Below are 64333 nucleotides of genomic sequence, written 5' to 3' on the forward strand. Positions count from 1 at the left end.
AAAGAAAAGTAAATTTCAATGCAGTGAAAAGGGAACAGTATTAAGTTATTAGTGAAGATAAAAAGTTCAGAAAAACAGTATTCACAGTTAAAAGATAAAAACACTATAATGTTATATTTAAGGTCTGGGGTGATTCAGTTTGCTCACTTCCAGTTTGATGTTCAACATCTGGAAGCGAGATGAAATTTGGTGCTGGCTGAAAGAAGTCGGAACCTAATACACACACACTGTTGATAGCTTTATCAAGCTATTTTGAATAGCTTAATAAAGCTATATAGCTTTTAAAAGCTATATAGCTTAATCAAGAGATTGTGCTGGATTTGGTTCTACTGGCCTAAACCTGCGCCTACACCAATCCGATTCAAATACAAGATCTTTACAATAACATAAAGCACACTTATCATTATTGTAAAGATCTTTAATTTAAGCAGAATGCAACAACCCTTCCCCCATACACCCCCACCCCCGGACCAGGGATTGTCCAGGTGAGGTTTTGCTTTTTGTTTTCTGTGCCCCGTTTCAAAAACAATATAATCATATAACATACATATGTTAACGAGGACAAAGGATCCGCCATATTTACTTTCGTATCTGTCACATAGTAAACTGCACGGGGAAAAAAGCTGAATTTCGTTGCAACAAATTTAGCAAGAAGGTCATTAAAATATTTTTTCTCTTATTTAAACCTACCACAATCCATATCGTGTGAAATTAAAATTCTAAATAATTCACTGGTATTTTTAATCATGCGTTGATTTTGCCGATTTCGGTTTTGTTTACTGAAAAAGGAAACCTCCATTTCTACTTTCGGTTTCGAGTCACCTGACATATAACGTGATTTCTCGCTCATTTGTACGTGGATTTTTATGTGTAATACGTCATCAGAAATGTGGAAAATGGCAGATGGTAGTGGTAAGTGAAGATTTCGCCAAATTTTGAAAGGTTTTATTTCACATGTAGGTGAATATAGGTGACATTTGAACCTTTTTAGGAGAAATGATTTGAGTTTGGGAAGATTTGGGAATGTTCAGTTTGATATAGGATTAATAAACAAACAATTTTAAAAGCCTTCCATTCTTAATTTTTTAAGCGCTTTTTTGCGCCAAGAGAAAATGTATTTGGCCCCATTTTTTAACACAGGAGTTATCGCCCTTAGCTAACTTCCGGTTTATTTGTAGCATTAAATTACCTTATTATTTTCAACTGATTGAACAATATATAGTTATGAAGAGTGCATTTTGTATGTCACTCATTTCTATATCATATAGTATCATATAATTATGCCAAAATTATCTTATTATAGAGGAATTATTGAATTATTTATGCAATATTTAAATTATATACTGTAATATAGAAGTACAACATTGAACAAGGAGAGCTACTACCTGCAATCTTTATGGTACCAATTTTATTTAAAATTGTTAAAAAGATTTTATAATATTATATAAGAATTATCCATGTTTAATTTAAACAAATTTAATATTTAAAATAAAAATATTTTTTGCTAGAAAGCCCTGTTTTCAAGAAGACTCGGTTGAAAAGGGAGAATACAACTACAAGTTGTAACAAGGACAAGGTAAGGATTTTCACTACTCAGTACTGCAGGCCACTGTTTATCTTGTACCTGATGTTGGTGACCATAAAGTGTAGTTTGTGGCTTCTTGCTTGCTTTATAACCTGCATTTTGACTTTCTGTAGTCTCTTCCTCACTAATTCACTCACATTAATTCTAACTTGTTAAAGTAAACATAATTTATACTTAGAGACTATATATTATGCATGTTTTGTAGATGTTTACTTAGTATTTGTTGAACTGGTAATTATCATCCAAAGTATTTATCTTTAGCATTTTTGATACACTAAAATAAAATTCTAAAACAGGGAAGGTTATTAATCCACAAAAGTCATTTGAGCAAGAAATATTATTTTTTTAGGAATATCTATCAGATACAGAATCAGGCTCATGTACGAAGAAAAATAAGTGCACCCAAACACTTAATCTGAATGACTCTAGTGATTATTTGAAAGAAATAGAAATCATCTGTGACATTGAATCGTTTTACTATTGTGCAACATTAGCAGATGAGGATCTGCCTGAAGGGTTTCAAATCGATCGATCAACAAACACAAAACTTTCAAGTGTTTCATTTAAACCAAAGATAGGTGTTAATACCGATCAAGATATTCCAATGTACATTCTTACTGATAACATTTTCACAGGATCAAATTGTAAAGTAATAAACAAGAAGGACCTTTCCTGCCAAACTGTGATATCATTTTACTCAGAATCCTGCAATGAAATTAAGTAACTACTCAGTATGTCAGAAATCACAAAAGGAGATATTATTGGAAAGGTTACTGAACATGGTGTACCAGAATGTTGTGCATGGATATCTACATTTTTACCGGGAACTGATATTGCTCCTAGAACTATTGAATCATCCATTCAGAAAGTTCTTAACGATTTAAAAAAAATAAAGAAAAATAAATCAAAGACAGGATTTAGTGAAAAATTAAATTCTTTTAATTGTGAAAAATATACTTTTCCCAAACCACTTAAATTTCCAGTAAAAAGGAAGTCGCATGTACTGGACTGTGACAGTGTAGATATAACAACTGTAAAAAGTGTAGCAATATCATTAGCTTGTGACTTAAATGACTCTTTAAATAACAATAAAGCTCTTGCTGTGGAAAATGAAGAATTAAAAAAAAATTCTCAGCAGACAAGTAAATTAAGACACAAGGTTAAGAATTACAGAAATGAGGTGCCCAATTTAAAGAAACAAATTTCTTATTTGAAAACTCAAGTGTTGATACAAAGAAATACAATTAAAAGAATACGAGCCCAAAGTTCATATAACAATGTGCAAAGGCAGAGGGCAGAAGATTTGTTGAAACAACAGCAGAGGAAATCAAATCAACTTCAGGATGAATTTAATGAAAAAATAAGTTCACTCGAAGATTTAAAAAAAGAAATCAATGACTTGAAAGAAGAAAATGATTACCTAAAAATTCTTTTAGACAATCATGAAGTTATCTTATTTGACGAAGATTCGAAAATATATCTACCTTCAACCAACCAATGTATTTATGAGTTACTTAACCACAATGTTACAACAAGTAATGTGTCACCTGTGATAGCAGCAGTATTGAAATTGGCAAATCTTAAAGCAAACAGACTTCCAAGCAAGTCAACTGTGAACAATATGAACATACAAAGACTGATATTAGCACAGAAACAACTATCAGAAAACTTACTAGAAAAATCAGATGTTTGCTTGTTGAGTGATGAGACTTCAAAATATGGTAGAAAAATTGAAGGATTTCACCTGAGTGATAAAGATGGAAAGATGTGGGTACTTGGGCTAAGAGAAATGGCCACCAAATCTGGATCAGACACACTATTCACCTTGAATAATATCTTAGATGATATCAATGAGGCAAGTAATTGCAGTGAAAATGAAGTTAGCAAACACATTTTGTTAAGTATTGTGTCAACCATGTCCGATCGTGCTGCAACCCAAAAAAAATTCAATGAACTACTGGAAGAGTATCGAAAAATGGTATTAATGGAAAATTTAGGAGATGCATGGTTGCAGATGACACAGGATGAACAATTATCTATAAGTAGACTTTCCAATTTTTTTTGTGGCTTACATGCCCTTGTTCATATTGCTGAGGCAGCTTCGAGGTCCCTCCTAGAAACAGAAAACATTCTTTTCGAGTCAGGAGCACCATCTTTCGATACAGGGTTTAGAACAAAACAAGAGGCAGGAGCCGTCCGATTGATTAGGACAACGAGCAAGGGATTTTCATGTGGTGGGGATGAGAAAAGCGGCGCTTATGGACAATTTAATTTATTTGTGAAAGACTTTTTGAAAGAGAATAATTTGAAAAGTGTACCAATTCCAAGATTTCATGGAAACAGATTTAATATTTTGTTTTCAACAGCATCAAATGTTTTTTTCATGCACGAGAAGGTGAGGGAGTACTTGAGAGGAGACAATTCGAATAGACTATTACGTTCTATTAAATTTGACATTGAAGTACCAGAGTATCTAGCAGGTTGTAAAGCCCTTGGACTTATCTCTTATTTCATAACAACTCCATTGTGGTGCCTTGTGGAAGATAGAAATGTACATATCATGGATTCAGCACAATATTACAGAGAAATAGTGAATTTTATAGATGATTGTATTGAAAACACAGAAACATTCATTGATGGAGGACTTATGCTATCCTTTAGCCACTTTACAGAGGATGCAGTTTACCGAGCACTTGTGAAACCATGGGTTCATGATAATTTCGTTGTTTTGATACTTAAGTCAATTTTGACTGCTATCAATGTGACTGTGAAAAAACTTTTTGGAGATTTCCTTGAAGGCATGTTTGATAATCCATCAGATATGGCACGTGAGAGAACAAGTTCAGTACCTAAACACAATAAATTTTCAGAATCTATATTTGGACATGTGGACAGAATCCTTAGAGAGAAACCAAGCATCACAACAATAGCCAAGGAGGCCATTGTTATGTTCTGTCACAATAAAACTTTACAGTGGTTAGAAACTCATAGAGACAAGGAAAAGCTGATTGCTTCAGCAAGACTTAATGTGAAAACTGTGAGAGAAAATTTTAAAAGAAGACAGGCAGAAATTGAAGCCAAAAGGAAAGAGATTGTGCTTGAGAAGCTTAGAGCAGCTGAAATAACGGAGCAAAATAGAGTACAAAAACTTCAAAATTGCACCAATAAAATGTTGGAGTGGGGTTTATGGCAGTCAGAAGAACAAGTAAATTATCATCTGTCTCTTTGTAAAACTAAAAGGGAAAAACAAGATGGTCTAAAGGCCCAACTATTGTTCCGAAAAGAGGTCCTGCAACAAAAGATAAAAGATGATCAATATAAGAACATTTACTCATTCTCAAAGAATGTGGGAGGGAAGAGAGTGCTATTAACAGTGGATGAACTTGTGCAGAATCTGAAAGTTTTGATTAGGCATGCCTTTTCCATACCTTCTGCTGAAGAAGAGGATAATCCAATTTTCGTTGGTCGAAAAATTAGGATGAAGTTTCTCAGTGAGGGTCAAGGGGGTGAACACTGGGAGACTGGATTTGTTATATCAAAGGTATTTATTTCACTCAAAAAATCAAAATTTATGTGTAATTCAAATATGTTTATGATGTCAAATTCAAATTGATTGCCTCAAGTGTTTATACATGCAGTTTTAAATTCATATTTTAAGTTGAGGAGGTAAGCCTTTCCCTTTTCTCTGACTTTTATTTGTAGAAGTGTAATTTAGTACTTTCTAATATATGCATGCAACTTGTAAAATAATATTCTTAGTGTAGATGCACTAAAACTCTTTGTAATACACTGTATATCTGTATGCTTTGCTTGCTTGATGTGTGTGCCTTAGTCCTGGAATGCAATAAAAACAACTTGTACTAATTAAAATGTGGGAGATAATTATCAATTATTTTTATTTCAAAATGACAATTACATGAAATAAATTAAATTATACAACCGCTCATTGCATTCTCATTCAGTTTGACTAAATACATGTATAATTTGAGCAAGATTTATTACAAAACTTTTTTCTTTTTTTCAGGTTCCAGGTTATCCAGAGTGGTCAAACGTTAAGTTTGACCTCGATCCTGCAATTTACACTTATAAACTTTCAGAAGATTATAGTGCTGGTGATTTAGAAATATTGATGTAATTTTCATCAATATTTCTAAATCACCGGTAATGTACTGTATTGTATTAAATGTACTGAAATAAATAATTTTGAGAAAGTTTGTGACTATCTTTTGTCCAGGGATTGAGTTTTAGGCCATGTATATCAGTCGACGCTTCCTTTTTTATCAGGTGACAGAATGAAAATCGTGCTAGTCATGAATTCAAATGTCCATAACTTCCTTATTTTTTAACCTAGACAAAAGAAACATACATCATTGAATTTGTCTTTAAAAACCCTTTCTTTTGATATGCAACAATGTAGGATTTTTAAAAAAAATGTAAAATCCTTTGTCCTCGTTACATATGTGTCGTAAATATCCCTAAAATCTCCTAGGATTTATAACTATCGGCACGGGATAGGAAAATTGTGAAATACTCCGTGGACTTCATGACTTGTCGCCTCTCACTCTCCGAGAACATAAATGAAATTTATGGAGAATATTTTGCTTGCTTCGATAAACTTAAAATATTTACAGTAAAAAGGTCATTTATACGTACACAAAAAATAACTTACCCTTGTGTCCTCTTAAATTCTGCACCAACCGTTACAAGTTTGATGAACAGTGTTTGAATAGTCTTCACAACGCGCATGACGCGGGAAGTGTGTACCCACGCACGCATTCAAAGATCACGTGATAAACAATAAACAATTTAAAAGTTCTTACCTAAAATGTCTCAGATAATCCAATGTTTTAAGACTACTCTTTTAATTTCTTTTTATACAACATTCAGACTTAAAATAAAATGTTTAAAATTTTACTTTTGATTTTTTGTATTAAGGCACGGATCCAAGATTTCCAGTGGCAGTGCGTGTAAGAAGAGGATTGATAAGAAAACAAAAAATGATTTTCAATTTTAGTGAATGTTGCGTGTTTTAAGACGGTTAATGCTACAAGGGAGCTAAAAAAAAACATGTTATTAATGCATGTGGTATCAGAGACTGTCTCCTTTTCCCCAAATATTTTGCTGAAAATTTTCTTTGAAAGATCCCCCTTCTTCACTTACATTTTGTTACACTATAATGTAGTAAAGTCTGGGTAATGTTTAATTGTGCGAATAAAATTTGGTCTGAAAGTACATGTACGGTAGTTGGTCATTAACACACACACACACACACACTCCCAACATACACACACACGCACACTCACTCAAATGATCGTAAAAAATGTTATTTACAATGAAAAAAAATCAACAGATTTTCAATACGTGTTCTCAATAACTCAAACCTATCAGTACAGAGTAGATGGTTGATACTAATTACATTAAAAGATAAGTATCATTAAGAGTAAGACGCTTGTCATCCACGTCAAAAGTGAGTAGTATCTCAAACGACCTTCCTTCACGTGATGGATTTATCACGCATCATGGAATATGCCAGCAGAGCAATTGCTATTCATAACGCCATGTTCACTAAAGAACGTTGTTCATTTCTTGAATAATTGATTTTAATGGTGTAATTTACAGTATTTTCGTAACTTTTATTGGTAAACAAAATATATAAATTTCCAATCGTACTTAAACTGGCGCAAGTTTTAGCGTGTATGCTTTTAAACTAGTGATTGTTACACTCTAAAACTGTATTTATTTTTTTTACTTTTATAGTATACACATGTCAACTTTCTATACGTGACCCGGCCATTTCTAAAACTTTAGAAACGTTAAGAAGCATAAAATACAAATTGTTGCATGCTTTTCTCTTTGGTCTGATGGTACTAAAACAAAGGAATTAAGACAGAGAAGGGAAAACTTCTACACTATAATCAAACACTGTAATTAAAGGAAATCCTTCAAAGTACCTAGGCTACAGTATGTGGAAAGCTCAATTTTAGATATAGGATATTTGTCCGTACAGGTCCCTTCATATAACATCCTTCGCCGCAGTCATGCATTTTAACGCATATACCATTTCCTATTTCTAACGCAAAATCACGCATATATACCGTTTCCCCGCAATCACGCACTTTAAAAAGTGAAAAAACATTTATCTTCAATTTATTGCCAATTTCCTTTTATTTTATACTTGCTAAAATCTCATAAATTAAGAAGTTATTTTTTTTTTTATTAAAATATTAGATCATAATATGCTAGACTTTAGGGAAACTTGTACCGCGCTATAAAGTGCTTGCGGGGAAAAGTTATAATATTTATGGGCGGCGGAAAGGGTAAAAAAGACCAGAAGTCTCTGTCGAGACTGTAGCTCTACTGGTCTGTACTTATAACAAAGGATGAGAAAAGAAGCCATTAGACCAAAACTGTAAAAGGAGTAGCGTTTTAAAGGAATTTCACAGAAAATTCTATTTTTAGTAACCATGGCAACACCGTTCATCAAAATCAAAAACTGATGCACTATTTTATGCATCTTAGTGTAGTCTACTTGTGTGCCAAGTAATACTGAAATCAGACCAAAACTGTAGAAGGAGTAGCGTTATAAAGGAATTTCAGAAAATTCTATTTTTAGTAACCACGGCAACACCGTTCATCAAAATCAAAAACCGATGCACTATTTTATGTATCTTAGTGTAGTCTACATGTGTGCTAAGTTATATTGAAATCAAATCAAAACTGTAGGAGGAGTAGCATTTTAAAAGAATTTCACAGAAAAATTCTATTTTTAGTAACCATGGCAACACCGTTCATCGAAATCAAAAACCGATGCACTATTTTATGTATCTTAGTGTAGTCTAATTGTGTGCCAAGTTATATTAAAATCAGACCAAAACTGTAGGAGGAGTAGCGTTTTGAAAAATTGTTTACAGACAGACGGACAGACTGACAGACAGACGGAACAGACAGACAGACGGACGGACGACGGACACCTTACTATCGTATAAGCTCTTCTGGTCTCTGACCAGTAGAGCTTACAAAAAGACGTTAATGCAAAACTAACAAATTATTTTATAAACATAATGAAATACAAAACAGACAACTTTGAAAACAAAATCAACAGACTCATTTGCAAAATCAACAGACTCCGATGCAAAACCAACGATTATTCACTGAATTAACGCTAGATGGCGTGCAAAAAACATACATTACCTGATTTAACGCTAGATGGTGCGCAAGTTTTTCTACGTCATCATTATTTGTGTACTTTCATATTTTGCAAACCTCGGTAACCCAAAACACGTGCATATTGATGGTGATAATATTGTAATCATAATTTGTAGTGCCAAACGATGCATTAGAGTTATGGACATCGTTTTTGCATATAAGCAGTTACTATAAATTTCTTGCAATCATGGTATGGCTGACGGAGGTTACACTGGGTCTATAGTGATTGAATTGCATAAGTGAATAAAAAGGCAAAAACATGTTGCTGTCAATTTGTTTTTAACTTTTCAACCAAAAAAAGTTTTTTTCGGTTGTCAGTGAGTAACTAAAAGGTTTCCAACCAACTATGCATGACGGTGGCGTTGGCACGTAACAACGTCACATCATGATAAGGCTTCATCATGCCTCCTCCATGTCCTCTAGCTGTTATCGTCAAGGCATTATCACTGAAACCGATATTTATACAGCAGACAATAATACAGGGGATTTTACCCTAATACTGACAGAAACTTTCTGCTCTAATTTGGTCCGCGAGCTTGGCAACTTTACGTCGATTTTACTCTCACACGCGCACGTACGCGTCGTATGCGTAATGTTTTAAGCATTTTCACACTTGCATTTACATTTTACACTTGTCAAATTACCCATGGATAGTTACAACTAACAAATTGTGAAAGAAGAATTGACAGATTATGAAATTAAGATTTACAATTTACAAATTTAGGTTTACATGTGTACATTTTAAGAATTACAGAGTTGGAATTTTGAACCCTTTGGCTTTCCATAGAAATCGAGAGTTAAGCGTTCATAGTTTTTCAAGAGATTTTTGCCGGGTTTTAAAAATTTCCTCATGATCCAACACCAAAAGAAATTGAAAACATATCAGGAGGGGTGTGTGTCCCTTTCGGCCTTGGAACGTATGTCCAGAGAAGAATTCTAACTCCTTATTATCATCAAAAGTTTAATAAAATATTTTTTTAAATTTCAATAATAATGTCGAAACTAGCAACCCGTCTGATTTCTCAACTAAGTTTTATCTATCCCATGAACAGAGAACAGACAAAGTGGAATAGCTGTCCAGCGCTTAACATCCGGAAATTGTCCTGCACATTGGGGATCATATTTTAGTGTTATTTGTGCGGGGTTTTTTTTTCGCCTTACATACATGTATTTAGTTACTGGCCTGCAATTTTGTTGGACTGAAAAATGAATTTATGTCTATCCCACATATTTTGTAACCAGCACACCCCTTTACAGTCTGTATATTGGTGAAATAAGTAGGGGTGCCCTGTATACGAAACAAGTACATGGACCATTTATCATATATCTGCAAGCCAAGGAGGAATATTTTGTCTACAATCCAAACACACGTACGGTAAAATTCATTTTGTTAACATTAAATCGCACATTTTTAAAAAAGGAAAGAGCTCTGACAATTTTTTTAAAAGCCTGACTGGAAGTATACAATTATGACGAAATCTAACAATTTCAAAGACTTAAAAGGACGAACAAAAATTGCAAATAGTTTATTAGGAACTATAAAAGAATGAATATATAAAAAAATACATAACACACATTCTATTTGAACTTTATAGGGTAACAAAGTGATGAACATTCACAAAATTTAAAACTTTCAAACATGAGACAAAACAAATTAAAAAAAAAGAAAATGTTGCATGTGATATTAAGTATGATAATATATAATTTGACTATATAGGTGCTAATTATAAAAGTGTACAGAAACAAACCTTCGTGTTTTCTTGTTTCTTAAAGTAAAATAAACATTTGATTAAAGATTAACACAAATTAAAGAATAAAATAAAATAAAACAACAACAGAACTGTCTTTGGCACCATATTGCAATACAATGACGTGTAGTTTCACCGAAATCTCTACAGGACAGAACGACAAATGATGCAAAGTGACATAACAAGACGTGATACACTTATGACTAGATTTTCTAACAATTATGAAGTCCGCCGTCAAGAGACTATAGATTGTCCATAAACAGTTCCTGTGACATTGGCTGACAAGGTATACGATTTACTTAAATATATTCGTAGGTCATGATCTGTAATATTTGATAGCTCTTAAAAATAACCTTGCTTAAATTTTAAATACATTTAGTAATGTTCTAGAAAAAAAAACAACTTGTGATTTATACATGTACAATAAGTAAAATTGAAAATAATTTCAAGTTCAATTAAACTCAGTATCTAAAAACAATTATCACATATTTCTGTCATGCAAGCATTAAAAATGATATAAAGAACATACAAACAAACTATGAAACACAAACTGATTAAGAAATTTAAGTTTTGCCTTTTCACAGCATTGAAGAAAGCATTTGATCCCAAATCAAGAATTATGTTATAAATCACTATATATAGAACCAATCTAATATAGCCAAATAAGCACTCTCCTGTTAATGTGTTTTCACCTTCCTTCTTTGTGTAATCCATAAGAATGCAGACACTACAAAGGTACTCACACAGATTCCTATTAAAAATGTTGCTGTTGGAAAATCATCCTGAAATGTGAAGAAAAGAAAATTCTGTACTTATGTAATATGTAAAGAAATGGGTATTATTGTAAAACAGAGAGCAATACATGTATTTACTAGTAAAGCAAAAAAAAATATATTAAAAAAAAACATTCCTCACATTGGAAGATAAAGGGAAATAAGAATTCCCATATCCCATCCCCAAATTGTAACTCATATTTTCAAATTTTTTGATGATGCTTACCAAAGTGTTCAAGAGCTGGGGTAACTTCCCCTTTAATATTGCAACTTGTTATTTATAGACTTACCTTTCTTAAACACTTGTAACCATGGAAACCTGGTCTGCAGAGACACTCTGTAATCTGTGGGCCCACATCAGAACAATAGCTATTGGAATTGGGACAACTTACTGTAATTAATGAAAAAAACTTCATGTAACTTCCAAATATACTTGATTTTGTTTTTCAAGTACAGTATGTAAAATATTAGCTGATTGTTTGCAAGCAAAATGAATTTGAAAGATGTGTGCTTGCACAGCAAACATCACTGCACATAAAATACAATCCAGGTGTACTAATCTGTGAATCAAGATAGTATATATGCATTACTGAACAATTTCTAGTTTAAATTTTTATGAGAAAAAGATTTCATGAGATTATTTCAAATCAAAACTGGGACATTCAGTGTGGCAATTTTACATGAACTGGCTCATCCATAAAATTAGGATATGAACACTGCTTTGTAAGAATGTTTACTACCATTTCTATGAAAAATTATCCTACCATTGAAAACTTTACATGTGCTGCGTTCCTCTAAACAAACCACCATATCTGGTTGAGTTTCCTCTGCACTCCATAACGATGGCCCACCAGGACAAGACAAATTGGGAGGTAATGTCCTAAAAATAGTAAATATCTTTCAACAAACAGACTTCATTTCATCCTTTTGATAACATTTATATCAGTCTTCAAGAAGATATGAGGAAGGAAATGGATTCTTAAAGTTGCTAAATTTAACAATTCATAGTAGAGTACATGTAATTATTTTTTTTAACCATCAACATTAAAATTGGTTAGAGGTTCGGCATGTTTCTTTAGCAAAATAAATTATATTGTATATAGAAATTTGTTTTGTGAGTAGAGAATACTAGAGATGCTAGAAAATTTGCTTTATAAAAAGCTCACTCAGCTTATGATCTAAGAGACTAACAACATGCACAAAACTGATCAAAAAAGCAAAGTTTTATGAGAAAAAAAATTATGCATGTACTTACAAATTCTTTAAGGCATTAACACCGGTAAAGTCATCTACATCGATTTGGCTGATGTTGTTCTTATGCAAGTATCTAAAATAAAATTTGTTTATTATCATCAGTGCAAGAAACAAATATTATAATTCATTATAAAACATATGCATCTAAAAATGGAATAAAATCAGTTAAACCATTTTTTTTTTCATCAATCTCTTAGAAAAGCAAGTTATGCAAACATTTCACATAATTATACATCTCTGAATTATTGTCTACAAACTAATACTTCTATAAGTATGATACAGTACATTAAAGGCCAAACTTTTAAGGTGCTAATGATAAGTCTCGGATACCAACTAACAATAGTTTAACTGAATTATTATTTTGCAGAAATTTCTCGATCGATCCTACCATGTAAAGTGCTTAGTGTGTATATAAAATCCAACGGCCCTTTGACATTAATTACGTAATCGGGCGTTCCGGTTTACATGTACTTATGTGAAAGCTAGGAACACACACACACACAAAATAAAATTTAGAAATCTGTTAGTGCACAATAAATTTTAGCGTTTAAGGGGCTCTTGCGCCAAAGGTGCTAAAATTAGTAGTGCGCCAAATATTCTCGTTTTACGGTACATGTATATGATGTTTGATGCTCAAACAATACTTACAATACATACAGATGCCTCATTGAATGAAAATGTCCAGATATATTTGTTAAGCCACAGTCTATTAAATCAATTCTGTGAAGGAAAATAGAATGGATTATTTACATGTACATGTGATTTGAATAAATCTCTAATATTAGTGTTTAACGATATATAAATTTTTAACCATTTAAAAGCATCCTAAATTTTCAGCAATTTTATAGAGATGAGGATGGAGAAAGAATATTAAATAGAGAACACCAGCTTCGAGGATGGAGAACTTCAATTTCACTCCACTTAAATTAATGAAAAGGACAACAAATGACTGTGTTCTAGAAAATGGACTAACTTCCATTTTCCTCTGAACTAAAGTTTAAATATTACATGTCTTGACAATATAATGAGTTTATTTAGAAATTTCAAGTGATAATGATTGAAGCAGAGATATACTAGTCAATTGGAAACATATGAGCTGGCTTGACTTACAGTCAGTATCCTTATGCACTCAGCATACGTTTCATCAGGTACAGCAACATTTTTTTTTAATGGGTATATTGAACAAGTAACCATCAGTCAGAATAATTTTTTCTAACCGAGGAGAGGGGATTCTTAATTTAATATCATAGGAAATATGCAATCGCAATTTTGAAAAAAAAACGTTTTACCCACCCAGTCACAGAAGCTGGGGACAATGAATCACTTTCTTTTACACAACATCGACCTCTGGCTGTTGAGTTTAAACTTTGACATTCTAGAGTTGATGGACTTTTGCATGATAAATCACATACATGTACAGCTGAGATCTAAAGAAATTGAAAATAATGTTTTGCATAACAGTCTTGCACTATGGTACATTAAATCACATCTCAGATCATAGGAGGATATTGGGTGAAAAATTAGCTATAGGATAAAATTGTATAAACTGATAAAAATACATCAAATCATATCACTGGGTATTCTTAAATTTAATATCTCCTTCTGTTTAAATTTATTTTGAGATTTCTGGCATTTACACAATAGAATGTAGGCCTTCTACGAGCAACTTCTCAGATTAATAAACTGATCAACTGATACAGTGTAATTAGATGCTGATTCAGTTAATTTTAAAAATCACTGAAATAAGATTGAATAATTACTTGTTGAAAAAAAATAAAATCTTCAACATACCACTGAAATATCGCCATCAGTAACAGTAAAATAAAACAATAACAGAACACACGAATACTTTCCCCACATATTGAAAGTAAATCATACAGATTTTTTGCTTCGTAGCTCGAATTTACTCAATTAGCGGGCACCGGAACACATTAACCCATACATTAAATAATTCGTAAGGCTCGAATCACGTACCTCTCAGTTTGCGAACTCCTGTGCATATTGCTAAGTTGCTTTTCAAAATAACTTTAAAAATATCATGCCAACTGAATAAGTATGAATTATATTACTCATTATATCATCCATGATGAAATATACAACTTTATTATTACCCCCCCCCCTTTTTTTTTTGCATTACCCAAATGTCATACCTTTTGATTCTTTTACTTTTCGTTTGTTAGTAACTGTTTTGGCTGTGCACTTTATAAAATCTTCCTTACAGCTTCTGATTTAATATGGGGGAAACATTCAATTATTTTAGTGCAGATTCAAGTAGGTGTGAATTTGTGTCAATTCTTTTGCCAATTTCTAAGCACACATACATGTACATGATGTAGTTCTGCTTGTACATGTAAACTTGTTTCATGATTTTTTTTTTTCACAGATGAATGTAGTTATCATCCAAAGATAACAGAGAGAAAAGATGAAAGGAAAATCATCTTTTTTATTGTGGCAGTTTAAACATAATGAAAAAGTTATAACAATTAAAATAAAATATTAATGCTATATAGGCTGAGAAGATCTCTGCGTATTTTTCTTTACTACTTGAGAAATCAGATTTGCAAATGATAGGTAAACTAGTTCAAATATGATTTAACACTACCTCGGAAATTATTTTTTATAAAAAAAAGGTACAGTATAAGAGGTAACTTATACATTATGTAAAGACATCATCATAGGAACATTTTATTAATAAAAACATACTCTAACAAAACAACTACAGGGATAAGATTAACTTTGTTGATTGTTCTTCAACAAGAGATAAAAAAAAAATACTAATGAAATACTTGTAACTCAGATTTACATGAATAATAAAAAGTCCAAATACAACATCTTCCATACAATTCTATCATACAAGTACAGAATATTTTTAAAAATGGTGACTTAAAACAAATGTAACAGAAACACACATTTCATGCTCTCAGAATAACCATACACTAAAATCACCACAAACAACATATAAAAAACTTATATAAAGAAACATATAACATTTAAAAACAACAAAATAAATCTGAAAATTCAGTGCGTATTATCTCCATATCACAGACATTCTATCATCATTTCCTCTCTCGATCAAACATCCATCGGTGCCTGCATCTCTGCGTCCAGTTTTCTATCTCCTTTTCGTGCCTCCAAATCCTGAAGCTGTACGAGTACCAGTGGAACCTCCTCCCATTCCCCCCATGCTGAATCCCGAACCAGAACCAGAGCTGAACCAGCCAGGTGAGGCCCTCCTGTTCCACCCCCAGCCTGTTGTGTAGGGTGAGGCATAGCCAGGGGCATAGTAATTATTCCTGTTATTTCCAAGCATGTATCCCAGGATGCCACCCGTGAAAGCTCCAGACCAGAATCCTCCACCAGTTCCTGCACCACCTGTGCCAGGGGCGTAAGTGGTTCCACATCCTTTGTGAATGTAAAAAGGTATTCTTATTAAATCCAGAAATTAAAATTTAGCAACTGATTTGCAAAAGTAAGTCTTAATATTTCTTGACTTGTCTTGATTACTTTGGAATACATGTACGATTTCAATCCAACATATTTAGTATCTATCACCATAATTTTCAGAATCTGTTTTAAAACTAAAACTTTCATAAATATTGAATGGAGACTTGGAAAATATGGACTTGTATAATGAAACATATCCATTGGCAAGTCCATAGTAAGCACTTCAATCAGGAAATCTATGTTCTCATTATGCAAGAATATGCAACTTTGGAAAAAATCTTTAAAATCACCTTTTATAGCACTACTTCCCAGTGGTAAAACACTTTTTCAAAATTAATAACACCCAGGCAGTAGTATAACAGTGCCCTATTGAAAATGACTGAAGTTTCTTGTACCTGGCTGTGTGTACTCGTCTCTAAAGCCTGGTGGAGGTGGTTGTTGATAACCACTTCCTGTGGGTCTGTAGCCATTATTGGCACCATAGCCAGCTGTAGCTGATACACATGTCTTATATATAACGTAGATAATCAGAGCTGCCACTCCAAGTGTTAACAGGTCACTAAATATTGACCCCACTTTGCGTCCATACCTGAAGTGCAAGATCAAAATAAATTCAAATATTTAAAAATAAAGATTATATCAAGAAACTCTTTTTTATTTCAATTCTTGCTAGTATTAATGATATCATAATTACACAAGTAGGTCACAGTCTGTTCCATCAATATATTCAATGACTGGATGATGAACTTACCCATAGGACTGACTACCAGTATAGGGGCTACTGTATGATTGACCACCATAGTAATCGTGTCCCCCGCTCTGCTGCTGTTGGTACCCTTCTTTTGTGAGATCAATAGTGTACTCCAACTAAAATCAGAACACAAATCGTTTAAAATCTCAATACTTGAGAAGGTTTTCCTTCAAATATTGTTACATTTACAATTATATTTTTTCAACAAACTAAACTAGCAAATACATTTGATACTATAAAAAAATTATATTAAAAAAATCCTACCCCACAGGAGCCTCTCAAAACATAGGGGTCATCTGGATAATCATATCCCTCACAGGTCACATCCACTGAACCAAAGCGGTAAGCATTGTCCATGTCAGTTTTACACTCCCACTAATCAACATAAAAAAATGAAGTTATTGTAATATGGATACTTTATCTAAAAGCTAAACACAAAAGATTAAAATTGAAATAGTTTACCCATGTGTCTTTTCCCCGAATTGTTAATTTCTCCATCATCAAGATTTATTATCAAATTCATAATGAACTGAAGCATTACATGAATTTTATCGAATTTTAAATGTTCACATTATTTAACCAATGCTGCATGTTCAAATATTTCACTGCTATGGATTTACCCATAGTATTATTAAGAGACTTGTATACCTGTACATCATAACCATCAGACCCCCTGTTATAACACTGTACAACTTGTGGTTTGAAGGCATTACAACCAGCTGTCCCTCCAATACACTTCAACTGTAAAAAAAAAAAAAAAAACTTTTAGTTTATAAGTCATTGAAGAGAATTATGAGTTCACAACTTCTTTTGAAACTGTGTTTAAGAATTGTATGGTCACTTTGGTATTAATAAGTTTTATTTATAATGTACCATGTAACAGAAGTTACACATTGTCCATATACACCAAATAATCACCAGAAACCTATTACAGATTTCATGTACCTTCCACTCCATAGAATAATTCATATAACGGAAAACTTCCATACATTTTCCAGAATTTTATCTACTACAATTTATCATCCATGTTGACAATGTGAACTCTCTGATTTGTAACAAGTATACTAAATTTACATGAATAAAAATTCTTTGCACCCCTTTCTAATTTTGATGTACTGCAATGTACTGCCTACATATATAATATGAGTACTGTAACAAATCTTTATATGGACAATATCAATGATAGAAATTTTACCTGTAAAATTTTCAGCATCATGAAAAGAAACATTTAAAACCTGTACCTGAGGGACGGCCGCAGATCTCCTGGCATTGGTCATCATTCCACTTTTCAAGGTAAGGGTATGGATATCTGTAAGCCGAACTTTATCCCCATGACTTCCAAATGCCCCTGTAAAGGAACATGAGTAACAACATAATCGGATGTTTGTCCTGACAATAAAAGATGTTTCCTGATAGTTTAAATTTATGAACCGTAAACTTACCCAGTGCAACAGTAATGAACATGTGCACGAAGAATAAACACAAAATGATCCTCATTTTCTTATACTGTTCAATTTTTCTGGCCACCGGCAATCTGTATTATTAAGTTCTTGCTGTCAGATGCTGTAAGTGTAAACAAGGTTTCAGTTTTAATTTCAACGACAAGAATCGAAAGTTAATGGTCAAGTAAATGTCCCACACTATGATGTTGAGTTCAGAATAGAAAATATCACTTTAAATACACGTTAAAATGACAAAATAAATAAATGACGAAACTTACAGCTGCTATTTTTCTAGAATGTTTACTTCTACGTAGAAATAGAATTTACATCTACGTGTACTTCCGGTGGTACAGCGTCCAGACAATTCAATCTAGTTTACTTCGGTTGAATGTCCCTGATTTAAGGATATCCGATCCTCATCCAGGAAGGATAACTCCAGAAATTAATATTTAATTTGAAATGCATCAAAATGAAGCGTGAAAATGTAATTTTTTATGCAACAATTTTCATTTTATTTATCTTTCAAAGTTTTTGGAAGTCTTAGAAAAGGTCTTATAAAAGTTGAAATTTATATATACCCTATAAACGGAAAAAATAATTAATACAGCATTAGAGAAATAAGATTTTCTAACGCTTAATAGCATGATATGAAATATCATGTGATTTGTGGTGTTTTGCAATGATAGCAAAAGCCTTTTACACTATGTATTATAGAATACATGACGGAAATAGAAGACAAAAAATACCAAATAAGTATAAAAATCATGACAATTTCTCTGAATGTCTGGATACCTATCGTTTTTTAACCTAAAATATATTTGTTGATCAATTTGCAATTAGAAAATACATTGCCGATATTTCAATTCGCTTTTTCTGCAAAAATATTGGAGATTTGACAATTTTTCCCGATATAATAGGATTAACTTTAATCTTTAACTTTAATTAAAGAAATACTGTAGATAAATTTCATTGGCGTCGGAAGCAAATTGAAAGTGGGGGGCTAAGTGTAAAAAAAAAATTTTTTTTGTACCTTCAAAAAAACCTGACAAGCAAAAAAAAAAAAAAAAAAAAAAAAAGTGAAATGTCCATTTCTCAAACACGAAAACCCTATTTCGTGGGGGGGGGGCTTCAGTACCAAAATTTTTTTCCAAACACCACCACTTTCCCCATTTTTAACCTATACTAAGACGTATCTGTGGAAAGGGGGGGGGGCTAAACCTACGAAGATATGTTTAATGTCTATACAAGTATATATTTGAAAAAAAAGTGGGGGCTAAGCCCCCCCCCCCCCCCCCCCCGGTTCCGACGCCTATGAATTTACATAAGTTTGTGGAATCCGAGATACTTTTATGAGTACTTTTGATTACTTAACCGCGAATTTTAAAATCCTGATCGGACTACCTTAAATTACAGGTGCTTGAGAACAGGACCCTCCCCGTTCGATATAGACGCCTGGGCCTTTTCGACTTTTTTCTCTTAAATAATCTTTCATTAACATATTTGTGATAAGATCTATACAGCAAAACTCGTTTAGTACGAACACGGATATAGCGAATTTACGGATATAGCGAAGTCATCTTGGATCCCCAGCTATATAAATTTAATGAATTTCTTAAATGGTTATAACGAATTACGGATATAGCGAAGTTATTTCGTAGGTCCCTGTGACTTCGTTATAACCGAGTTGTACCAACAAATCGAAAATTTACCCGAAACAATCTACATTCTATATATAGAGTGGGGTAGAAAAGCATTTTTTTTTTAATTGGTAGGATAGATTATATCACAAATGTGTCATCTATATACAGTTTATGTGAAAAAAGTCTAAAAGGCCCGGGGGTCTATATTGGAGGGGGGGGTCCTGTCCTCAAGCACATGTGTTTCAAACACTATAGAAATAACGACCACTATTGAAATAATTATTCATGACATTATTTTCACAATGCAATACACTAGTCCAGTAAACACTTTTTTTTACTTGTGTTGTTTTCGTTTCGAAGTCAACCGAAGGCGAGCAAGAGGCCAATATGCCACATCGCTCACAAGCCGTTAAATGTCTCTGAATTCACAAAGTTTAAAAATGAAATTAGATATAATCATATTATAAGGGACCATAAGGGAAAACATAATAAAATTTGCTTATTATATGCATTTTTAAACTATATGATATATTTTCAGGAAATTATGCGAATGTATGAAAACATCATTTAAACATTTTCCATTTCAAAAATATAGTTTAGGATAAAAATAGGGCATTCCGAGAAAATTGCATTTTTTTTAAAATATATATATATTTATATGGTATTTTAGTTCTTTTATTTACATAAATTATCATTTTATAACACAAAACACAATCTTGTTCTATCAGTGCAAGAGAACACAAATCAATTGTCTTTTCATCTCATGCAATACTGGACCTCAGGTTATTCTGCAACACTCACGAAAACAGCTCACAATAAAATCAACCAACTCCACAGCAAAACGATCGCGATCGCCGATTTTTGAAAAGTCTTACATGGGCTTTCGTAAGAAAAAAAAAACACTCAGTTTTTTGCATTGTGAGGGGACAAAAATATCTAGAGGAATAAATAACATGTATAAATGTGTCATTTATGACTCTCCTTTAACTGATTCATTTAATTAATGAAAATGGTTAACTTTGCTTTCTTTTGATTTCAGGGTCAATCAAGCCATATATACATGTACCTTCATTACTGATGTCATAATTGGAAGCAACATCAGACATTTGGGAACACAAATCTTTTTTCATTTCATCCTGAAAAAGAAATTCTTCCACACCACAAAGTTCCGCAAAATGGCACAAGACAAATGGTTTCCTTTGATGTGTTGTTTTATTATTCTGTGGTCATTCCAGGATTGGGCACAACGGCATCGAGCCCATTCTATAATCAAAGAAAAAGAAATTGAGACTTTCTTTATTTATACTGAACAAAGACATTGGGATTAAACAAATAAATCCTTGACAGAGATTAGTTATTTTCCTATAACTTATCATTCATCCTTTGTCTCGGAACACTGTAATGTGGAAAAGGCGCCTCTCCAACGTCTGATGCACACTTCATATACTTCATGAAATATTTGGAGATAAAGAACAGTATTCAAGCTCAAAAGTCCATCAAACAATACAAATTTGGAGCAGAGCAAGCACGGACCTCAAAAACATCAGAGGTGGGATCAAGTGCCACGGAGGCGTGAACATCCTCTGCCGTCCGGTCACACCTGCCGTGTGCTCCATGTTATGATGGGGAAATAACGGAAAAATCCGTCGACAATTCAGTGTGTATATAATAAGCTAACAATAAGTATGAAAAACGTCAGTCAGCATTTGACTTAATGATTTGCTGACATGGTCATTGTTTCTGCCAAAGAACTTACAAAATAATGACTTTAAAGGAGACTGCTGATATTTTTGTTTCAGAATCTTGTTTGTCAATAACTAACCTCCACACTTTCCACAGAAATCGGGGTACATTAATTGTCATTATCCTTTTTTATCCGACCGTCTGTCACATTATCTTCTTCCTCTTCTTCAAACTCCTATTTTATAAAAGCACACTATCCACACCATTTTTTGGAATATGATTGGTGGTGTCCAGTAAATGATCAGCGAGGTTTCGGAATTTTCATTTTCTTCATGGAATCAAAATAGGGGTTAGAAAACGATTTCTCGGAACTTCTGGTACATTTTAAGCAATAACCAATTAATCTATTGGAACTTGGCATACTACTATTATTCTAAAACTGAAATTCTGGGGTTATGTAAATACTAGTAATTAAATGATTTATATTCTCCAATACTCAAAATTGCGCCTCAGGAAGAAAATGAAATTAATTCCAAAACCTTATTACCATATTGCAAATCTACAGGACACTACAAATTATATTTAACAAGAATAGATATGGGTTACCCCATATCCAAAGATATTCGACTTTTAGATGTAATATGTTTAACAGTGTTTAATGACATTTATAAAAATAAAACTGCACTGTCTAGTTATAGAACTTGTGTAAATTTCGTGAGTCCGTAGCATTACGGTCACCCAGTCTCCTAACCATGCTAACAAACAGTACACATACCTATGTCCGCAAGACCAGTTAGCCTTGGTCTATACACACGTGCGATGGAGTAATGTCAAACGGACTCCAGCAAACAGAGAAGTTACGATGGCAGACAGAACTTTTTTTCATAATTAGATCACATGAATAGAAATTTTGATTCATAAAAATTAAACGACTGTCAGTTTAGAAATCCCCGGCCAGTTCGGGTTTTGTTACACATTTTACAGGTACTCTCCCGATGTGTAGTTTGTCTACACATGTGCAGGAATCTGCTCAGGGATTGAAAATTCCGTCATTTAATATACTACACATTCAGAATGATTATTTTTTTCTCTTAGATGAAACTATATGATAATTAACGAATAATTAACATGATTTTACTACAGTTGTTGATATTAGTATAATCAATTCATCAGTGAAAAAATATCAACCGAAGAATGACCTATATATTCTCTGTTATCAAACATGTTAAAAAAAAAGCTGAGGAGGGAGCGAGCGTAGGAATATTAACATTTTTTATTTGCATTTAGGGGGGAAAGTGATCTTTGGAGGAAAAATTAACATTTATTTTGGTTTCTTTTACGTATGACATACACAATATTATTCTTATCATGAACAATTATGTTGTTTCTACTTATTAATGATGAAACTATTTTCGTCGGAACAATTTATGTGAGTCGCCGCTGACTACAGTAATATATCTTGCACTAATAGTATGCACTGATCGAATATATTAAAAAGATGACATGTAAAATGAGTTCTTGAAACCCCATACTAGTATTGTCCCAGGATGAAAATGAATACTTCTAAACATTATACTGCACATTTACAAGACACCAGATCAATCATACCTCAAAAGATGATTTGCCTACTGTGTTATAATATATCAGAAATTTGAGAAAATAAGATAATGTGACAGAAAGACAGTCCAAAGAAACAATAAATCAGAACTATAATTTTTTTTAAAGTATGGGTCTATAATTGATGTTAAATATGGTCTTCGATTACAGGTAATCCCTAAAAAGAATTCAGTTTTTGACATGTTTCAATGGTGCACCATCCCTTCGACCTTTATACATATACTGAATAAACTGGAAGTGCTGTGATCATTGCATGGCTCAAAAGCCCACTCCCAACCCACCCCATGAGAAAATAATGTGTAAGGGAAGCATGACTTACGTCGAACTGCCGGATGGACACGCCCAAATGTATAGTATATAACACCACTTTAACTGAGTTTCTGGCATTAAAGTGAAAAAAGATCGTTAATTTATCAATTTAAAATGAAGGTTAGAAAAATGGAGACAATTACTGAGTTATTAATTTCAACAAATGGTTAGTAAATCGAAGCTGCACTTCAAATATATTTTAAAATAAACCTAGACAGAAAAAATAGGCGACGCTCACATTGCTCTCTCGTCATACCAGTATTGGATTTCTCGTGTCTCATGCTGTAACGATTTTGTGTACACATCCCAGTTCAAATAAATATCTTGCAAATTGTCTAGATATTAGCCGGGATTATCACCCCAATGTTTGATTATTCCACGAGGGAATGTTAGTAAATATGAACTTGTAGATCTAATTACAATACCTTCATTCATCTAGGAACAGGAAAAAAATTGGTCTGGCGTAAATTTTGGCTTTATGAAGGCCAGAAGAAAATGAAGGTGGGGGAATAATCGTGTAAATTAGTTACCCCAATAGGTGTGTCCATTTAAATATGTAATATACATATACAGGAACATTAAAAAGGTGAATATTTACTAAACAGACATGGGCCTGACAGTATATTGGATGTGTTTAATTGTGCTTTCACTAGGTTAGTGCACTTTTCAATTGTGACTTGTTTTTTCGGGAGAGAGAAGGGCATAAATTAATTGTTCTAAGAAAAATTATGAATGTACATTTTTGAATTTTTTGCAATAATCAGAAAAAAGTGTAATTCATAAAGAAAAAAAAAATGTTTATTTCATAATCTAATACTAGTATATGTCTGTAAACTTATTTATATGTACATGTGAAACATATGGAGTTAACGAACAATACTGAAGATCAGAAGTCCATTTAACAATACAAAATCAGAGCAGATCAAACACGGACCTCCAAAACATCAGAGGTGGGATCACAGGCCATGGAGGAGCAAGCATTCCCTGCCACCGGTCACACCCGCCGTATGCTCCTTGTCATGATCGGGAAATAACGGGAAAAATCCGTCGCCAATTCTGTGTATTAATATTCAAATGGATTAACAATTAATATGAAAAACGTCAGTCAGCATTTGACTCAACGATAAATTGAATTTGCTGACAAGGTCATTGTATCGACTATACAACTTTTAAAATGATGACTTTAAACGAGTCTGCTGGAATTCTTGTTTCATAAACGTGTTCGTCAATGATTTACCTCATTTTAGAAATTGTTCATACGTAGAGCATGCTCTTGCGTACCGAATATGTGTATAAGCTCGGTTTGCTTAAATTATTTTATTAAGATAGCTAGGAATAAAAACTATCAAATGAAATAAATGGTGATAACGAACAGTCTTCAAGCTAAGAGTCCATTAAACAATACAAGTTTTGGAGCAGATCAAACGCAGATCTCTAAAACATCAGAAGTGGGATCAGGTATCACGGAGGATGGAGCATCCCCTGCCGATCAGTCACATCCTATCAGGACAAAGAGAACACGACAAGTGGATGTGACTGGTCGGCAGGTTATACTAACTCCTTCAGGGCACCCGATTTCACGTTTAATGTTTTAGAGGTCTCTGTTTGCTCTACCCCAACATGTGTATTGTTTAATGGTTAATTGAGCTTGATCTGTTTTCTATCTCCATGTGTTTCATTTAATCTTTGTTCACTTATCACTTTACAACCGCATCAAACAGACTGAAATATATGCACCTGATTCCTCATTATTTTAATACAAATCTCGGTTAAAATTTCACAAAACTGGATATTATCACACTTTCTGAATCCCTTTACCTATACACGAATATCTGATTTCATGGACATAAATGCAATAACAAGTAACACGAATTATTTTCAGTACGAATATAGTAAACTGAGCTCGTAGATAGATTAACCAATAAGTTAAGACAGAAACTTGCATTTTATGATAAAAAATTACTTAAATGAGTCACTCAAAATAATGTTATAAATTAACTCGTTTACCGAATTTTCCAGTTATCAAGAAAAGAGACAAAATACTTCCAAATCAGCAAACAAAGCATCACTGTAATAAACCATATAATTTAATTGCAAATTATTTTATCAAAATTGATTAATTGGCAGAAGTGATAACCCAAAAAGTGATAACCCAAAAACATTTTATATTAAATCAAACCATTGAAGTACTCATTTACCTAATAATTTTTTAAAGATAAAACAGAAATAATCTCAGCCATTTATTTGTTTCCAATTATTCTCCAGGCGTAATTACATTTAACGTTTAATTATATATAGCTCGAAAATGTACTTGCTTGAACCAGTAATGATACTTGAGAGATACTTGAGAAAAAAACTTGGGTACATGCCTGACTTTCTAAGATTTCTTCATAACATGCTACTAAAACTGAAGGGGGAACTCTTTCAACTATTTCAATACTAGAATATAAATAAGTGTTTTGCTCGGCCTTCAATTCAACATTAAGTATACTAGTAATTCGACGACGTTTTATCAATTGAAAATATTAATTTTCACCAGTAAATTGATTCGATATACCGGGAAACCTTTTTGATTTAACTACACTGTAAAAAATAATAACTAGTTAATGTCACGAAGAAAACTAGCAGATTCGCTGTCCATACAATCACTACCTTAATAGTAGTTTTACCAGATATTGGTATATTTACTAGATAGATTAGTAAATTTAGAATTGATGAGTAACTTTCACTAGGTATCTAAGTATCTATACGACCCCGCTCCACAACTCACAATCTTAACCAGTAAACTGAAAGTTTACTAATCACGACCAACGCTTTACGAAACACACTAGTTGAATTCACTAGGTTTTTCTTTCAGTGTATAGAAGAGACGACAGAGTATCACAGATCTGTTTCATATTTATTTTCCTAGAAAAATAAGTAAATTGGTAATCTAAAAATCAAACTTTATTATAAACATAATTTCCGTCGCCAACTTCCCATATTTATGTAATAATATGTCATAATTATTTGCATTTAGGGTTCAGGTTTTCCAGTTGATTCGATACGCAAGAACATGCTCTGCGAATTAACAATTTCTAAAATGATGCAAGCGCTATCGCAAATAAGTTGGATTTTTTTTAAGCCAACGTTTCGCAAACTCTATCGTCGATTTAATGACCGTGTCAGCAAATATGATGCGACGTCAAGGAACGAAAATGTTGACTGAAGTTTTTCATACAAATTTTCACATTGTATTGTGTACGGATTTTTCTGTTCTCCCGATCAAGAGATCAAGACAAGGAACACACGGCGGGTGTGACCGGTCGATAGGGGAAGCCCTCTCCTCCATGGCACCTGAACTCAAATCAACTGATGTTTTTAGAGGTCCGTGTTAACTTTGTACAAATTTGTATTGTTTTAGTAGACTTTTTTTGTTTGATTACTCTTTGTTATCTTCGAATTTCCAACCACGGAAAATACTTTTTAAAGATATATGTTGGCGTGCTTATAAATTAAAACTTTTTATTATTATTATATTTTTTACAAATGCCATGCGCAAAAAGTGAAACAAAATTAAATATCTTCATCTTGTAGAAAAAATTCAATGGATGAAAAACAGAATTGATTTTAAAGATCATTTCATTACACAAACGAATTTCTTTCCAGAAATTTGGTTTGTACCAAAAATTGATGGAATGACTTTTAATAGTGACATAGGCAACAATAAATCAAAACAAAAACAAAATGAAAGGAAACAACGGTAAACAGATTTCATTAAGGTTATTGAAACCGGATGAAAACATAGAGCCAGCTAAAAATGGACAAATGATGTACATGTATTTTTAACGATTTATACAGACACAAACTAGCTCTTCTTATCATTCTCCAGCACACCTCAAGAGGCTGAAATTGTTAAAAGCCTTTAATACTATTGATGTTATCTTTATATTTGTATTACAGATCCCACATTGGAAACACTTGTCAGTGAGTTCTCATCGAACACTACTGTGTTACTCGGAAACGATGCCACACTTTTATGTACCATTAAGTATCAAACGGAGGGGAGTATTGTTTTGTGGAAAAAGGTAAATGATATGTATTAAAACAATTGTTGTCATACTTATTGTTAGTCCAATATTTACACACCAAATTGACGACATATTTCCCGTTATTTCCCGATCATGACAAGGAGCACACTGCGGGTATAACCGGTCAGCAGGGGATGCTCACTTCTCCATGGCACCTGATCCCATGCACCTCTGATGTTTTGTAGGTCCGTGTTTGCTCTGCTCCTATTTTGTATTGTTTTACGGACTTCGGACTTCTGAGCTTGAATACTGTTAGTTATCTCCCTATGTTTCATTTAGTGTGATTTCATTTAGATAGGATTTTTAGATGTCAACAAGCAACTAATCAATATCAATTTAAAAGAATACATTTTATTTTCTTTGAATTTTGTTTTAAGTACGTGTTTTGAGAACAAAAATTATACATGTGTGCTTCATAACATTGGGTAACACATTGATCCTGAAAATTTTTTCATGAATTTGACTTCAGTTTGTTGTTTTAATCAGATTGACTGGGGATCGAATATACTGACATTAAACAACAAAACGACTCACAAGGAGAAATACGAAGTGGTGGATCAATATAATTTAATGATCAAAAGAGTTGGGTTCCAGGACGAGGGACTTTATGAGTGTGATACAGGAGAACAACGTCTGACAGTGGCCTTACAGATAGCAGGTGCGCGAAATAGATAGCAATATTATTTTTATCATTTATTCCAAGCTCTCTGATTGGCTCAAATTTGATCACATGATTTAGTATATAACAGCATAAAGACTTGAGTTACTATTTTTAGAATCTGAAATGCATATCGACTTAATGTTTCTTAAAATGGAGATAATTTTTTTTTTTGGTAAAACAAAAAAATAGTACTTATCAACTCATCAAGTATGACTTGATGTATCTGGAAAAAAAATATTTACTACAACTTCTATTATTATTTTTTCATGTTCCTTAATTGATGAGACGTAACAATGCCTTGAAGCCTTGAATTAGGATCTACTTTATATCAAAACATATTGGATAACTTTGTCAAAAATTTATACAAAACGTAATCAAATAAATTAAGTATTTTGAATAAGCAAATCCTCTAAATTACTCCATCAATATAAAGGAAACACATGAACATTAAATAGCTTATTTTATTTTGATCTCTAGTCTCTAAGCGTTAAAGAGAAAAGACTCCTGCCTTGTTCCCATTATTTTCAAATTTTGTTTTGTCAATCTATGTAAAAAATAATATAACAAATGTAGCCCTTTAATTCGGTCAATCCATAGATATATCGACTTCACAGAAAAGAATATCGACCTCGCACTTCGTGCTTGGTCGATATGCTTTTTCTGTGAAGTCGATATATCTATGGATCGACCTCATCAAAGGGCTATATTTATATGATATCGAATATTTTTATATTACTGCTTAAATTTCATTAACGTTCTAAAAATTCCGTATCCCAAAAGGATGAAATAATATTACTTACGGTAACAGATAATTGAATAAAGTTAACGTTTATTGCCATAGTTATTTGGTATATTACATCATGTGGGAAAAAAGGAATGACAGCTTATCAAAATTTTGAATACTTAGAAACTCTGTAGACAACAATATTACAGACAATGAAATTTAAAACATTTTCAGTGTGAATACTGTTAAACAATTTACACAAATAATAGTGCACATATACCCCTTGTAACAGAAAATCACCCAACTACTTTGTCTTCTTAAAAATCTTTTAACCAATCGTTATTTCTGCATTTTTCAAAGCTTTCGGTTTTTTGCTAAAATTCTTGATATTGATTTGTTTCAAATTAGATTTAATAAAGTATAAAGAGAACAAAATTCGTTTTGAATGGATTATGAAAGTAGACACAAGTCCCATACATTTATACTTTTTTGTTCACATGATTAGAAAACTGAGTCTTGTAAACTTTATTAGAGACTTAGGATTTGCAATAACGACGATTACAAATGGGTCTACATGCATCTTCTGGCACCATCAAAACTCTAGTAATCCTCCAAAAAGACGCATGGCGTTACCAAACAGATCTTATGTAAGACCATGTAAGGCAGATCTTATGTAAGACATCTAACGATATGTTCTTGCAACAGAATCGAACGTCTTAAACCTTAATATCCATACTTTGAAAAATTGCACGAATTGTCCTTTGTATGAAAATCACGGTCTATCTTTAAACGGTTGAATACAATTAATATAATGAACATTAATGTTAGTTAAATTTAGGCAATAAGGGTTCTACATATATATGTGGATGAGAATTTCCACGTTTTCTTGTCTGCTGACCCTGGTCCTTGTAATAAAATGTTAAGAAAACGAACAATTACCATGCTTCTTCACCAAAGATTCTGATAGACGCCATCTTAATTAGAAAAAATTCCTACGAAAATGAAATTTAAACTTCCTGGATAAATAGTATGGAACATTTTTTTTTTTTTTTGCAGTTCCAATGACAAACATGTCCGTTCACTGGGACGTACCTGTGCCTTTCCAGCGGAATGCATTCGTCAATTTGACGTGTGTTTCTATAAATAGCCGCCCTCCCGCGACGTTACGCTGGTTCCGTGGAGCCCACGAAGTCTCCCACGCGTCAGTGAACAATGAAAAAACGACGCGGCAAAATGGTAATGTTTATACATTTGCTATTCATATCATTTGTCATTATCTTCTAATGAAAGTGGAAGTTACCAATGTGTCTCAAGTTATGTCTGTCAAAATGCCATTATTGTTTGTTTTCTTCTTTTTTTTATGAAAGAGACATTTTATTCAGTTATCTAAATGGAGTGTAGTAATTCGGTAGATTGTCTTTCTGCAGGTTATGGGGACTCTTCCAGCACTTTAGTCGGTCAGGTTTCCTCCGAGGACGTACCTTATGTTTGTATCGCAGACCTACCAGATAACCCGAGTGTTCGGAAAGAATTCCTATTTCCACCATTAATTGGTCAGTCTTTATTATCAAAACATATCATTTCTCATTCTTAAATGACGCAAATGTACTTTATTTAAAAATATCAATAGCATTTCATTTTTCTAGCAATTATTAGACCTTATCACGAGTAAACACCCACTTAACAAATCAAAATGTTTGGAATGAATTCTTTGAGACGTTTTTTTTAATTACTGGATACTGATACTTTTATAACAAACATTTTAATGGCAATTACGTTAAGCAAATAAAGATCAAACTTTGTATTTCTTTAAAGAAAGTAAATATATTCTTGTGCTAAGTTTATTCATCGTATGTTTTAATGCTCTGAACCCATCTTAAAAAACCCAAATTATTTTAATTTTGCTTTTAACATAGCCAAGTTAAATGTGATGAAGAATATGATAATAAAATAAATTGGAGACAGAAAATGATTCTCGTATGTAAAAAAAATAGAATCGTAGTAATTGGATGGCTATTACACATTTTAAGCAAATTGAAAAAAGAAGAAGGACTTGCATTAAAGCAGATACAGATTGGATTTTAATTTACATTGACCCCTTTTAATTAGTTTCTCAATCCAAAGAGAAAATGAAACTAACCATTATCAAAATGATGAAATATAGAGAAAACAGCCTCAATCCATTTTGAAAACAAGAAATTAACCATTATCAAAATGATGAAATGTAAAATGAACTCGATAAACTATATGAAAACAAGGCAAAAGGAGCACAAATCATCAAAATGGATAGAAATGAAAAAAATTCATCTTACTTCTCAAGACTTGAAAATAAACAATTAAAAACGTTATTAATAAAATTACAAATGCTGGTACTACTTTTGTAAACACAAATGAAATTTTAAATCAGTTGTGTACTTTTTATGAAAATTTATACTCTTCAAAACGATGTACCAAGTGAAAGTATCCAATCATATCTAGAACAAACAAATATAATATCTATTATGTCAAGGAAGATAAAAAAGATTGTAAAAATTTCCCACTCTGCAAGAATTTTCAGAGGCAGTGCTTGGAATGAAAAATAATAAATCAAGGTCTTGATGGCATGCCTGTCAGTTTTATAAAATATTTTGGAAAAACATTCGTTATTTTTTGTTCGAAGCCATATCTAAAATATATATCGACGAAGAGCTTACCTCAACACAGAAGTGTTCAGTGCTCTCCCTTATACACAAAAAAGGTGAATTAGATAAGTTAGAAAATTACCGACCAAACAGCCTCACTAATTGTGATTACAAGAATTGCATTTGTTTTTGCGAAAAGACTACAAAAAGTGATAGACGGATTAATAAGTAGAAATCAATCAGGTTATATAAAAGGACGATATATTGATAACAATGCGAGACTGATTCTTGATATATTTGACTATTGTGAAAACACGGATACGGATGGTGTACTTTTATTTGCCGATTTTCAAAAACATTTGATTCAATCGAATGGAATTTTTTATTCAAAACATTAGAAAAATTCAATTTATAAAAATTTTATTAAATGGATAAAAATTTTATATACAAATCCGCAATTCACTATAAAAAACAATGGATCAATTTAAGTGCAATATAACAAGTTATTTACATTTCAGCATTATTATTTTTATTTGCAATGGAAGTTCTAAATGAAAACATAAACAGTTCAGATTTACTTAGAGGTTTTAAACATGAAAACATGGAAAATGAAATAAAATGCATACAGCATGCAGATGACAGTACCTTTTTAAAGGATATAAACTCTTTGAAAAATGCCATAAAAATAATTGAAAAATTTGGAAATGTATTAGGAAGTCAAACTTAATTATCAAAAACAGAATGTATCTTACTGGGGAAGCTAAAAAACATGTTTAAAGATAATATTATATGTAGGAAATGTTAAGATCAATATAAATACTGTAAAATGTCTTGGAATTTATATTGGACACAACAAAATAGAGTGTAATGAAAAAAACTGGCTATGTAAACTGAAAGAGTTTGAAAAAATTCTGGACTCTTGGAGAAAAAGGAAATTAACTATTTTCGGAAAGATAATTTAATAATTATTTCTAAACTTTTATATGTGGCAACTATACTTGAAAACCCAGATCAGGAAATTATAAAGAAGGTAAATAAAATAATTTTCTGTTTATATGGGAAATAAAAAAAGAATCAAGCGTAAAACTCTTATCAGGAAAATATCAGAAGGGGGGATAGGTATTAGGACTTTGAAACCAAAATTAAAGCCTTAAAGGCATCATGGGTTACCAAACTTGTTCAATTAAACAACTTTCAAACAAACTGTTAAGTGCTTGTTTAAGAAGATGTAATATAGATATCCCTTATTTGTTGAATACAAATATAACTAAAATACAAGACTTTAAAATTAAATGTCTCCCACTGTTTTATAAAGAAGTAATATGTGCATTCAATGAATGTAAACAAAATAATCAGGAAAAATTCCAGTTACAGAATATATGGTTTAACAAAAAGATAACTTATAAAGAAAAACACTTTATCTTTCAAACTGGATTAAAAGTGGTTTTAAATATGTTATGATCTATTTAATGACCAAGGGTTTAAAACAATAAATGAAATTAAATAAAAAATTAATATGTTCCCAAAACTACCTTTGTGAATATATTTTTGCATTTAAAAAACATATTCCAGAAATAAACCTACAATGTAAAAAAATAAATGTAATCCACAGCTTTTCGCTTCAACTTTGGACATTTTAAAATGTTGCAAAAATCTACATTCTTCTTACAATATTCTATAAAGAAGTAATCAAAAAATCCTATAATGGAAAACAATTGTAATGTAGAAAGGACATTAAGTGAATTTTTTTTGCTGTATAGGTAAAACCAATTTGGAGTAAAATAACATTGCTTTTAAACATAGATGTGTCATGGAAAGTTATAGTCATTGGTTTTCCAACGTATTGTAATAAAAATACCTTCATTTTAAACAATACATTGTCCTTCATTGCCTTCAAAATATATAAATATAAAATGAAATGTAGACTTTTAAAAGGATTGAATTTTGAGGGTTTATTGGAAAAAATGCACTTACTCAGTTTATTTCATAACAAAATTATCAAAAACTATTGTATTAATTTTGATATCATATGAGAATGAAAAAAATTATGAAATTATATATTATATATTGAAAAGGTGACCTGGCCTTTGGTGAAAATTCGTTTGGTCCTGTGAAATGTGTGTTAACTGTCCCCCTACGACTATTTCTTATGTCTTTTTTTTTCCTTAATGCTATATGTACATGAAAATGTAAAAGTACAAGTATGTGGAATATTGTATTTTTTATATATACAAATAACTGTATTTTTTTTTCAATAGATCTAGAATGTCTCTTCAGTACAAGTATGTGTAAATTGTATTATTTATATATACTAAATCTGTATTTTTTAAATATATTTTTTGAAGTGTGGACATATATATGTATATCAAAAATTAAATTTAATTAATTATTTCCATCTTAGAATGTTACATTAAATTTAATTTTCTTTCAGGTAATTACCACCAGTTTTTTTTTGTTAATTATTATTGAAATAAAATTAAAAAAAAAAAAAAAAAAAAAAAAATGATGAAATGTCAGGTACTCAGCCTCAATCCCAAGAAAACAAGAAATTAACCATCATCAAAATGATGAAATGTCAAGTTCTCAGTCTCAATCCAATGAAAATAAGAAATTAACCATCATCAAAATTATGATGAGATGTCATGTACTCAGCCTCAATCCAAAGAAAATAAGAAATTAACCATCATCAAAATGATGAAATGTCAAGTACTCAGCCTCAATCCCAAAAAAAAACAAGAATTTGACCATTATCAAAATGATGTTCTATTTAATTAAATTATTCCAAGTTAACTTGTTTGTCAACAAATTGCTTTGTGCTTAGAGTCTGTTCATATGAAAGTGTGATGAAAAGATTAAAAGCAAAGAAAACAGACGTTACATAATTAGTTAGAATTATTGTATTTTCGGTATATAAATTTAATAGCTTCATCTCAAGTATGATCGTCGTCATCGATCATTATGTATATATAACTGTTATTTTATGTTTCAGGTGCATCGGCTCGTCCTACCAGTGAATATTTTGTAACTATTGTAATAACAATTTATTCGCTATTGTGTTATACAATGAAATGGCTAAGTATCATATAAAAATATTTATTTTATCTAAAAAGCAAGCACATACATGTATCAAATAAAATGCATCAATATTATGTCATTAACAAGTTATTTACATTTAACGTTCTTAATTTTTTTGCGCTGTGATTTCAAATTCCATCGAATTGAAAACTAGCTTTTTCAGCTTAGGAACATGGAGCTATGGCACAACTGAAAACTACGTGTTAATGAGCATTATTTTTAAAATATGATCTTTTTATATTCCTTTGTCAAATTATGATAGTTATTTACATATATTTGTGTATTATGAAGACATTAATTATCATTTGTCACTGGCATGCATATTGCGAATAAATGGTGGAGATAATATTATATGAGGAAAGCTAAATGGAAAACTGAAGTTATCTTATAATATTTGTTAGTTGGCCTTTGTTGTCTATTGTCAGTAAAACATGCAATTATGAAAAAAAAATTGTGTCTTTTATTTAAACTCAAAATAACTTTATAAATATAAGTGAATGTCGAGTTGAAGGCCAATTTTTGTTATGTAAGGGTTTTGAATAAATTCTTTTCCAATATAAAAACAGGTACATATATTGAGTGTCGATTTATTCGAGGATTTATTTGCTCCGTGACTACATAAATTGTTTATCGACTTACCAGCATCCTTTGAATATCAGCTTCAAACGACTTGTATATCAAATCGAAAGATACCATTAACGCTGACCGGATAAGAGGATGTAAAAAAATTCTCGTTTCGTTTTCAATGATGTGAAGGTCTCTTCCTTCCAATGTGTAAAATAATCAATCTAAATCATTTTAAATTATTTTTTATACATATATCGCATATTTTCTTTTTTATGCTTAGAATGTTACATTAAATTTAATTTTCTTTCAGGTAATTCTACAGAGTTTTATTTTTCTTGTACCTTACATAGACTAAAAAGAAACCATTACATGTACATTTCTATAAACGTGTTGTATTTCTGATTTTTATTATCATTTTTTTATTTACAAATAGACCGACATACAAACACGTGCAAAACCAAAAATTACCTCATTATCTGATGTTTCTACTTCAGCCTTTAAAATAAAAAAAATGTTTTAAAATTGTTCCAGTTATATTTTTTTTTGTGTGTTGGGCACTCTGTTTAGACGTGACACAAATCACATGAGCGATGCTTTTCATATGATATCTGGCGCTATGACGTTCCATATAAGGTTGAACATCTTCGTTATCTTTATCTCCCTTACTATAAACATTGCGAAAGAACAGTTTGGGTGATAGTGACGATTATAAATACGGCAAATATGAAAATAATCATAAAGTTTAATCTTTAAGTGTTAACTGCATTAGGTTTCAACGCAAATAAAGAATGGTGTTTTCTCAGCAATAAATTAAATTCTGGCACCCAAAAACTGAGTGACTGATATTCTTTTACTGAGTATACAATAGGTTCAACTGGCATATATAATTTCTGTTTTTTTTTCATTTTTTGACTTGGAAAAAAAAAACAATATGTAAATGTAATTTTTTGTTGGGGAAAATTATTTTTTTATGAATATTTTTCACTTCATTCTTTGCTTTTTTTGAAAAATAAACAGTATAAGTTCCATCTTCCTCTTTTAAGCAAGATATTGCCTTGAAGCAAAGTTAATTAAATTTTTTGCGCTTTGGAATTTTATTCTGACCCAGATTGATACATGTGTCATGATTTGATTTGAACATATCTTATTGTTTAATACAACAGGATCAGAAATGTGTCAAGATTGCTATAGTTGTTTCAAGGTCAGTGTAGCATTTAGATACCTTAGATAGCCAAGTGTAATTTAATTATAAAGCACAAAACGTTAGTGACCATTTATCAGATGTGTCCTGCATTGCTAATTTAATACGATCTTATATGTTAATTCCTGAAAGTATTAACGGGTTTGCTGTTGTGAAAACAGATCTACAAGAAGCCTCTTCATTAATTAGCATCTTTTTTTCTAATTAACATTAAAATGACAATTTTACTTTGTTTTACTTTTATTCAATGGAATCTTCCAAAAGAAATCAATCTGAATTCTACAGCTTTCAATTCTCTAATCAAACACAAAACCTTGTTACATACTGTCACAACTCGGTAGAACACACATTAAGAACTACTGGGGTATATACTAAGTACACTTCTACAGTGTATATACTCTAGGTGCACCAAAATGCAAATTGTTCTGTCTCATTTGATAAAGACCAACTGCCTTATTAAATTTTTGTAAAAATATAACAACTGCTTGTTTGAAATTAGATTGTCTATTTCCAAAATACGTCATTTAATTAAAATTTTATTTGAATCTACTCTAGTAATTTGATTGAAAGATGTTCAGCAAGAATGAACATTTTGAAGCTCTTATATAGATGAACAGGGAAATCTGGACTCAATAAAAATATTCATAAAATTTATAAGAGAGGAACAATTCAGTCAACCATGAATTTTATCGATTAAAGTTTGAAGATGTGCATCGGAAATCCAGTTGTATCATTTTGCAATATGCCATTTACTTGACATTATTTATTCAAATATACAATGACACGTATATCTATTTTATAAAACTTAAAACAGAAACACTCCATAGTCATAAAAGAATATCATGTCAGTTCCTTTGTTATTATTTGGTTAACTGTTTCAGCTGTATTGAAAAATTTCTGTCTTAATTGTATAAGACACCCTGCCTTTTTTCTGTTTATGCTTTTATGTTTTTTTAAATTCTTGACTCAATCTATGTATAGTTAGAGGGAATGGTTTAAAGATATGAAGCTTCCTTTTCTCTCAATAAAAGCGTTAATTATTTTAAGGGAAAAAAGATGAATAAGATAAGGTCCTGTTGTTGTCGAATATTTCGGAAAAATGACAAAAAGTGCCAATTAATGCTGCTTTAATATTTTACATGACCATTTATCTAAAAAATCAATCATAATCATCCTTCTTATAGACCATTAAAAATAAGATTTTTAGCAGAGGAAATCATATTTATCTGATGATAACATGTAGAATAAGGGCTGTTTGTTTTATACAAATTTAACAGATGATGCATGATAAACTTTAAAGAGTTTACTAAGATGAAATATTAATATGAAAAACAAAACAGTCGCCCGCTTGGCGAAGTGGAAACTAAGGAAAAGTTGTATTACATGTACCAAATTCGAATTCACTCAAATGAAAATGTATAAATCGATATCCCGCTTCGCAGTTACTGATGGAATGACAAAGTTCCTTTAGTGCCCAACAGCCCTGAGTGTCCAGTATATACCTCTGGAAATTCTCCCCCTCAACCCGCAAGTGGTTGCAGCTCAAATTGAGTGAGAAATTTTCAAAAAGGACGTTAAACAAATAAACAAAACAAAAATAAGTAATCTGACTCAAAAGTTCATAAGACCAATACAAAATGGCAGCAGAGTAAACACTGAAAAGGAATTGAGGTAAATATACTCGTGATCGGTCATAATAATCGTGTGAAATAATTGTAATTTAAAAAAAGAAAATTGGAATAAAATCAATGTTGGTATTGGCAAACACAAGACGTATTGATTGATATTGTATTTGCTACGTGTAAGAAGATTGTTGTATCGACTTACCAGTATTTGTCAATAGTTAAACTCTTTTTTGAAACTGTATTTGAAAATACATAGAGTATGTTCTTAATTATCAAATCGACTGGAGTCAATATTAAGGTGATAATTAAGGATATTTCTTACATAAAAAAGGGAAGTTGACGATGGAAAAAAAATAATCAAGTTTATCATGAATTTTAGAATTTTTATCATTAGGGTGGAAATAATAATTAGGTTGTTACAAAACCATCTGCCAAAAAGCCAATAAGAACAAACAAACATAAATAAGACAACCTTTACTGTAAAATTACAAGTACAATCATTTACGTAAATGCAAATAAATTGACATTTATTTATTGAATTAGTTCATGTAAATTTCAGCTTGATATACCGGTTAGATGATTCCAAAATTATAATTTGTGTAATATCTACACATTTGGTGCAGATGGAATGCTTTGACAACAAAATGTTTTTTTGATGAAACAAGGAATTTTCCTCTGAAAAGGAGAAAAAAAAAAAACGATTGAATTAAATACCTCTTAATCAAAAAAGAAATCATGACAAATGCCACGTATTTTTTGGTCAATATAAAAGATATTCTGTTCCTAGGAAATGCTGTGTACAAAATTACAGACGAGTTTGATTCCAAGCACCGTCTAATCAATCAAATGAACGACTCAAGAAGAATTAAGCCGATCTTAACGAGAGAGAGAGAGAGAGAGAGAGATGTGGAATTTGGAATTTCACTCAACACGAGACGAACTGATGTATGATACATTTCTACTTTTTACCCAAAACATTTACACGTGACCCCAGTCATTGTAAATTAAGATCAATAACATCAAAGTAAAATACATAAATGATCATTTAAAATGATAATACATGTGCATCATTCCTTTTTTTAAAAAAAAATGCTATTCATGGAGAAGGATATCAAAGCTTTGTTTTTATGTTAAGCTGGATCACTTTAATCTTCTTTGTCCTTAGTGTCAGCATGCAGATAGTGTAGTGGACAATGAATGCTGTAAGAGACTAAAGAATGAGAATGTGGGTTAAACATCATAATGTAGGATATGTTTAGAATGTATACTAATTCTGTGGACATAGTATGACATTTTCTAAAGGCAACTGATTATTGAACATGTAAATGCAGTTTTACTCAGAAATGCAAATTGCATACTGAATGAAACATCACTTTTCGACCTAAGAAGCTGTGTCCAGCATAAATTCTGCCTGATAACCATATTGCAGGTTTGATTGAACCACAGACAGATTTAAACAATTTCCTAAATCACTGGACTCATGATTCGCAGGAACACGACAAGAAGAAAGATAAAGTATATTTTCTTCATGGCATTACATACATCTTGACACATAAAGGCCATCGAATATCCACAAAGTTGTACTCCAATACTTCTACCTTTATACCAAAGTGTGAATCACTCAGTTTTACTGATGATGCTATGTGATCACGTGGCGATGTGATACACTTAAGTTTCCGGATCATGACACTATGGTTTCTGATCCCTATAACCATTCTCTGTAACTGATGACGTAGTGTACATACACAGTATGCGTGACCTTTATTTTTTTTCTTGCGTATCAAAACGTTCCTTGAAGAAAGCTTTGTAAAATTGATAAAAGGTATATAACTGGCCACAAGTGATTTATTTTATAATTTTGCTAACTGTAGCTGAGTATTTTGTTTGTCTGTTGCTCAACGTCACTCTTGAGAATTTTTCACTTGAATGGAGACGTTGCCCGAAATATCTGACGTTTTCGAGGCTTTTTCACGATTTTGATATTTTTCGTGCCAGGAAAACGTCAGATACCCGGTATTTCGGACTAATGGAGCACTAGTCAGTGGAGAGCTGCAAATTGTGTCCTGTACTCAGCACTGATGGCCATTGAGCAGTGACGCGGAGGGATCTTTTTTCATGCTAGCACCTATTGCGACATGGGACCTCGGTTTAAAGGGTCTCAACCGAAGGAACAGTCTCCACGCCCCACATTCGGATTCGAACCCGCGACGTAAAGATTGACTCCTTACCCAGCGACTGTAGAGCAGACGCTCTAACAACTGCGCCATTGTAGATGGGTACATAATAAATGAATAATAATTATAACAGTTACTTGATCCTAAGAGCTTTATCAGTCTCGTTGACGGGCGTAAATCATCAGATCAGACGAGACGTGACGCAATACGGCTATTCTGATCAAGTTTATGTTATAATAGCATATATAGAAAGATAACTAAATTTTGTCTTTAAGGATAGACGATATGTGCCATAAATACTAGAATCTCTGTTTTTGTCTTCATTATGTATGAAAACTATATTCAAAACTTTTAATTTTCTGATTTCTAAACCGGTTTCTAACTCTCCTTGAAAAGTTGAAACACTGAAAAATTTGATATTGTCAAAACATTTACCTGATATGAAAAACTCTTCTCTGGTATCTTGCACAAATGCCTGATAAGGTACCTTAATATATTGTGAGTAAGCATGTTAATGTAACAAAAAGCAAACTCTTGGGGAAAGTATCATCTCGTTTGTTAAACAGTTAGCCCTTATTATCTATAGTCATAAAAACCTATAAATATGAAACAGATGTAGTGTTTCAGGTGTCCTTAATTTAAATTTCAGTAGGACATACCTAGTTGACATTTCAAGAAAGTAAGTTTGCACGTTAATTGATAATAAATATTTACGACATACTTTAACTTAATGTCGAGTTGAAGACCACAGCATTTTTTTTTTTCATCTTATCATGTAGACGTTTTTGATTAAATTCTGCTTCAAAGGAATATAACAACAGGTCAGCTGATAAAGGAACACATTTAGTGCCCATCGGGATTCCAAAAGTTGTTGGAAGATCTGGTCTCTGAAAACTTCATAAATATTGTAAATAAGGAACTCATCATCCTTTCAATACAAACTTCAGAGTACTTTTGTGTAAATTCAGATACTTCTTTTACAAATCATATTGTGCAAGACCAAATACTGTATAGGAAAATTTCCAACTTCCAATTTTATTGGAAAAAGCAGTGTCTGTTATATAAAAAAAACCTAGTATTAATTTATGGTGAGGAATGATTGTGTAAAGTATATCGAGGAAGTATATTTACGTTATGACTTTAGAATTATTTTCAATCTTCTACAAGATTGTTTTGAGTTTTTGAGAATTCTTATCTGATTAACACCACTTCTATAAATGAAATCTAACAGTACATCTGAATTTTCTCCTTCATAACAGCTAATATTTCTGTAAGGAATAAAAATAGGGCTTGGAGAGCATCTGCTTGACCATCCAATATAATTCCGTTTGTGAGGCTTGTTGTGAAGTTTAGGAATCAAGTGTAGGAAGGAAAGGTCAAATTCAGCTTGGTTGACTGGAATATCTTAAGCATTTAAATTTTTTAAATGATTCTTTGATATATTTTCAGACAATCCTAATAAATCTGACAGTGTTCAGATCTTCCTTTTCATATTTAGCCCATAACAATGTCTGATGTAAGCGGATGTTCTATAAATGTCAAGATTCTATCTATTAATAAAATTCACGTTCTTGTGAATATATAGGAAAAGTGAATGAAAGACCACTTAATCATGACATGAACATCATGCAGCAATGCTCATAAAATTCTTGTTCTTCAACAAATCATTTATTGACGAATGTTTTTAGTTGTATTTTGGACGCCTATTGTCGATTTGTGTAAAGATATTACACATAAGGCTTCACGACGGCAGCTTAAACACAATCTTTTTCATCAAAAGGATGAACAAAGGAGATCATATTGTAGTCTTAATAGTTCTTAAGGATCGGGAAATGAAAGAAACTGATAAAAGAGTGCTATTTAATATCCCATCCTTGTCGTGAGATTGACAGGGATAACTTTTTAATGCATCTCTCTTTTTATCAATTTGGTTTATAGCCTCAATTTTTGTTTTTAATTATTAAAAGGTAATAAAATACATTTTGATATGAAAATGCCGATATTTGCCATATGATCTTGAACTATCAAATGAATAATAAAAGAAAAAAGTTGATATTTACTGTCTCTATATCTAGGCATAGAAAAACAAATTTTAAATAGCTATTTTTTACGATATAAATCAAATCAAACAATTCTTTTTCATGGTCGTAGGAGGAATGCTTCAAATAAGACCAGTAAGTATTTCCCTTACGGAGCTGGGAAGGGGGGGGTGAGGGCTCAAATAAATCTATCGATACATGGTAAACTATAGACAAACCTATTTTATAACTTTGCCCACCCCCTTATAAATAAAGACTAAAGGCAATACGTTTACCGCCTTAACCAACTATACAGTAAATAATTTAGCTCTTGAAATATGAAATATACGGAGATAGCGAAAAGTACTTTGTTTACATATGAAGCAGAATTTGTCCAATTTTTTTTTCATAAAAAGAAGAAAATAAGGTTTTTTGTTATTTTACAAAACCTTTAATTTGTAAACCCGGTTCCTCCAGTGACCCAGTTTTACCGCGTCCATAAATTTTGTCAAGGCCTTAGTTGTTTTCAGGCAATCAGATTGCCGCTCAATGCATCCTATTTATATACTTCTTGTTTACTCAGTGCTGCCGCGAAATTTTTGTGAACAAAAAAGCAACTACCACCTCCACTCCACCCCCACCCCCCATTTTTTTTAATTAACCACATATTTTTTATTTGTGTGTCCGTAGGCGCTTTTTATGCACCACTTTTGTTTCCAATAAAGTTTGATGTTGTATGTTGTAACAATATTGTGGCTGGGAGACCACTGTTTTTGCATTTTTGGTCAAGCTTTCCATGATTCTGGTATGTCTCCCAGCCAAATTCTTTTTAAATGGATTTCATTTTTCGTCATTTAAATAAATGACAAGATTTTTACACTTAACATGTCTTCTGTTATGAATTTTGGAAACAAACAGAGCTGCTATGTTGCCTTGGTGTGCCAGTAAAGTTTTAACATAAAACAACAACATTTAGGTATATCGACGTATTTAACAACGGTTATTTCTATCCTTATGTCGATACGATATATCCCATTGAGCTTGAGATAAAAGATACCACAGAGTCTGCATGACACATCTGTTTCATATTTGGGTATTTTACTTGACAAAGACGTTAATGGTAATCTGACAACCAAGCATAATTACAAATGATGATTTTAACTTTTCAATCGTTAGCTTCCCTTACTTATACAGCAATATACCTTCTTCACCTGCATACGGAGTTTATAACTCTCCGTTGATTCGATACGCAGGAGCATGCCCTTCGCATGTACAATTTCTAAAATGACGTAAATCATTGACAAACAAGTCGATCATTTCGTAAGTTCTATGGTTGATACAATGATCTTGTAAGAAAATACAAATTATCATTGGCTCAAATGCTGACTGATGTTTTTCATACCAATTGTGAGTCCATTATTCATACACAGAATTCACGACGTATTTTCCCGTTTTTTTTCCGATCACGACAAGGAGCACAAGGCTGATGTGACTGATCAGCAGGGGACGCTCACTCCTCCATGGCACCTGATCCCATCTCAAACATATTGGAGCTCCCTGTTTACTCTGCACTTATTTTGGATTGTTTTACGGTATTTTGATCTTGAATACTGTTCGGTATCTCCATATATTTCATTCAAACTCCAAAACATTAAAGATGGGATCAGGTGCGATGGAGGAATGAGCATTCTCTGCATTTCGACTTATTTTTTTTTTTAAAACAAATTAATAATTTTTTTAGTTTTATGCTAAGATATTGCAGAAGCCCTTATTTTATGTGAGAATGGCAAATATTGAAAAAGGATCCTCTTAAAGATAATCTGACTTCATTAATGAATATTCGTCTCCACCATGTTATCAAAAAGGATAATAGATCTACAGATTTGATGAAAAGCTGAAATTGATGGAAGCGTATTAGTAAGACTTAGAGATATAATTCATGGCAAATGATAAGTAAGATTTACGTACGAAAAATGCGAAAATTGTCAAAAATGCCAAAGACTAAGTCAAATTTCTTTGACAGAAATTACAGTATCTATTAGACTTAATAAAGGTTTATTTTATTCATTTATTAGAAAAATTTTCCGAGTTCACGATGAGTTGTTAGTTGATAAAATACGTAAATTTGATATGATTACTTGACATGGATTCGCAAAATAAGAATTGTAGTGTAATCATCTCCTTAAATGACGTCCCCACATCGAGTCAGTTGTGTTACAATAACAAATTATGTAGGTGATGTTGGTATATAATTACATGAATGAGAGAAGTTAACGATAGAACATCTGGAATCATCCAAGTAATCACACAGATTAGTTTTTAATTGGCAATTATCGTCTATTTTTTGGTAAACAACCAAATATGAAATAGATTTGACAGACTTTGTAGTGTCGTATTTTGAAGTTCACTGGGATATCGAGTCGACATGTGAATGAAATTAACCTTTATTATTGATAAAACTTCTTATATATATATATAACTAACGGATGCAAGACTTTTCTTCTTCTTGTTGTGTAGAAGTTTTTCAATAAGTTCTGCTTTTAGCTGATACCTTTAAGTCCAAATTGGAAAAAAATGAAATGTGATGCGAAAAAAATCTCTGCCACTCATTGCTGTACAAGACAGATCTTAAAGCAATCAATATGACTTACGGCTTCGTTCCATAAACTTTGGTTCAGTGTTCACAGGACTCTTACTTGTAAAAAGTCCAATTTTCTATGAGAATAATTCCCTACATCATTTACTTTTCACAAGGAATGTTTGAAAATGACATTGGAATCATTCACATTAAATAACAGTAATATGATTAAAAATTTCACAGAGGATGGACATTATTTTGATTTTTACTCTGATTACCACTATAACTATGATGATTCACACACACTTCCTTTGGAGGAATTAATACCCGTGTCTGTGGCCTATGGCTTGACATTGGTAATTGGAATCACGGGAAATATACTGGTTATCGCCTCCGTGATAAGATTTCGGAAACTCCATAGTGTCACGAATGTCTTTTTGCTGAGTTTGGCCTCGGCGGATTTGCTTTTGGTTACCATTTGTGTTCCAGTCAAGGTAATGTTACCTGAGCTATAACACTAATTGTGATGTTCTGTATTGTAATCCATCATGAAACTTGGTTTGTTAAATACATAATAATTGTATAAAGATAGTTCGAATATATACGTAAATTGGAGAAACTCAGTTCTTTTTTTTTTGTCTCTATTTTTTACATTCTTTATTATGTGTTCTCTTTTTTTCATAGACAATGCTAAGATTCCAATATTTTTAATACTTAGAATTTCTGAAAACAAAGATTAAAAATGGCTTTTATTTTTTGTGTTGCTGGCAATTTTGATTTTTAATATGACATCTTTAAAAAATTCTACAATTCCAAATAAAGATGGTGGGTACCATTTTATTATAAATAATTTTCCCCCTAAATGCTATATTTCAAATTTGTATACAGAAATTAGCAAAGAATCAGTACCCTATTTATTGGCGATTCCATGTTACAATTTTGAAGCTCATGTCACTTTTTCCTTTCTATTAGTTTTCTTAGAGTTTCATTCTCACAAGAGACTTTTGACTCTTAATGAAGACGAAGACGTGGCATTCAAGAGGCAAATGTCTTTTATAATTTTGCGTGATCATAACTCATTTTCGACAAAAAGATCCTTTGAAGAAAGGTTGTTAGTAAATAAGCAATAGCTGAACGTCATTGTTAGCATCGTAGCAGGAAATGTTAGTCAACCATAGAATATCGGATGGAATGGAGGTTACAGACTGAAGAGTTTCAGCATATTGGTATTCTTATTGAGTAACTTAGTGAAAGGCTTTATCTACGATAATACGATAAGGAGATTCGTTTATGATATTGTTAGGCTTTCTGGTATATTTTTACTTTTAGATGATCATTTGCTGACCTTTTGCAGTGATTAATGACGTTACCGATACTTATTTTAAGTCGAGTATATGAATCATTGTTAATGATATTTAAAAAAAAAAAAAAGAAAATATCTTGATTGATATTCAAAATGGTTTTTTTTTGTAAAAAACAAAAGGATTAATAGTAAAACTAATTTGCTAAAACTTTGGTTGATTGATTGATTGTGTGTTGTTCTACGTCCTGTTTGAGAATTGTTCACTCATATAGAGATTTCAACATAAACCAGATGGCCTGCAATTTAAACTCAGGACCATTGATTGATTGATTGATTGTATACTGTTTTACGTCCCTCTCCAGAATATTTCACTGATATGGAGTCGTCACCATTGCCGGTGAAGGGCTGCAAATTTAGGCCTATGCTCTGCACTTACGGCCTTTGAGCAGGGAGGGGTCTTTATCGTGCCACACCTACTGTGACACGGGGCCTCGGTTTATACGGTCTCATCCGAAGGACCGCCCCATTTAGTCGCCTTTTACGACAAGCAAGGGGATACTAAGGACCTATTCTAATCCGGATTCCCACGGGGCTCAGGACCATTGAGACGTAAGGGTTCTTTATCGGGCCAATGCCTACAGTGACAGGGTTTGTAAGACGTCATCCGAAGGACCACAACTTTCACTTCAAAGTGTCGAGCGCTTTGTGAAGAAACAGTTGCTACCTATATTTTTTATCGACTTAGGTCAGTCGCGGCCGAGATTCGAACACAAAAAAATTCAATTAAGGTTCAAGCAATCTACCAACTGAGCTACAGTACTAGTATATGTATACTCATCTCCGTACTTTTTTTTATACCCCTCTAAATAATGATGGTCATGGTTTCAAGAAAATTCGTATGCTTGCTTATATAAATCTTTAAAAAGTGTTGCCAATAACAGCTTTAATGGTCAGATAAGGGCAGTTTTAGATATATTTCCTGTGTGATCATGTACACTTTTCCATATTTGGCTCCACCATGCCTTTAAAACCGAAAAATGAGAAAATTACCTGTACTGAAAATATATAATAATTTTAAATTGAATCTATACAACCAAATGATAAAGTAATTTTACTTCAAAAAAAGAAACAAGCATTCTATAACATTCTATATATACAACAACCTATAGTCCCCTCTGGTATCTAGCAAAAGCGGGTAAATGTTTGATATTTTTATTATACAATGTAGGTGTTCGTCTATAAACACATTTTATAAAATTATAATACTTTGACTTAAATATCTACCAGTATACTACTACTGTAAAATCACATATATAGCGTGGGACCTTTTTTTGTGGTTCGAGAAAAAAATCTTGGTTCGTGTGGATTTGAATTCGTGGATGAAGAATTGTTGAGTAGTTATGTATGTAATAATTTACATGTCGTGGTGGACATGAATTCGTAGGTCTCTCAATACCCCGAAAACAACGAAAATTAAACCTCCAAGAAAATTTATGATTTCTCAGTATGTATAATTATTTACCTGCATACATTTAGTAAGTTTATCATAAATTGCTTCTGTAGCAATTGGAAGGTACAGATAAACGCTCTCATAACAGCAAAAAAAAATCGAAGGAGATAAGATATATGGAGATTACAAATAGTGTTCAAGCGCAAAAGTGCATCAAACAACACAAATTTGGAGCAGAGAAAACACAGGCCTCCGAAAAAATCAGAGGTGGGATCAGGTGCATGCCATGGAGGAGTGAGCATACCCTACCGATCTGAATTCATTTGTATTCATATCAAGCAGAATTTGTCAAAAATCTTGAAAAGAAGAAAACACTTGCTAAGGCCTTCAACTTTACATTTAGATATAATTATATTGACAACGCTTTGTCAATAAACAATGGTTATTTCCATTCTTATGTCGATACGATATATCCCCGTGAGCCTGAGATAAAAGATACCGCAGAGTCTGGCACATCTGTGTCATATTTGAATATTTTACCTGAAAAAGACGTTAACGGTAATCTAACAACCAAGCTCTATGATAAACATGATGACTTTAACTTTTCAATCGTCAACTTCCCTTACATTTTCAGCAATACGGGGACTGTTCATTAAATAATGTCCTGAGTTTTATGGCACACAGAATAGAAATCATATGATATAAAGCTTGACTTTCTCTATTGTTTGAATAGTTTATTTTATTTGATTACAATTTATGTGACCACTTTTCATCATATAGTTTCATTGAGAAGCTGGAAAACAAGAGCTATTCAAGACACTGCATTAAAAATGAAAGGTAAATAATCAGTACATTAGAGTGAAATAAAACGCTTCATTAAATCTGCAGCAAAACTTGTTAAGAATCCCAAAGAAATATACACTGAAATATGTGAAATTTACAGCAATCAATGTTTGTTTTATAGACACATGAGCAGGTGGATTTCAATGAACAAGTATGATATAATGGGCATAAAAAATGGACACCGTCCTTGGCGACAAGGACTTACAACAACCAAGGTACTGTTTGCCAAAATTTGATTGATCAAATTAATAGGCATCATTTTGGGGGTAGTTTACACGTTTTTAAAGAAACATTTGATAGAAAAGGGGGTACACAATGGTCACCCTATGTTTTGAAAAATTAGTGAAAACGACAGCATGGAAGAATATCTAAACAATTATTTTTAAAAATCAAAAATTGTAGTTATCAACGTTTGTCTGAAATTCAAACAGATAATGAATTTTGAATCTATTGCTTTAAACCCTCAAAACAAATTCACATTAAGATGCACTTGACAAAAACAGCCAAGGTCTGAGAAGAGCAGAGAATTTCAAAATCACAAAAACAGTTTTATATGTCATTTTCTTAAATATTAGTGGTCTTTTGTTCAAATTCTTATTCGGAAAGGCAGTTCAATTTCTGGAGAAGTCTAGAAAGCAATTTTTGCAAAAAAAAAAATCGAAAGGTTTATGAGAGGATGGAACCAGAATCAGGTGTCCACTAGCATGATAGCGTCCAAACCTATACACAGTGAAGAGTAAAGAGTTTTGGGGATATACATATAGTTAATGTTTTGTCACACCAACAATATTCGCCAGATTTTCACCCTTTGACTTGTTTCATTTTCCAAATTTAAAAAAACCTCTTCAGAAAGAAGAAGCAAGTCCAGGAAAACATACGATCTGTCATATTCCAGTATACGAAGAACCATACTAAAATGTGTTCTAAAAACAATCAGATATTGGGTAAAAAATGTTACGAACATGTGTTCTAATTTAAAAAAAAAGAATATTTCATTGAAATCATCAAAATTAAATCATTAAAAAGTGTTTTTGTTTCTTTCCGAGCACTGAGGACATTATTTATTGAACAGCCCTCGTATACCTTCATCAAATGCATTCGAAGTTTATATCTCTCAGTTGATTCGATACGCAAGAGCATGCTATGCGTATGTACAATTTCTAAAACGAGGTAAATTATTGACATACAAGTTGATGAAACAAGAATATCAGAAGTCTTGTTTAAAGTCATCATTTTGTAAGTTCTATGGTCGATACAATGGCCTTGTCAGCAAATATAATTTATCATTGAGTCAAATGTTGACCGACGTTTTTCATACTAATTGTTAGTCCATTATTTATACACTTATACATTATTTATATTTTTACGTCCAGATCGTGACAAGGAGCACACTGTGGGTGTTACCGGTCGGCAGAGAATGCTCAAACCTTCATAGCACCTTATCCTACCTCCGAGTTTTTCTGTTAATGTTTGCTTTGCACCTATTTTGTATTGTTTTGCGGACTTTTAAGCTTGAATACTGTTCGTTATCTCCATATATTTCACACCCGCCGTGTGCTCCTTGTTCTGGAGAAAAAAGAAAAACCCGTGGACAACTCAGTGTTTAATAATATATAAATGAGATATTTCGCGAAACATATTTTTTTTTTACAGCTTTTGATACAGAGTACAAAAAATCTCGTTGTTATATTTTAAGATACATTGCATTATCCAAATAGAAACTATTCAAAAAAAATGCTTTACAGCCAAAGTTTGTTTGTTTGTTTGTTTCTTTTCTTTTTTTTTTTTTTTTTTTTTTTTTTTTTTTTTTAAAGAAAAATATGTAATTTTTATCAATGAAATTCTTTTTAAACGCCTTGTAAAGATTTCTTTCATGATTGAAATCAGATAGTTTACAAATCTAAATTCTCGCGATTCCTGGCTCTTACATGCAACTAGATTACTTACAACTTCTACGTTCATCACTCTAAATTCGGTCAAACCCTAGAATTTCCGGTTTTATGTTTATGATTAATTTTTAATTGTGTAATCAACATGCTATAACCGACAATAAACTTTATAATTTATTATCAGTTCTTTGATTAAAGTATTGCTTTCACACTTCGTTAAAGTGTTTAATGTATATATTATGGATGAATATGGAACATATTTATGTTGCTTATAACATTTGTGTAGGTGTATATAACAAATACGAACAAATCGTGACATTCCTTTAATTTTTTTTCCTCTTTTAATTGTTAATTGCACAATCATTAAATTTTTATAAAATTGCCGCTTTGAAAGTGAAATCTTTCAAATGTTATGAAAACATGCATTTTGTTAAATAAACAAAATTGTTTTTCACATGTCCTTTATATGTCTAAAAATATCATCTCCATTCAAAGAAAGATGCATCTAACAATTGATCGCTGGCGAGAAAAAAACCTACTACTGATCCATCCTCAAGAGTGCAAACGAGCTAGCTATGAAATTTAACACATCATTCATTTTTTGTTAAAAACAAAATTGCAGTGGCAGACGATACAAAATAGGTCGAACAAGGAAAATGCATTAAAGTTATGTTTTTCATCAAATTTCAAAGAAAGTAAATGCGTCGTGTGTTTAATGTCGTTTATCGTTTAGTATTTAACTTTTTGTAGGGTGACATTTGTGAAAAGAGAATTTGAATTAAAAATTTGCTTAATTTTCCGTGCTGATCAGTTTATATTATAAACGCAAAAAATGCTTAATTTTCTTTGCTGATATCAGTTCAAATAATATTCGCAAAAAATTATGCTTAATTTTCTTTGCTGTACAGTTCAGGGCATCATGTGATTTTTTCCATATGAAGTACTTCATTTTGGACCTTTACATTCTTCGGAACAAATGAAAAACAATTTTATTTAGTATTTTACAATGCTTTGAGGAAGTCTGCATGGTAATTCAAATTCAACTTTGTTGTTGGATAATATAATATTTAGAATAAAATATATAAAGATAATAAACAGTATTCAAGCTCTGACCATTCAAACAATACAAATCAGTAAAAAAGCAAATACAAACCTAACAAACATCAGATGTGCGATTAGGTGCCATGGAGGAGTGAGCATCCCCTGCCAATAGTCCACATATCGTAATAATAACGGGGGAAAACCCGTGGACAATTCAGCCTGTTTATAATGCTCTAATAATAAGTATGAAAAAATTTCAGTCAGCATTTGATTTAACGATAGATTATCTTTACTGGCAAGGTCATCGTATCGACTAAATTACTTACGTAATGATGATTATAAACGAGACTGTTGATCTTCTTGTTTCATCAACTTGCTTGTTCATAACAAAAATTGTTTTAGAAAATGTTCATGCGTAGAGCATGCTTTTGAAAATTGAACCATCTGAGAGATAGAAACTTTGTATGCAGGAGATAAGGGTATACTAAGCATAAATAAAGGGAGTTCGTTGACATATGAAAAGTTGAAGTTATCTCGTTAAGTTTTGTTGTTAGGTTACCATTAACATCTTTTTTGAACAACATCCAATAAATGAAACAGATATGTCTGACTCTGTGGTATTTTTTATTTTAAACTTTCTGGGATATATTGTGTCGACATATGAATGGAAATCACAATTGTTAATTAAAAGTACATTTTTGATACATCTAAACGTGCAATGATAGACCAAAACAAGTTTTTTTTTCATGTGTAATATTTTGAATAAATTCTGCTTTATATGAACACAACGGATTTACAATTTAGAAAAACTGCTTTCTTTGAAAGGAAAGTTGGATTACGATTGATAGAACTAAAACCAAGTTTCTCTATAATGAACTGAATTAATGATTCACCTTGTTGCATACTAGTACTTTGTAAGCTAGAACCAGTAAAATCTCTTTTTCTGTCACTTCTAAATTACTAAAGGCAGAAGGATAGATTTTAATATGCATTCCACTTTAAAACGAGATTTTAAAATGCACATATTATCTTGGTGTATATGCTATATACAGTGTAACTTTAATATGGAAGATGTGTTAAGGTTAACCATTTTCTGGGTTTCCCTTCTATGCAACTAGTGGATTGATATTAAAATTATCAATCACGCTCACCGTAAATCACGTTTAATTAGCTAGACCTTGCTTCCGTGTAATTACGCAAGTTTCTTTTCTCGCAAAATATTCATCATACTATTTGAATCAATACTACTAAAGGTTCTGGAGAACATTGGAATTCGTGTAAATTTTTATCCCGCTTATAAATATAATATTACTCCATCGCGGATACAAGTTGTGCGAATATGTTGTACAAATGTAATTACCGTACTGCGTACAACGACGTAAATACTGACAATAAAACGTCTCGATTGTGTAACATTGGGTAAAATGATTGTAATCATTGAAGACAGTTTAAATATGAAAAGTTTACGTTTTCTGCAAATTTGTTTTCGGTATTTTTTTATTGTTTAAATAAATATGTTTATATACCTCTAGATTTGAATTTCGTATAATTACTTTATTCGTGTTGATTTTCTTTTCAGTGTATAGCTTTCTTTACTTATTCCTGGAGACTTGGAGAGTTCCTTTGCAAGTTTGTGAACTACCTTCAGAATTTGTCTATAATCTGCTCCGTCATGACACTGACAGGATTGAGTCTAGAAAGGTATTTTTTTTGTCAAATAGGAAAATTCTTTAACAATCAGATCAAGTGAAAGTTTAAATAAAATACCCGTTATGGAGATAAGGAACAGTTCAAACCAAAGCCCATCAAAACAATACAAGTATGCAGCAGAACAAACACATACCTCCCAAAACATAGAGGTGGAATTAGGTGCCTTGGAGGATTAAGCATTCCCTGCCTACAGCTCACACTCACCTTGTGTTCCTTGACATATTGATAGCTAGCAGTTTCGTCATCAACCCGATTTATAAAAATAAAAAACAATTTTAAAAGCAAATTATGATATTGCGAAGTACACATATTATGAAAATATTAATTATTTCTTTGTGTGTTAAGAATTAAAATCCTATAACATTATTTCGTCCGATCAGTCTCATGATTACAAGTTTTGAATGAGAATCCCAAACTGGGTCAAGTACAATAGACTGGGTTCCTTCCAAGATAATACGCCTGCATTTTACCATATAATCTATTAGGTATCATACATATTCACAAAGATTTAGAACCAATCAAGTACGCAAGGATTGGCTATAACGAAGGGAGCAGCAATTCGCAAAACAATCGAAAATAGAACACTATGCACGAAAGACAAAAGGACAATCATTCATCTTGGATAAACACCCCCCTTACATTCCCAGGGTCCTATTGCACGCAGACATAATAATTAAAAATACATGTACATAATTTAACTATGTTTATATTAAGCAATTTTGATTTTTGCCTGCATTGCACTTTTCATCGAGAGTGAATATTGATCGTGTATTTAATTAAATTTTAATTACAGATAATTATAAAATTAGATTTAATACACAAGGAATAAGTACGATCGATATGAATGAGCAGTATTTTAGATTTTTTTTCTTTCATTATTGATAATAACATATATGAAGTCAATTGAGTTTGGGTTTGTTATTCTAATAAAGTACCATGCACAGACTGCAATAAATAAATTATTGAACCGAGTGGTTCGTTTTTGTTATATGGGTAAATCACATTCAAGGCATCCATTATGTAATTTCCTGTCTTCTTTTGTTGCAAACTCCAAGCTTATAAAAAACCTATTACTTTACTGTATCCTAATGCGTTCCTTAAGAGGATGTCATTAAATAGCTTCATTATGATACCACATCGAACCTTGTTTTTCTTCAATCAAGGTGGAAGTTTTGAAGTCAATCAACTTTCTTTTTTTAAGTTGAAAAATGTCATTATGTGTGATATTCAGCCATGCTGAATATTTGACATTTGTGAGTAATTTCATTATGATGATTATGTTAAAAAGGGTATTTCAAGAGTCTGATATTTCATGACACAGGCACCAAACTCGCTTGAATTTTTGACCCTCTAGTATATTATATTATAATGTTCTAGGGGGTCAAAAATTCAAGCGAGTTTGGTGCCTGTGCTTTACCAATCCTCATATTTTGTACATTTCGTTTTATTTCTCATTTTGATATTAAGAAAATCAGAAAAAAATGATGTGTTTTTGAAATACAGATGTCTAAAAATATGTCAGCTCAAAGCCAAAAGTAAAGTTTTTAAAATTTAAATGTAGGTTAAAACATAGATCAATGGTAAAAATGATGCTATCTAATAAAAGGTCTGAATATTTGAAAGTTCTGAAATCACAAAGCCCTGACATTGTATGGATGATTATTACAGTACATTGATTGATTGATTGAATAATTGGTGTTTAACGCCGAGTCGGCAATATTTCAGCTTTATTTCGAGCATCTGTAATGTAAAAGCCCTAGCTCCAATATACCCTAACAGTTTTGGCCAAAGTTTGAAATCATGTACATCCCGAAACAAAATGGCTGCTATGTTACAACGCACTTTGAAAAATTACGCACTTTGAAAAATAAAATTTCTTTTCAAAGTAAGTTGATATCGACCATATTAACGCACTTGAAAAAATATGTATGTCTTGGTCAATATTCTTGCAAATCTTGGGTATAATAATAATTTAACCTGATTGATAACTCTTTGGTGATGAGGTCACTTCCGGATGTGAAAGTGAGAGATTTTGATTTTACCATACTTTGAAAATTATTTCTTTCTTAAATGTGTTACTGTACTTTATTTTTTCCAGTTTGCATGGCATGCATGTAATGTAAACTAAAATTTATTGAAAGTTTTCATCGTCATACCACTTATGCAAATACATTTATCTGGGTGTAGCATAGGCATCGGTAGCAGGGGGTCTACACACAAATGTTTTGCAAAGATATACATAATGACATTAAAAATTGGGGGGGACACTTTCAATTTGCTACCGACAGCTATGTATAAGAAAGAGTTTGACTGAGAGACCTTCTATATACTCATCTTCTTGTTCTCAATGAAAGTAAATCAATACATGTACATGTAAATTAAAACGTTTTTCGAAAAATATAATTATTACAAATTAAGTCTCTCAATTACTAAAATCTAAGTCTATAATTTTTGTTTTATACATATTTTTTTTCAAAGTGCGTTAAACCTCCACATGATAAAAAAGGTTTATGTACACTCTTAACGCACTTTGAAAAAGTTTTTCAAAGTGCATTGAGTATGTCCCAAATTTAACGCACTGTTACAACGCACTTTGAAAAATTACGCACTTTGAAAAAAAATTTCAAACTGCGTTGAAATTTGGGACCAAGCTAACGCACTTTGAAAAAAAATTTTTTTTTTCAAAGTGCGTTAATATCGACCATATTAACGCACTTTGAAAAAAAATGTAAAGATTGGTCAATATTCCTTCAAATAATCGGTATGATAAATAACAGATCCTGGTTTGATAACTTTTTAATGATAAAGTCACCGTAGGACCTGAGATATTGACGTTTTAAAAATTTAAGGTTTTGATAAAATAAAAGGGAAAATTAAAGGGTCTTGAAAAAAAAGTGGCGATTGTTTAAGTTCATTAATTCGTTTCTTCTTCTTCTTTTTTTTAAATTCTAGTCTTTAAAAAGTAGATGTAAAGGTGTATAGGGGGTACTAACAGAGGACAGCTTCAAGCAACTTAGCATTTATCATGATAAAAAGGGGCCAATTTGATTGTTCAAAACTATGAAAATTCTTTCTCTCTCATACGTTTTACTGTACTTAAAATTTCTAGTTTTCATCTGTTTTAATTAACTCATTTATTATTGAAAGCTTTCAACGTCATACCAGTTAGGTAAATACATAATTATATGAATGCTTTGAGTATAGCATAGACATCGAGACTGGGCGAAGGACCATGGGAGGGGATGGGAGGCTAAGCCCCCCACTTATTTTGGAAAGATATATACATCGTATAAGCATTGAAAATGCAGCGTGCCATTTTTAGGTTTATTGCTCCCCTCCCCGTTTGTTACCGACACCTATGTATTGGAAAAAATTTTCAAAGTGCGTTGATTTTGTCCCAATTTTAATGCACTTTGAAAAATTTTTTCAAAGTGCGTAATTTTTTCAAAGTGCGTTGCCACAACGCACTCTGAAAATTTTTTTCAAAGTGCGTTGATTTTGTCCCAATTTTAACGCAGTTTGAAAATTTTTTTCAAAGTGCATAATTTTTTCAAAGTGCGTTGCCACACTGCGCTTTCAAGATTCTTTTCTCTCTTAAATGTTTTAATGTAATCATTTTTTTCCAGTTTGCATACATTTTATGTAAACTAAAATTTACTGAAAGATTTCAAAGTCATACCAGTTATGCAAATACATATATGTGGGTGCAACATAGGCATCGGTACCGGAAGGGGGGCTTAGGCACACAAATGTTTTGCAAAGATATACATATAATAGGCATTGAAAATTGGGCTTACCTGGGGGGGGGGTTCCACTTTCAATTTGCTACCGACGGCTATATACAATTTTAAGCTGAGAGACCTATATATTTCTCCTTGTTCTCAATGAGGTTAAATGAGTACATGTAAATTTAAAAGTTTTTCGAAAGATATAGTTATTACAAATTGATTCTCTCAAATACTAAAATTTTAGTCTAAATTTTTTTTTTCAAAGTGCCTAAAATATCCCAGTAGTAAAAAATGCGTATATATGTACACTCTTAACGCACTTTAAAAAAAATTTCAAAGTGCGTTGCCAAACTGCGTTGCCACACTGCTATAAAGGTGCATTTCATGATATGGACCTCTCAGAAAATAATGTCAGATTGTAATGCATTGTCAGCTTTTCATGATACTGTAATTTACATATATATATATATATATATATATATATATATATATATATATATATATATATATATATATATATATATATATATATATATATATATATATATATATATAAAATTTACTTTACTTTACATTTTCAGATACTACGCTATTCTCCATCCGATAAAGTCTAAGTATGTGTGTACAATCAGCCTAGCCAGACGAAGTGTTGTCTGCATTTGGATTCTGAGCGTCATCATGGCAACCCCAACTCTTGCAGGCCAGGTAAATTGAACTGTGTATAGACTAGTTACATGAGTTATATAGAATAAATTTATTTAAGGGCATTGGCAAGGTTCCTGACTTTAGTATAGAAATTTTCAAGAACTTTTGAAAATGTTTAATGATACCAAACATGTTTATTCTAATTCTTTAACCCACCAAACCGGCCTTCCTTTTTAGATTTTGTTGAGTCAATGTTTTCACAATTCTCAATCCATTTCCTATAAAAAAAATGTTGATAAAAAGGACCTACATTATTTTCAACCATATGATTTCTCTAAAACCCATTTATTTCACTATTTTCTTTGTACCGGATATTTCTTAAAATTAAGGAAAGGAAAAAAATCGTTAGATTTTAGCGGTAAGCAAAGAGCCAATACTCTTCTATTAGAGTTCTTACTTGCTTATATTGGTTTCTAGTATTGCATGCAGTTGAAATGCGACAGAAATAGGCACATTTATATAATATGATAATATTATCATTTCATGTTCATTAGTTGAACCTGATTCGTCAAGATACATAGTTTAAAAACACATTACCTTATGATTGATAAATAACATTCTCCAACGTTTTAGAATATAGCAATAATTAACAGTATTTGGCATTTCCAAAAATGACTGTAAAGAACATATGCACGTATCGTTCCCTGTAACATGTACTTGTTTAAAACATCACATATAAAATAATAACATAATAAATATTGCATGTAGTTGAAAGTAAACATTATGAATTTTTACTCCAAGGAAACCATAATAAGTCCACTTTTTATTATATTATACTGAATGTTTAATACAAAAAAAAAAAAAAAAAAAACAACAGGTGAAACACATGCATATAGTTTCTGCACTGTCAATTCTTTTTTATATCACTAATCAATGTTCTCTGTTGACAATTTATATAGCTCTAGGGACGTGATTTCCTCATTAAAACGGAAACCGTGTTTTACCACAAAAAAATTATGAGGAATAAAATTTTAAAAATTACATGAAATTATAATAGATGTATTGAAAAAATGTATAGTACTGGAAATTATTATCCACCCCCAAAAATAGCTGACTAAGATAAAGCTCGCTAGAATGTAATATATTTGTAATATTCTTGTCACTGTTTTATTAGACTCACAAGTTGGTAGGTACACACCGGAATGCCCATTGGTGTATATTGGAGTGGGAAAATACCTTTGTACAGAGATTGTATGGTGTTTACATGTTCCTGATCATCTTGTTCGTCCCATTCGTGATTCTAAGTTTCACTTACACCAGCATCTGTAGAAAACTATGGAAAATGGATGGACGCGACCAAAATATAGGGTAAAACAGTACTTTTTAAAATACTTCAGTTATGTACACATGTATGTAAGCATATACTTGATTTTTGCCTGTAACGTGAAGTAAACCAAAAACAAAAGTTCCCTTTCCTTTTCTTTGTGAGTAATATATATTTAATATAATCACAAAAAGTCGTCGGGATCACAAAATTGATAAAATATCATTTATGTTAAAAACTATACACTCAATTTTAATTCACGCCTTAGCAATGTCAATGACAAAGAAGAGACTATCCAACTTCGACGAGTGTTGTCAAGACGAGACAAAAAAGTCATCACCAACAGAGGAACTCATAGCGATGATACTTATTCCAGGAAGCAGGTAGTCTGCACGTGGAGAAAGTCATGAATAATTGATCTTTTCTAGCATAATTGCAAGAACCAGTTGTCATTTTTACAACAACAAAAAAATACTTGTAGTTCAAAATTGTAAACATTGACAATTATTTGTTAATTAAGATATCATTTTTTTTCCAAAGGGATTCATAATTTAAACTGTATCTTAATGTTATAGAAATACACCATTTTGTCCATTATAGCTTAGACCATCTTTAAAATAATTTTTTTTTTCTTTCTCAAAGGGCAAAGTAATTATAGGTAACCAAGTATTTGTATCTGCAGATCATATGGCAGTTTTATTTGATAGATCTGAATATATAAAGAATTACATTTTGTGACCGATTTAACTGTTAACAAATTTATTCAGATCCCATTGTGGTCATTGCTTTAAAAATATTGAGACTTGATGTGCCATAACTTTGGAATTAATTGAAGTTCTAAGATCAGATTACTTGACTTTTATTTTTATTTTACATCTAGGTCGTGAAGATGCTTGTAACCATTATCATCCTGTTTATGATCTCATGGGGACCAATAACGACCAACAATCTCTTGGTATCCTTTGACATCCTAGACAACTTGCACATGGGAACGTTGAAACACGTCCGCCAAGCGTTTTATGTGTTATCGTACTTTAATAGTTGTGTCAACCCAATTGTCTATGGGTTCATGTCCAAGAATTTTAGGAAGGCGTTTATCATTGCACTAGGCTTTATGTGTTTTGGTCGCAGACAGAGAAGCCGATTCTTCGATGAAACTGTCGTACGTTTTTCTACAGAAAATCGCTCTAGCAGTGTAGTACAGAGTTATCAATATAGGATTTCTAAACAGTTCACGAGGGAACAGAACACCTATGTACACTGAATCATGTATAGGGAAATTTCTATTTGAAGTGTATACCGGTAATAAAAATAAAGAAGTGTCAAATAATAAGGAAATAAGAAGCCAATTGATTACATTTAGTACCCTTTATGACCATTGTAAAAAATGTCGTCAGATATGCAATTCAAAATAAAGGTATGAATGACAATGAACTGAAGACATCTCCAACTTCAAGATGGACATTTATCTATAGGGCAACCATAGTCATGGTCGGCGTATTAATATTTATTATAATTTCAATATCAAGAAGTACCTGACTGTGTATCCACCACTTATGATTTTTTTATTTTCAATTTTACTTTATTCTTTGCCATCACCTGTTTTGTTAATACAGATTTATTGGAATAAATGGCTAGCATATTTAGTCCAGCTATCGTTTGTCATTTATAATGTTATCTTATGTTTCATAAATCCAACAAGCTATCCCGAAGTTTGCAAGAATAAAACCAAACAGTATCTGTTGAAAATTGTAATTAATGTAAGAGAGATATGTGGAATCTCTGCTTTATAGCAGATGTTGTTATTGGGCATATTGTCTATATAGAAATAAGGCCTTCAAAAAGATCATTGAATTGATTATCTTCATATTAAGTACGAAGTCATCATTAAAGAAAATATCGTAATCAAAGCTATATTTTTCACGAATACGACAGCATTTCATTTTCAATGAAATGGACTACATGTATATACATTTCATGAATCGAATAATTCTTCTTGTCCTAGACGAACACTTGCAAAGCATGTCAAATCATTCAAATTTTGAAATACCGAGAAAATAACGTACATTTACATTTATCAATATCTTGGAACTTCGCTATTTACCACACACATATGAGCTTGTTCTCAAGAAACATGCCTTTAAGCTGAAATAAAATGAAAATAATGAGCAGACTTCTGTGTATTTAGAAGATCTTATCTCTAAAAGAGGCTGTTATAGAACGGAATAACTATAGGTACTTGCCTTGAGTTCATAAACGAAATTCTATAGTGGATACAATGACCTCATCAGCAATTACAGTTTATCATTGAGTCAAAAACTGACTGACGTTTTTCATACTTATTGTCAGTCCATTATTTAAACAATGAATTAACGACGGATTTTTTCGTTATTTCCCGAGAACGACAGGGGGCACAATGTTGGTGGGACCTGTCGGCAGAGGATGCTCACTCCTCTATTGCACCTGATCCCACACCTGATGTTTTGGAGGTCCGTGTTTGCTCTTCTCCTATTTTGTATCATTTTATGGACTTCAGAGAATGAATACTGTTCGTTATCTCCATATATTTAATTTCAGTATAAAGCATCTATTGTAAAGCTATCGATAAGAGACAAAAGAAAGGAAACTGTTCCTTTATGTTCGGATAGTCAGTATGCACTATTCGTTTCCAAGGTAAGAAATCAACGCCACAACTATCATGTCTTCAATGAAAATTTCACGATATATAGCCATGATTTAGTACTATGTTTTGCACATATACTGCAATGAAAAGTAATTCAATTTCAAGTTTTATGATTAAAAAAAACACAAACACACAACACAATGCTTTTATTTCATTAATAGTGGGAACTCATCTCGAAATATAACTTATCCAAAGACAGAGATTCAACAAATATTTATATCAACTTCTGCTTGAGTTGAGAAAATATAAATACAAAATCTTCCAAAAAGATCAAATAAAACATAAAGAATTCAATTCAAGGTAATTTTTTTAATTTTAAGAAAGTATCAAATTTGTTCTTGCTTCGAGGACTAACAGAGAAGTCAATTTGTTATCACAAATTTTATGATTCATTTACACTATCGATTTCATATGAAATTTGGATATCAAATATTACGATGTATTTAAACAATCTTTTTGTAAAAGTTCATTACAATATTGTTTTTTTCCAAGAGATATGAAGAACATAAGGACGATTTAGGATACATTGAGGGAGAAGAAAAGTGTTTTACTTTTTTCCATGTACTTTATGGTGTTTTCCCCAACCTCGCAAAAAATCAATCATATGCAAGCATATCATAAAAAGAACGATAAAAACATTTGCTTTGTAAAGGAGGACAAGATATTATGCTACGTTCAAGCTCAAATTCAATTTATTCACTCAAACCAATTAATGGTACATGGGGTACTACAATGTATGAACAATATATACAAAAAACAATGTACAAGATACACGTGAAATGGCGGAAATACATTCATAATGTGAAGTAACAAAAATATTTATGGAGGACAAACTTTTTCATATACATGTACTCTATTTATGTAACTGCATAGTTTAATTTATACTTTGGAGTCAGCAGGTGACAACAATTCTGCGAATTTGAAAAAAATTGGTCTGTTACAATATTTACTAGGTACATTGTAGATATTTTTTCTGCATTCTGAAAAAAAATTGACATTCTAAAATGTAGTGATATTCATCAGCTATTTGTCCATTATTACATAGATTACATAGTCTATCATTTTTGGGAATTCCAAACCATCTCCCAGTCTCAATTGGGAGACGATTATTTGCTGTTCTTAAGGGACTCCGACCCTTAGCCAAGAAGGACAACTCTTTAATTTATAATTTAATTCAAAAAGTCTTTAGCTTGAAAATTAAATATTTTCATGCAACAATTTTCATTATATGCCTCTTAATGTGCTTCAAGGTTCATTAAAGCTCCATAAATCACTTCTAATTTCATATCATGTTAATAAACATTGGTATCTAAAAATACTTTTTCGGGATAAAAATTTCTACTTTTAATAAGACCTTTCTGAGAAGTTCAAAGAACCTTGAAGCACACTGAGAGGCATATAATGAAAATTGTTGCATGAAAAGATTTAATTTTCAAGCTTCATTTAAAGACTTTTTGAATTAAATTATAAATTAAAGTGTTGTCCTTCCTGGCTGAGGGTCGGAGTCCCTTAATTTAATTAGAAGTGTTCCATATATTTTAGATAGTAAGTCTAAATATTTTTCAAATCCAAATTATGTTTTGAAGATACTATACATAAGACCTTTAGATGAATCGCGTATATTACTTCTTTAACACGTTTTAAGTCTTTTAACATTTAAAAATGTCTAATCATTCCATACATTTGAGAGCCATTCCATACATTTGAGAACTATCAAGTATATTTTCACAATCTTATTTTCAGGGCTTACCAATAATTTCGCCCTATAGGATATTATCCTTACATACACCTGCATGGTCTGCAGAAATAGCGAGAATACGATCAAAAATGGCGGACACAACCCTTTTACAAACCGTGTTCAGCTTTAAACTTTTCTGTTCGGAAAAGGGTATACAACTGTACAGTGTATTTGACTATAATCTAACAATATATTGTATAAAATCTTTTTCCTGCCAAATTTTTTACATACACCCCCAAACCCCTTTGAAATTGTTTTGAAAATATGATAAAGTGATTAAAACATAATAATTTCTTTTCTTTCATCAAAGTGTCATTTCTTACTAGTATAGTCATAGGATACAGCATCGCGTTATAAATCCAAGGATTTTTTTCACTTTGATCTTTTAATGTTCTTAATGTTGCAGCAGACAAGGCTTTTAACAATAACGTCTTTAATGTCCATTATTATATCTGTATTAGAACTTTTTTTAATGCTACGTCTGATAATTAAACTTATACCCACAGTTCAATTTCTAGAGAGGAAATTCTTCAAATCACATTTCGATGGGTAATTCTTTTAACGTTCCAGTCATCCAAGTTCAACTGGATCTACCCTGCCCTCACTTGAAGATACCTGCCATCTCATTGGTATTTTTGCAGAATGTGAAAATTTTGACATGCTTATGCAGGGTATGAGGCTGGGTTAATTAAAGTAGCATAACTGCGTCTTCCAATTTTGAAAAGATTGACAAACCTGTTTACATTATTTACTAAGATGACATAAATTATAGAAAACTAGTATTAGCCGATGATTTTTTTTTCAAATTTTATCAAACATCAGTATTTTTCTAATTGTCTTTTGAGCTTTTATATTATTGTATATGAGTAGGTGCTGACTTTAAATTTGGTAATCATTTTTAAATCATCTCACAAGATCAGCTTCTTACCTTTCTACAAAACAACGTGTCAAGGGTTCACCAAGAACTTAAAAGAATTAATTAACGTTGAAACTTAGTTGAAAGAAAAGAAACTTATATTTACGGGAAATAATTTCACCAAGTTTTACAGAGAAACGTGTGGTTCGTTAGATTATCTCGGAAAGTTTGGATGCTAGATTCCAGCTGTAAGAGAGAAACAATTTTCAAATGAAAGAACTAATACTAATGCATTTTCAATGTATGGTCAGCTTAATTAGTACTTCTCTGTGGTCTGAGTATAGAAATAACATTTCA

General features: G+C 31.8%; 3 protein-coding genes across 3 annotated transcripts; 2 read left to right on the forward strand and 1 right to left on the reverse strand.

The window, feature by feature from the left end:
• Window positions 1-10304: 10304 nt before the first annotated feature.
• LOC134245488 (store-operated calcium entry-associated regulatory factor-like) lies at window positions 10305-18571 on the reverse strand. The gene is made up of 14 exons (XM_062727760.1): window positions 18482-18571; window positions 18204-18324; window positions 18003-18109; window positions 17410-17502; window positions 17026-17136; window positions 16762-16877; window positions 16406-16599; window positions 15723-15968; window positions 13860-13986; window positions 13215-13286; window positions 12568-12639; window positions 12077-12192; window positions 11603-11703; window positions 10305-11321 (listed from the first exon to the last, which is right to left on the reverse strand). Exons 2-14 carry the CDS (start codon window positions 18256-18258, stop codon window positions 11217-11219), a joined length of 1515 nt encoding a protein of 504 aa, XP_062583744.1. The 5' UTR covers window positions 18259-18324; window positions 18482-18571; the 3' UTR covers window positions 10305-11216.
• A 5489-nt stretch (window positions 18572-24060) lies between these two features.
• LOC134245472 (kin of IRRE-like protein 1) lies at window positions 24061-34630 on the forward strand. The gene is made up of 6 exons (XM_062727750.1): window positions 24061-24105; window positions 27395-27519; window positions 28009-28180; window positions 29964-30143; window positions 30335-30460; window positions 34518-34630. Exons 1-6 carry the CDS (start codon window positions 24081-24083, stop codon window positions 34613-34615), a joined length of 726 nt encoding a protein of 241 aa, XP_062583734.1. The 5' UTR covers window positions 24061-24080; the 3' UTR covers window positions 34616-34630.
• A 10330-nt stretch (window positions 34631-44960) lies between these two features.
• Window positions 44961-60328, forward strand: LOC134245473 (QRFP-like peptide receptor). The gene is made up of 6 exons (XM_062727751.1): window positions 44961-45260; window positions 52872-52993; window positions 57312-57435; window positions 58550-58743; window positions 58968-59082; window positions 59580-60328. The coding sequence occupies exons 1-6, from the start codon at window positions 44991-44993 to the stop codon at window positions 59961-59963; spliced, it is 1209 nt and encodes a 402-aa protein (XP_062583735.1). The 5' UTR covers window positions 44961-44990; the 3' UTR covers window positions 59964-60328.
• The last annotated feature ends 4005 nt before the right edge of the window (window positions 60329-64333 follow it).

Source organism: Saccostrea cucullata, unplaced genomic scaffold (genome assembly GCF_032062105.1).
Source record: "Saccostrea cucullata isolate Sc308-1 unplaced genomic scaffold, CSIRO_AGI_Scuc_v1 ctg923, whole genome shotgun sequence".
Lineage (NCBI taxonomy): Eukaryota > Metazoa > Mollusca > Bivalvia > Ostreida > Ostreidae > Saccostrea > Saccostrea cuccullata.

Excerpts from the sequence above, each read along its gene's own strand:
- LOC134245488 (XM_062727760.1), bottom strand. The coding sequence starts at position 18,258 with ATGAGGATCATTTTGTGTTTATTCTTCGTGCACATGTTCATTACTGTT. Across the intron at positions 13,287-13,859 it reads TCCCCAGCTTCTGTGACTGG|AATTGATTTAATAGACTGTG; the intron begins GTGGGTAAAACG and ends TTTCCTTCACAG. Across the intron at positions 11,322-11,602 it reads GTTACAAGTGTTTAAGAAAG|GATGATTTTCCAACAGCAAC; the intron begins GTAAGTCTATAA and ends TTCACATTTCAG.
- LOC134245472 (XM_062727750.1), top strand. The coding sequence starts at position 24,081 with ATGTGTTTAATTGTGCTTTCACTAG. Across the intron at positions 28,181-29,963 it reads AGTGGCCTTACAGATAGCAG|TTCCAATGACAAACATGTCC; the intron begins GTGCGCGAAATA and ends TTTTTTTTGCAG. Across the intron at positions 30,144-30,334 it reads AAAAACGACGCGGCAAAATG|GTTATGGGGACTCTTCCAGC; the intron begins GTAATGTTTATA and ends GTCTTTCTGCAG.
- LOC134245473 (XM_062727751.1), top strand. The coding sequence starts at position 44,991 with ATGATTAAAAATTTCACAGAGGATGGACATTATTTTGATTTTTACTCT. Across the intron at positions 57,436-58,549 it reads CCCCAACTCTTGCAGGCCAG|ACTCACAAGTTGGTAGGTAC; the intron begins GTAAATTGAACT and ends CTGTTTTATTAG. Across the intron at positions 59,083-59,579 it reads ATACTTATTCCAGGAAGCAG|GTCGTGAAGATGCTTGTAAC; the intron begins GTAGTCTGCACG and ends TTTTACATCTAG.